The sequence below is a fragment of the Lytechinus pictus genome, chromosome 19 (assembly GCF_037042905.1).
Source record: "Lytechinus pictus isolate F3 Inbred chromosome 19, Lp3.0, whole genome shotgun sequence".
NCBI lineage: Eukaryota > Metazoa > Echinodermata > Echinoidea > Temnopleuroida > Toxopneustidae > Lytechinus > Lytechinus pictus.
In genome coordinates this window covers 1,274,933-1,344,676 of record NC_087263.1, presented here as the reverse complement: position 1 = coordinate 1,344,676, position 69,744 = coordinate 1,274,933, and the positions used below count along the sequence as shown (strand labels likewise).

The 69,744-nt window shown below is 35.1% G+C and overlaps 2 protein-coding genes across 2 annotated transcripts; one reads left to right on the top strand and one right to left on the bottom strand.

Annotated features, from left to right (window-relative positions):
- Positions 1-22,764: 22,764 nt before the first annotated feature.
- On the bottom strand, positions 22,765-55,097 carry LOC135157596 (uncharacterized). Its single transcript, XM_064113869.1, has 6 exons — positions 54,951-55,097; positions 50,721-50,769; positions 27,489-27,585; positions 26,583-26,742; positions 25,246-25,518; positions 22,765-24,871 (listed from the first exon to the last, which is right to left on the bottom strand). Exons 1-5 carry the CDS (start codon positions 54,961-54,963, stop codon positions 25,439-25,441), a joined length of 399 nt encoding a protein of 132 aa, XP_063969939.1. The 5' UTR covers positions 54,964-55,097; the 3' UTR covers positions 22,765-24,871; positions 25,246-25,438.
- A 7,101-nt stretch (positions 55,098-62,198) lies between these two features.
- On the top strand, positions 62,199-64,969 carry LOC135157653 (uncharacterized). The gene is made up of 2 exons (XM_064114039.1): positions 62,199-62,910; positions 63,123-64,969. The coding sequence occupies exons 1-2, from the start codon at positions 62,199-62,201 to the stop codon at positions 64,967-64,969; spliced, it is 2,559 nt and encodes an 852-aa protein (XP_063970109.1).
- Positions 64,970-69,744: the final 4,775 nt, after the last annotated feature.

The window sequence follows — 69,744 nt, the reverse complement described above, 5'->3', positions numbered from 1 at the left end:
TTGATTGTGATGCTTTTACCATAACTTTTACTATGATATATATCTTTCGGGCCAAACTTGCAAATGCTTGTATTGGTGACAAAATGAGGATATCTGATTCATGAGCTACTTAAACAAAGGGCATCAAAATACATGCTTCGGTAAATCATTACAAGTTTAATGTTCTACTGGAATTGTCCATAAGCTCAAAATAATCATATCAATATCATTAACGACCAGGCATAAAAGGCCTATTAACCATGGGTCAACGTAAACATTTATACATTTTCATTTTTCAATTATATACACTCATTTCATCTTGCTAAGATTCAGCGCTTTTAAAAGATAAATTTGGGAACAATTCACGATACATTTTTTTTAATCTAGTGGGTTACCAGAACTGTATACTTTGATTTCAATCTATTACACTATGGGATACAATCCTCTATGAAATGAGATACATAATTCATCAATGCACATGAATAACATTACTATTCATTTAAAAGCCTAGAACATTATCCTGGGTCCCATTCTGTTTTATTCTTTTTATTTAAGCAACCAATACAAAGATAGAGAGCTAGTAAACGACGTAAGTAAGACGAAAATGTTTAGGAATCAATATTAGGTTCAAATTTTTTTTTTAATGGCATTTATTCGTTTTTAGTGGAGTCATATCATTTGCATGATACGATTCCTTTTGGTAACAAGTAATATATTTATTAGGTCCTATGAGCTTTTACAATATGTATTTTTGTATACAGGAGGTGCTGATGTACAGCGCAAAAGGGTTTAACAATATGAAGGTCATTTTCTTCCAAAAAAAATGACACGCAAAGAAATGGTTTCCCTACAAAAGTACGTCATTTTGTTTGTAATTCTCCAATTTGCCATACCTACCAAAATTCCAGGGGTGCTGCCTATGGAAAAATTATACACGCAGCACCCCCACCCCCCCTTGTAAAATCTTGAGGTGCATTTATTTAGTACCCCAGCTCACCCGCTTCACTAAGGATCATAATACCATCGTAATTAAAACGTGATTAAAACATGATCACGTTTTGATTACGATGGTATTTACGATGGTTTTAAATCTTTGTATAACCTTTTCTACTACGATACATTAACACATTAAGCATAAAAAAGAAAAAAAAATACAAAAACAAACTTGGCATAATGCAGGTACTTCATCTGATTAATTATCATTTACACATATCTTCGTATAAATCGTCATATAACAAAGTGGAAAAATCAGATGGAAGGATATCAGTATTTAAAAAGTGCAGACGTATTTATTAACTAGAATGTATGATAAAAAGGCACTGACGAATGTCTTGCTCACGGGCACAGGTGCCGTGGCCACTGATCGAACCCCGGACGTCTATTCAGGCGTTTAAGACCACTCGGCCAAGGCACCTCGAATTCTCGCTCTCATGTGCTTTACATTATGTATCAATAAGTAATTATGGAGAAAATAATATGTCATTTTGTTGACCTCTTGTACATTGAAATAACCTATAAAAGCTCAGTAACATTGCGAAGTAGGAGTAATTTGGATATCACTATTTTATTTCGCCTCATTTTGAGATTTACGCCCACAGTTGTGATCCCCATTATTATGGGCTCCTTCATGCTGAGTGTTGAATTCGACAACATTCCAAGGTTTGGCGAGCCAAGAGAAACAAACTTTATTTAGTGTAGTATTTTATCATCTTATTTACAATGAAACATCTAAAACGTGGAAGAACTTGAAAGGTTCAATAACTTTGTGCCACTGTATATATATATATATATATATATATATATATATATATGTATATAAATCAAAGAGTTCTGCGTCGGCGCCATAATGTAGAAACAAAAGAAGACTTAATCGAAACGCCGCGGCGCGCCGTGATGAGACATATGGACATATGGACATATATATATAAATATATACATTTATATATATACGATACACACATAGTAAAAATTTCTTTTCATTTACACCTATATCTATAAAATACATACATGCATATTTGCTGACATGTTCATTTCCACTTTTTGCAACGCAAGCAAACACAACACACTTCTCTGGGTATAGAATGCAACTAAGGAATATGTCCAAGGTTAGAAGTGGACTTATTGTGTGCTTCAAATCGTAATTTATGACAGAAATATGATCACGTATCATCGATAATTATTGAGTGATATATAATAGTAAAATTGAATATCAGAATTGGTTAACTATTAATGGTCACCATTAATGGTGACATATTACTCAAATGCACAATATTAAAACAATAATATGTTCATTTGCTATGTATTGGAAAATACTTAATTATTTGCAGCATACACATACGTACACGATTTTCTGAATTATAAATGCAAGAAAGGAATTTCACATAGATTTGCTTTAAAGATACATTAATAGCAGTTTTGCAGTGAAATGATTGCGTTTGTGTTATTTAAGTTAAATCAACTTAAATAGAAGATATTCAGAATGTTGTGTCATCGAACATCTATATTCCATAGCCATATATGTTTATCTTTTCATTTCCTCAATCAAAATACGTTAGTTGCTCGTGCCTTTGTTAGTGCTTCAACCAAACTCTGGAATAGTCCCCCTTCCTAATAAAGAAACGCATCACTTGTGTGCAAATAACCAAAGTAAAAAAACATACAATTTTCAAGTTTTGCTCAATGAAAAGACAACGAATTAGTTAATATGCGACATTAGGTAAACGTCGATATTTGGACATCAATATTCGGTTCAAATCTAACTCTGTTATATGGCATTTATTCGTTTTCATTGGATTATAATCTAACATAATGTACACCGCGACATTCTGAAAATGTTGTTAATAAATTTCAACTAATTTAGCATAAGCATGAACTTCATACATTTCTGAGTAAATATAGTACAATCGCTCTTATTAGTGACGAGAAATAGGTAATGTACGAGCAAATAAAAGTATGTCACTTTAGATTGTATTCATTACATCATTATATAATTTAAATATCATCTTTAATTAGAACGTAATCATGATAAAATCATTTTTGATAACCTTCACAACTATAATACTTCAGGAATTGATAACAAAAGACAAACTTGGCAAAATATTACACTACAGGCATTTCATCTTCGTATAAATCGCAATATAAAAAATTTAGAATTTTGATGAAATTTGCTCTCAATATACAGTGAGATATCATCTCATACAATGTGACTTACATCACTATGCATACACAATGGAGAAAAAGAAATAATTCTGTTCACTTCTGTAAATTAAAAAACAGTTGAGAACGAACGAAACCTTTGGTTTAACCTCATACTAAGTGGAAACACATTTTCTCGTAGGTTATGACATACGTAATATATACAGACCCTCACACATCCTCACACACACACACACACACACACACACACATATAACCCAGAAGTTTTAAAGCAATTCGGCATCTTCTGGCCCATGCATTAAGTATAAAACGAAGCATATCGTTTTGAATTAAAGTTAGTAAAAAGTTTGGCATTAACAATGAAAATTGATTGAGCAAATCTCTGAAAGTTTCACCAAAATCTGATAAAAAAGTTATTGAATATCAAAGTGAGCATTTTTTGTGTGTGAGGACAGTGGTTCTGACTCTCGCCTTTCAAACAGTGGGTCGTGGATTCGAATTCTAGCCGTGGCGTGTTTTCATTCAGCAAGACATTTATCCACAGTGTGCTCCACTCAACCCAGGTGGGGTAAATGGGTACCGGCAGGAAAATAATTCCCCCCAAAAGCTGTGTGCGCCATAATCGGTAGCCCAGCATAGCCGGTAATAATAATAAAAGCAGGGCCCGCTGGGAGAACAGTTTTCGAAGTGGCTACCCTGTGTAAATATACCGTTATTATTATTATTATTATTATTATTATATTATTATTATAGTATTATTATTTGCGAACCGTCATGAATAGTTGGGGTGATGATATACATCCCTACTTTCAGTTTTCTTATGGTATTACATGAAATTACAATCTTATCATATTTTCATACTTGTGTGTACGATATGTTTCCTTTGTATAACAACAAAGTTGTAATAATGAATATCTGATTAATTATTTAGGATTAATAGTAAATCAATTTTTTTCATTCGAGATATACAAAATTTGAATACATAACAACAATATAAAACTAATAATTCGGGAAATTACACATTCATGAGGACAATGCATAGAACTGTTTCCGAAACAATTCAAAGCATTGAAATGTCAAACTTTGTTATTCCTTTCCCAATTTGGATGAAATTATCAGTGTTCATATTATATTCACATTAATAATAATAATATAGTATTTTCATAGCACATGTATAATCCACCTAACACGTAACTACGACATGGAAAAGATTGTTTCCTATAGGTCAAAAAGTATTCATCCAAATCCACTCGCCCAAAGCGCGCTGCGAAAAAAAGTATTTCGGTATAATACCATGTACTGGTACAAATTATGTTTCCTGTCTTTTAACTTTTTCCGCCCCTGTCTTGTGATTTATTTGAACTTTGTTTTCTTCATAGGAGGAGGCGAACTTGCCCTCGGTCCCGCTCTCTTTGGATAAGGGGGTTTACTGCCCTCCTGCCCCCGCTTACAACGCCCCTGTTTGCCATCACTTAGTAACTCATCTGCCAGACGAATATACTTGATGGCAATAAGAGCATTCCTCAACAATTCTCGTTCTTCTGATTTATTGGTTCTTTTCCTCCAATCACGAAGCATCTGTAGCGTACCCATGTATGATCCATTCCTGTTATTTTCATAGTATGATTCTATTTCTGATGGATTAAATCCCAGTTTACAGCCAAGATTATCGACATCCTGTCTTTTGTTGACCTGCTTAGCAATTTCCCTCAGAATGTCATCGAAATCCTTTTCAGACTCTTCCATAGGTGCTCTACAGAAGACATAAAATAATCTGAAAACTATAAAAATGATGATAATGGTGATGATGTGCAACAATGATGATAATGACTGCAATGACCATTTGCCAAGCTTTCAACTCTGAGCCTTTTTCTTGGGCTCTAACAAATTAAAACATAAAATAGTACACAAAGAATAACAGATACTGATGTCTAAATAAAGATAATTAAGAATTAAAATGATATAAAATGGTAAGTGGCAGTCACTTTACCTGGATATTCGGCTGGTATATATATTCTGTGCCGTGTGTTTATTAAGCTTTGATAAAGGATCAATATTACGAAAATATATTCGAGTATCATCTTATGTGGCAATCTTATCTCGCCGTTATTTCAAATATGCAAATGTTAGAAACCTAACGCCATAGCTCTCGACAATGCCCCCACCCTATGAGGCGCCGAATGTACCATTATTATATAGAACAATTATTTGTTATATAATCATTATTTATTAAATAATAACTATTATTTATATATAATTTACATTTTATTTGTAAATAACTACTATTATATAAAATATCATTTCTAATTATTTATATATAATTCCAAGTAATACTTCATTATTTGTAAATAATAATAGTTCGACATTCCATTATTTATAAATAATGATTATTTGTTTTTCATTATTTATAAATAATGATTATTTGTTTTTCATTATTTATAAATAATGATTATTTGTTTTTCATTATTTATAAATAATGATTATTTGTTTTTCATTATTTATAAATAATGATTATTTGTTTTTCATTATTTATAAATAATGATTATTTGTTTTTCATTATTTACAAATAATGATTATTTGTTTTTCATTATTTATAAATAATGATTATTTGTTTTTCATTATTTATAAATAATTTGTTGAGTTTTCCATTATTTATAAATAATGATTATTTGTTAAATAATGAAAACGTCTACTTCATTATTTATAAATAATTTTTTCGAGTGCACCATTATTCTCATTATTTATAAATAATCATTATTTAATGTTCGAGTTTTCCATTATTTATAAATAAAGATTATTTGTTAAATAATGAAATATCTACTTCATTATTTATAAATAATAATTTTGTTTCAATATCCCATTATTTATAAATAATCATTATTTATAAACAATTTTTACAGTTTGCCATTATATACAAATAATCATTATTTATATACAAATAACCATTATTTATTAAATAATGCCATTATTTATTAAATAATGCCATTATTTATTAAATAATGGAAAACTCGCTATAACATGCAAATGTGGGACCGCCCATGATATGAATATTCATGATGCGATTTCCTTTTTCGTGATTTTTCTTCACAAATTTTTGTCCATTTCCTCTTCATAATGACATTTCTTGAAGCAATTTTCTAGGGATATGGTCTGATTGTAATATTCTTCATTTTCTATATAACTTCGTCTTCGTAGAAATATCAAAAAGTGTAATTTTATACGATTTTTCCTACAGTTCACAATCCCCATAGGCGCGCGTGTACGGTAGGGACAACCGGTGAATCGACGGAGTGCTCTTCATCGAAATACTACGTTGGTTGGTCCCCGGAAGTGGCGGGCGGAATTTAGCCCGAATCCTCGATGGAAGTCGATCAAGTGCATATGAGCTGAGAGAGTGAAATATCAGTGTACTTGTACAGGCCCTTTTACTTTTTATAAATATTTCTTGTTGCTTTTTTGGTTAAGTTAATTTTTCCTGGTGTAGAGATAAGTTTCAGTTCTAATAATGCACTTCAAATACATTTTGGAGTGTCTGTTTGAGGCGTTTGGGGCGATTTCACCCTGGCCCCAAAATGCTCGCAACGACAATACGGGGGCATGATGACCCCTAAATTTTTAAAAACTTATTTTTCTATTGAAAATTATCACAAAATTCACCAAAAGTGTGCACGAAAGCCTTCGTATTTCACTTTTAAAACTCCAAAAAGTGCCCAAATGACAAGCTTGGTCGCTTCGCTGTGTCGCTTTCAACTTGAGAACGTTTACGCGTCTGCTCCCCCCCCCCGATCCTCCGAAAGAAATTCTGTATACGGCCATGCTCTAAAGAGCCTGGCACATTGATTTATGTATACTTTCATTTTCATTATTTTTATCTCATTATCAACATGGCCTTACGCAGAATTTTTTCCAGGGGGGCCGGGGCCGGAGCATGACGCGCGTAAACTTTCTCAAAAAAATCTTGAAAGCGAGACAGCCACGGGACCAAGCCCAAATGACAAGCTTTGTCGCTTCGCTGTCTCGCTTTCAACTTGAGAACGTTTACACGCGTCTGCCCCCACCCCCCAAAAGAAATTCTGTGAACAGCCATGCTCAAAAGAGCATATGGCACATTGATTTATATGTACTTTTCATTTTCATTATTTTTATCACATTATCATCATGGCCTTACACAGAATTTTTACCGGGGGGGGGGGGCAGCTAGGACGCGGGTAAAGTTTCTCATAAAAATCTTGAGAAAGCGAAGCGACCAAGCTTGTCATTTGAGCTTGGTCGCTTCGCTTTCTCAAGATTTTTATGAGAAAGTTTACGCGCGTCCTGCTCCCCCCACCCCCCCCCCGGAAAAAATTCTGCGTAAGGCCATGATGATAATGAGATAAAAATAATGAAAATGAAGTATACATAAATCAATGTGCCAGGCTCTTTAGAGCATGGCCGTATACAGAATTTCTTTCGGAGGAGGGGGGGGGGGGGGGGGAAGCAGACGCGTAAACGTTCTCAAGTTGAAAGCGACACAGCGAAGCGACCAAGCTTGTCATTTGGGCACTTTTTGGAGTTTTAAAAGTGAAATACGAAGGCTTTCGTGCACACTTTTGGTGAATTTTGTGATAATTTTCAATAGAAAAATAAGTTTTTAAAAAATTAGGGGTCATCATGCCCCCGTATTGTCGTTGCGAGCATTTTGGGGCCAGGGTGAAATCGCCCCAAACGCCTCAAACAGACACTCCAAAATGTATTTGAAGTGCATTATTAGAACTGAAACTTATTTCTACACCAGGAAAAATTAACTTAACCAAAAAAGCAACAAGAAATATTTATAAAAAGTAGAAGGGCCTGTACAAGTACACTGATATTTCACTCTCTCAGCTCATATGCACTTGATCGACTTCCATCGAGGATTCGGGCTAAATTCCGCCCGCCACTTCCGGGGACCAACCAACGTAGTATTTCGATGAAGAGTACTCCGTCGATTCACCGGTTGTCCCTACCGTACACGCGCGCCTATGGGGATTGTGAACTGTAGGAAAAATCGTATAAAATTACACTTTTTGATATTTCTACGAAGACGAAGTTATATAGAAAATGAAGAATATTACAATCAGACCATATCCCTAGAAAATTGCTTCAAGAAATGTCATTATGAAGAGGAAACGGACAAAAATTTGTGAAGAAAAATCACGAAAAAGGAAATCGCATCATGAATATTCATATCATGGGCGGTCCCACATTTGCATGTTATAGCGAGTTTTCCATTATTTAATAAATAATGGCATTATTTAATAAATAATGGCATTATTTAATAAATAATGGTTATTTGTATATAAATAATGATTATTTGTATATAATGGCAAACTGTAAAAATTGTTTATAAATAATGATTATTTATAAATAATGGGATATTGAAACAAAATTATTATTTATAAATAATGAAGTAGATATTTCATTATTTAACAAATAATCTTTATTTATAAATAATGGAAAACTCGAACATTAAATAATGATTATTTATAAATAATGAGAATAATGGTGCACTCGAAAAAATTATTTATAAATAATGAAGTAGACGTTTTCATTATTTAACAAATAATCATTATTTATAAATAATGGAAAACTCAACAAATTATTTATAAATAATGAAAAACAAATAATCATTATTTATAAATAATGAAAAACAAATAATCATTATTTGTAAATAATGAAAAACAAATAATCATTATTTATAAATAATGAAAAACAAATAATCATTATCTATAAATAATGAAAAACAAATAATCATTATTTATAAATAATGAAAAACAAATAATCATTATTTATAAATAATGAAAAACAAATAATCATTTTTTATAAATAATGAAAAACAAATAATCATTATTTATAAATAATGGAATGTCGAACTATTATTATTTACAAATAATGAAGTATTACTTGGAATTATATATAAATAATTAGAAATGATATTTTATATAATAGTAGTTATTTACAAATAAAATGTAAATTATATATAAATAATAGTTATTATTTAATAAATAATGATTATATAACAAATAATTGTTCTATATAATATTGGTACATTCGGCGCCTCATACACCCAGGCAGCTTGCCTGGTCCCACTTGCTGACGGACACAAACATATGCACAAAGGAAAAAAAAGTGGCGAAAATTTGCAGAACAGAAAAAAGGGAATGGTGTGAGAAGTATGTAGCGGGATCTTCTGAAAACATGTGGCTAAATTCATGCAAAGAGAGTGCATCTGCACATGCAAATATTTTAGTCCAGTAAAATTTATTAGAATGTCAGCATAAGCGAAAATTACGGTACTTCTTTGCTAGAAATTATAATTGAGGGTACACTGATGCAACATCAGGTTGATACCAGTTTGGCACCCTTGGGTATTTTTGTTGATTAACGCTGTAAGCCACGCCCACTTTTAAATCTTAATACGTGCGTATACATATACATGTAAGATAAGCATTAACAAAATAAATTTAATGTAAAAAGGTAACTTTGAAGAATTTGAAAACAGTTGTAAGATCATTCAGTCACACAGGGCCAAATTCAAGGCTATAACGGGTAATTTTGTGATAATAATGGCCACGTTCACTAACTTACAAGCAAAATAAAAAAAAACCCGTCATGATTCGTATCAAACAAAGAGAAACAAGATGGCGAAAATTCGGAAATCAGAAATGAAATATTAGTAGAGTGGATAAGCCGAACAATTGTGCATATTATGACTAAAGCATGCCGTAAGATTTAATTCAAAGATGGGTGGTAAATTTATCATTTCGGCCGTTGCCATGGCAACGGATTAATTTCTCCAAAATAACATACATTCCCATGTTAATTGTTGATAAACATGGTATAGATGACCAAAAGATAATTTCAAATGTCCAATTGAATACATATGAAATGTTGAAATCTTCAAGATTACCGAGATAGTTCCAAGTGGTACGTTGCCATGGTAACAGCTTGTTCTCCCCCAGAAAAGTAAAATAAAATATTGAAAACGTTATAGAATCTGATTTATATTTAATTTCCCCTAATATTACAGTATTCAACAAAGATATATTGGCTGCTAAATGTACAAATAACATCTTAAGCCATTGACATGGCATCCAAATAACTTCAAATTTACGAAAAATAACATGATTGACAAGACAATGGACAGGTGGAAAATACAATTAGAATTGACTTAATCTACTTGTATATGCATAAGTTCTGATCGACTCATTTGAACAAAAAAATACAGTAAGTGATATACACGAGTTGTTTAGAAAGATAACAATTTGCGTTGCCTTGGTAATGCTTTAATTTAATGAAATTACCAATGTTGCAAAGGGCCTGTTGACATGGCAACAGCTCATTTCCCCCAAAAAGGTGAAAAATGTTGATAAAAATGTAGAATATGATCATCATTCCATTTTCCCTAATTTTAAGGTACTTATCGAGATTTTTTTGTGGCTAAATGTATAAGAATAGCATCTTAAGCCATTGCCATGGCAACAAGATAACATCTATTAAAAAGAACATGGATGACAAGGTTATAGACAGGTGGATAATAAAAAAAACTTACTTTAATCTACATGCCTAAGGTTTGACCTACTCATTTAATTTTAGGGAAAAATATAGATAATGTTCTGCATGAACTCATTAGAATGATAAACTTTGATGCTGTCTCGGTAATACTTGAATTCAACGATAAATATCAATGTTGCAAATGGCTTGTTGCCATGGCAACAGTTCATTTACCAAAGAAAAGTGCCAATTTTGAAAAAAAGACATTAGAATCTTACTTTTCTTGCATTTCCCTTAAGTAGGGTGCTAAACATTGATATGTTTGTTGGAAAATGTATAAATAACATCTTAAGCCATTGCCATCGCAATCAAATGACATTTAGCTTACAAAAAAAAAACATGGATGACACCATTATGGACAGGTGGAAAATAGAAAAAACATTAACTCAATATGCCATCTTTGATAAAAAAAAGTACATTGTAGAATCTATTTTTTTTTTCATTTCCCCTACGTTTACGGTGCCAAAAATACACGTACTTGTTTGTTGCTAAATGTATGAATAAATGTATAAGGCATTGCTATGACAATAAAACAATATCTAATTTACAAAAAAGGACAGTTAAATAATGGAGAGTTTGAAAACCCAAATATACGTATTAAGGTTTGACGTACTCCTTTTATTTCTAACAAAGTTACAGCAAGTAATCTGTATGATTTCTATAGGATGACAACAATTGCCGTTTTTTTTTAACGCTTGAACTTCAATTCAGTTCATTTATTATTTTCCATTAAAAAACCACAAACTATGTACAGTTGAAATACACATGTAAATACAAAAAATAGATCAAATACATAAACATAGTAAATTAATATTGTAAGTGATATAAATAAATGGAAAATAGAACACTTGTAGAAAGCTTTTTTTTTTAAACTTGTAAATGGAAGGAGTCCAAAAATTAACAAAATACAAATACAATAATGATAATAATAATATTAGGTGGCGCATGTATTCTAATTCAACGTCTTTAATAATAATAATTAACATATTATAATAATTGCTCCTTGGTGAATTCTAGATTAATTCTAGATACATTTTAAAGTAAAAGCAGTTATTTTATACTCCATGTTAGGAAGCCACCTTGGACTTTTGGACATACCTGACCACTGACTGTCCTTGTAACTTGTCCTTGTGTATTATTTGACCCATTTAACAATGGCATAGAGTGACAGCATATTCCAAGATATTGAATAAACTTTGTCGGGTTTTTTTATGCAGCAGCAGCTAATCTAGACTCCAATTTGGAAGCCATCTTCGATATTTGAATATACTGGACAACTGACTGTCCTTGTAACTTGTCCTAGTGTATTATTTGACCATTGAAACCATGGCGAAGACATAAAAAAATATTCCAGGCGGATATGAAATGAGCTATAGCGTCCATTTTATGTATCAACAATCATTTCAAACATTTTTTTCGAAGCCATCTTAAGACTTTTTGACACATCAGACCACTCGCTGTCCTTGTAACTTGTCCCAATGTACTACTTCGCCCTTAAAACCACTGAATAGAAACCCCAAAAAGCCACTGAAATTAGTTTACAATGGCTTAGTATGTTATTTGTAGATAAACAGCAAACATATCCATTGATTTTGCATTATAGAATTAGGGGAAATTTATGAACAAAGTTCAGAGTCTAAACTGTTTTTCCATCAAATGTGGTACTTTTCTTGGGGAAAAAGGGTCGTTGCCATGGCAATGCGCTATATGAAATACTGATGTTTATCATTAAATTCAAGCATTACCAAGGTAACCTCAATGGTTATCATTCTAATGAACTAATGCAAAACACTGATATCTTTGTTCAAAATCAAATGAATGGGTCAAACCTTAACTTAATTGTTATTGCATTTTCCACATGTCCATTATCATGTCAACTATGCTATTTTTTTTCAAATTAGATGTTATTTAGTTGCCATGGTAATGGTTACAGATGTTATTTGTACATTAACAGCAACATATCCATTCGCAGTACCCTAAAATTAGGGGAAATGAAAGAAAATCGGATTCTACAGTTTTTTTCTTATCAAAGCTGGTACTTTTCGTGAGTGAATGAGTCGTTGCTATGTTCAACAGGCCATTGATATTTATCATTGAGGTCAAGTATTACCAAGGCAACATCAATTTTTGTCATTCTAACTAGTTCATGCAGAACAATCACTGTATTTTTCCCCAAAAATTAAATGAGTAGGTCAAACCTTAGGCATGTAGATTAAAGTAAGTTTTTTTTATTATCCACCTGTCTATAACCTTGTCATCCATGTTCTTTTTAATAGATGTTATCTTGTTGCCATGGCAATGGCTTAAGATGCTATTCTTATACATTTAGCCACAAAAAAAAAATTATTTATATTTATATATATATATTTATCATATATGTGAAATATATATATGTGAAATATTTTACGATAATACGTTGTATTGTGAATAATCATTCATTGCACATATTTGTTCTGAAAGTGCTAATCTGATCACTTACAAAAATAACGATTGGCGTATGACTAGGAATTGATAGTATTATGTGTCCATGTACATGAATATACTTTTTTCTTATTTGTCAGTTGATGTTATTTATGAATATCACTGAGATTCAAGTCTATACCACCTTGTTTCAAAAGTATTTGTTACCATGAATTATGTATTTTTACTTTTTTATTTCCCCCTTATTGTTACATTTTGTTTAATTTTTCCAAGTTTATTTGTTCGTCTTGTCAACGGAAGCTTATCATATGATTTAATTTGTTATATGTATAATATCAGAAGGCATCAAGAAAATTATTATGACTTGTGCTATGGATAATAGTGATGGTTTGGATAATAGAATGATCTGTGCCGATAATAAGTATTACACCCCAAACGATTTTTCGAACTTACTGAATGATTACAATACTAAAGATACTTTAACAATGCTTCATTTTAACTGTCGAAGCTTGAGACGTAATTTTAGCAGGTTCTCTGAATGTATCAATTGGTTTAAGAATTATATTACAGTATTTGGTATATCTGAAACATGGCTTAGAGATAATGAGGAACAATATTTTAATATACCTGACTTTTCTTTTATTACTAGTAACCGTGATAACAAACGTGGAGGTGGAGTTGGAATATACGTAAATAAAAATCTTAAATTTAAAAGGAGACCGGATTTAGACATTTTCGAAAATTGTATAGAGAGTTTATTTGTTGAAATCCACATAAGATCCATATGTTTCATAGGTTTAGTCATTTATAGACCTCCTAGCCAATCATTAAAAATTTTTTTAGAAACAGTTTAGATACCTTTAAGAAAAATCTCAAGTGAGAAAAAACAATGTATTTTCATGGGCGATTTTAATGTTAATTTGATGGACCTAGATTTAATGTCATGTAATCATGATCTTGTTAATATTTTTTTCCACCTTTTCATATTTTCCATTGATTAATAAACCCACAAGGATAACAAGTAATTCGGCATCAATATTAGATAATATATTTAATAACCAACCTGAAAGGGTTGTATAAGCTGATATCATTACAACATATGTCAATGATCACCTAACCCCTTTCGTCATAATTGAAGGTCCTTTAATCTCTAAAAATTCAAAGACCCATTACCCAATAAGAGACTTCTGTGAAAAAAATATGATTACATTTTGTAGAAAAATACAGTGTGTTGATTGGACATGTTTAAACAATATAGAAAACGTTGATGAAGTTTATGATATATCTTTAGATATTTACAAAAAACTATATAATGAAAGTTTTCCAATAACAAATGTTAAAATAAAAAAGACATCTATTGAAAGGTCATGGTTTAATACGGATATCAAGAAAATGTGCAAACGAAAATACTTCTTATATAAGAAATGTTTAAAGAACCCAATTTCCTATAGAGAGAATGTATATAAAAGTTACAGAAACGTGGTCCATAACTTCATTCGTAAAAAGAAACGTGAATTCTATCACCATAAATTTGAAAATGTAAAACACAATTCTAGAGCGACATGGCAAATAATAAATAACATTTTAACAAAAAATAAGAATAGAGATGTTGATTATAGTATTGAAAATAATGGAGAAGTGACTGATAATCAGCAAGAAATTGTAAATGTATTTAATGATTTTTTTAGTAGTATTGGTTCTAAAATACATGAGAGTACTAGAAATCTATCTCAAGAAAATAACTTTAAAAGGTTTATGAAACACAGTATTTGTCATTCTATGTACTTTACGCCAGTAACAGAAAAAAATATATATGATGTCATTTTGAAATTGGATGCAAATAAAAGCGCGGGTTACGATGATATTAGTCCTAAGGTAGTTAAATATTCAATCCATGCAATAGTTTCCCCTTTATGTAAAATCATTAATAGGTCTCTTGAAAAGGGTGTGTTTCCGAACTCTTTAAAACTTGCCAAAGTAACTCCTGTCTTTAAGAATGGCAATAAAACACTTAACTAACTACCGACCCATATCAATTTTATCCGTCCCTCGGATAGGACGTTAAATGGAGGTCCCGTGTAGAGGAGAGTCACCACCTTTGCACGTTAAGAACCCAATGCACTATTCGTATAAGAGTAGGGGGAAACCCCGGTCTAGTGGTCCACCTGCATTCCCCCAATCAGTTATATCGGGAGGAGAGACCTGCGGGTCACAGTGATTCATTTCGCTTTTCGCCTTCCAGGCACAGGTGACGCCAAAATAATAATAATAATAATCAGTTTTCAGCAAGGTTTTTGAAAAAATAGTACATGACAAATTGATATCATTTATTTCAAAACACAGCATATTATAAAACAAGCAATTCGGTTTCAGACAGGGATACAACACTGCTCATGCATTAATTGATTTAACTGAAAAAATAGCTAAGGAATATGAAAATAAAGCAATAACGAGTTGTGTTTTTTTAGACTTATCCAAAGCATTCGATTGTATAGACCATAATATTTTAATTGATAAGCTATCATCATACGGGTTTAGAGGGACAGTATTGAAGTGGTTAATCAGTTACTTAAGAAATCGGAAACAATGTGTATGCAGCAACAAAATTTATTCGGATTTTCAGGATATTAGAGTAGGGGTACCCCAGGGGTCTAACCTAGGCCCTCTTCTTTTCATATTGTACATACATGTAACTACTACCTTATTTGCAGACGATACAAGCTTATTTTTATCTGGGAAGGATCCCATTCAATTAAATAATATTTTAAATTCTGAAATGGAAAAAAATCACATGTGGTTCCAAGCCAACAGACTACAATTAACACTAAGAAGAGATCTTTTATGATTTTCAAGCCTAAAAATAAGAAAATTGAAGAAAACTCCATAAAATTATATATAAATGATTTTGAAATTCAGAAAGTGCAATATTCAAAATTCCTAGGTGTCATGATTGACGATAGCATGAGTTGGAAACAACATGTAAATAATATTTCTATGAAGATTTCTCCATCCATTGGTGTACTTAATATAATCAAATGTGACTTACCATTGCATATTCGTGTTCAATTATACAATACAATAATACTCACGCATCTCACCTATTGCAATATCGTATGGGGGGACTGTGCAAATTATTTAATGCTACAATTATTTCGCTTACAAAAACGGGCAATAAGAATAATAACAAATTCCCCATATTTAGCTCACACTCATCAATTATTTCGTAAATCAAAGATTCTAAAAATTTATGATATACATACCCTTCACATTGCAAGTTTTATGTTTTCATACTACAGGAATCAGTTGCCTGACACATTCAACAGTTATTTTAAAACAAATCGCAGCGTAAACAAATATAATACGAGAAATTCTGATAATTTATACATTCCTTTTTACCGTTTTTCTTTCTCAAGAACAGTCATTAGTTATAGTGGACCACTCATATGGAACAGTTTGCCCCCTGAAATAAAAGAAAGTCCTTCGCTAAACTCATTTAAAGTAAGATGTAAGTCTTACCTTCCAAATATGTATACTTCACCATGCTCTCAGTGAATAAGCTTGCTTGCTTTTATGTGTATGTTTTTTTAAATATTTTTTGTGATATAGTTGTTGTTTTTATTCAAATTCTTCATTAGTTTGTTGATTTCGTTTATTTTGAAATGTGTGTTTCTTGCAATCTAATACATTGATTGCAGGATGGTCTTTTTCAGTAATGAATGTTAATCAGGGAGTAGCCTAGATAGGTCTATTTGGCTTCTGCTATTCCCCCACATCGCATTCATTACCCTATGTATTTTGTTATTTTTGTTAATTTGTTATTTTACAATATTCATTACTCCTTTCCTATGGAATCATTTTGATTATCTTGATGTATTGTATCTTGTATGTTTTTTTTAGAGATGTGAAATAAATGAATTTGAATTTGAAATTTGAGATTTTATTTCCACCTGACCAAAATCTTGTCATCCATGTGTTATTAACCCTCCTCCTCTCTCCTGGTTGACTGAATCATGAATATTTATGTTGTAAGACTCATTATGTGTGATTGGTTCTTATCTATGATGATACGTTACTTTCTTATTGTCATCTTCAGGTTAATTTCAATATGTACTGAAATATAGTACCTTGTGCAAAGAAAGCAAAAAAAAAAAAAAAAAAAAGTGAACAATAATAATGCCCTGCCTAGCTAAGGCAGTTGAGCACAGACTTTCAAACCACCAACATCTATCTCTTCACCTGTTCTTGTTCTGTGTTGGAAGAACCCGCGTATACTTAGAGCTTATACATTATAAAATATAGCTCCTACAGGACCTTAAATTATAATGTTTTGAAAGTCAATTATATTAAAAATAATTGACCTCGGACATCAGGGCCCTGGGAACGATTTTTTTCAGTGGGGCTGCTAAAATCTCTCGTCAAAGTTGGGGGACACAATGGAGTGTTCTATTGTTCTTTTATACACACACACATATCCACACATTTTTTTTTCAACATGTTTTTATAAGGGATTTCATTCAAATGAATTACATCAACTCCAAATAAATACCCCCCAGAAAATACAAATCTTCATTTTATATCAACAAGGATATGTAACAAAAAATACATATTTATTTACAAAAAAACTGAAGCAAATAAGGACGGAATGAAATTCCTCAAAATTATACTTTTATATCTAAAAAGAAAATACTTAACTGATTCCCCAACCCTCTATTAATTTAATAATAATCAATATTAAATGACTAAATGATTTACAGGAAAACAGAAATCAACCTACATGTATTATCATTGCATCCCGTTTTACAACAACATAACTATACATAATTATACACACATACACACACACACCTTAACACCCATACACACATGCACATAACATGCATACGTAAACAAACATAATATATACAAATCTGCATATGAGCGTTTAACATTTTGACGAAATAGGATACAGAAAGAAAAGACCCTGCAAAACATATTGATACAAGAAAGGGGAAATTGAAAAGAACTAGTAAAAAGAAAAAAAAATCATCAACATTCACACCATGATTCACACTCGCTCCTGTGTACATTCAAATCTCTTTTCACTTTCAGTTCATCCCATTTCTGTAAATGTAAACTTAACTTGCCTGACTTCGTTGCCAGGCGACTTTCTTCTTTTATGCAACCCGTAATATATTTGTGTATTTTAATGAATGAAGGTACCCGGCCTTCAGCTCCGGAATTAAAAATTGCATATTTAATAAAAAGAATAACAGAATTGACACATTTAATTCTACAAGAATTCCCAGGTAATCCTGAGAATATTTCCTTCCAATTTAAAGTTCTTAATACAGCTAAACAAAAATGATCAATACAAAATTGCCACAGAGGTTTAATTTTTATGCAACCCATGAGTATATGAAAGTACGATTCAGTTTTGTACCAAAAAACGAGCAATAATTATCTCCAACGAAACCAAATCTCATTCAATGTTCTTTTGTATATATTGCTCCATGTGAAAGCATAAACTGAAATTCCCTTTGTTTTCTTATAGGAGTTGTACTCCTGATATATCCAAATAATTCACAAATTTCTACATCAGTAAAATTAAAGCGATGGTCCACGCTGGAAATATTTATATCTCAATAAATAGAGTAAAATTCACATAGCAAAATGCTGAAAATTTGATCAAAATCGGATCACAAATAACAGAGTTATTGAATTTTAAAGATTTGCATTATTCCGGTGAAACAGTTCTCGGCATGTCCTTATGAATATTCATTAGGTGGGCTGATGATGTAATTTCTCCACTTGTTCTTTTGTATTTTATTATATGAAATTAGGTTTATTCAAACATTTTCTACCAAGAACAAAAAGAATTGGACTGACAACTGATTAAGAGAATTAGTTATTTATTGCCGCAACTTTTTTCACCATAATGGGGACACATCATCTACACATGTATGAAAAAAATGAAACATTTATGATTTCATGTAATAAAATAACAAAAAGAAAAGTGGAGATGTGACAACATCAGCCCACCGAATAAATATTCATGACGATGTGCATATAACTGTTTTCACAAAATATTGATAAACTTTCAAATTCGATAACTTCATTATTTGTTATCCGATTTTGATGAAATTTTCAGCATTTTGCTCTGTGAATTTTACTCTATTTATTCAGATATATATATTTTCAGCCTGGACCATCCCTTTAAAATCACTGTGACCATCCTTGAGTGTTAATCTGTATAGCTCTTGTGGATTGGTAATAAACACGTTATAAATTGTTTTTATTTAATTACTTCAAAAGCTGCTTCCTTTTTGTTCCTATATTCATACTTATCCCAAAGTCTACGAAATCAATTTTTTAAAACTTTATTGAACTATTAAAATTTCTCCAACTTGCTGGTTTAACGTTCACAATATCTACTATTTGTAGAGTTTGATTAGCGGTAATACCTTGATTTTGAAAAAAAGTCACAGGCTTTAAGTGGCTATTATCTAAGATTTGATCAACGCTTTCCTTTATTGAAAAGATCATTGCCAAAAATTGTTTTACCTTTTATACAAAAATGTTGATTATTGAATATAATAGGGTTAACCTCCTCTTCAGTATAACGATATTTCTTTAAGTCTTGCCAAGTCTTCACCATATCTGAATAAAATGTGGGTATTCTAATATTTAATTTTGCAGTGTCTTTCTCACTTTAGCTGATATTGCCTTTATGTTACACAAATTTGTTAATGAATTTATTTTGTAATATGAATTTCATGTTTATTTAATATATCTGGACCCCTCGGCAGAACAGTTGTGCTGTAATGGCTCAGCTGAGTAGGGCGATCCATCCAATGTTATTTTTATCATGTATTATATTTTGTTGTAATTTTATATGTATTGTTTTTTATATTGGTAAATAAATTCAAATCAAATCCAATCAAATCAAAGTCACATAGAAACAGGAATCACCCCCAACTGATCGAAAACAAAAATCAAAATACAACTTCCATTCTGCATCCCGTTCTTCGTAAAGTAATCGTTTAAGCCACATTAAACGTTGAGACTTTACAAACAACTTAAAATTCCTCACTTTTAAACCTCCTTGAAAATAATCCTAGTACATTATAATTTTCTTTACCCAATTTTTTCCTGACCCTAAAAATTCAAATGTAATCCTTTCAACCTCAGCATACAACCACTGAGGAACCACAATTACTGACGAAACAAAGTTTAGCCTTGACAATGCATATGTTTTCAACAAGTGAATTTTCCCCATAAGTGTGAGATCCCTTTGTTTCCACCATCCCAACCGTCTTTTTATTTTACTAAGTATTTCTTTGTAATTCATGTCCTCTTTTATTATAATACTAAGAGAAAAGTAAACACCTGAGATTTTAATATGCTGAACAAAATTCCCACACAACTGTGTCTGAGGTCTGTCATTATCCTTACCCATCCACAAAATATTAGTTTTTCCTTTGTTTAGTTTTAGACCACTTTTTTTCTCGAATTCTCCAAAAAAGCATCGAAGACGTTCTAAAGAGTGTGCATTTTTTTTTTTACAAACAATGATATATCATCAGCATACAAAATTCGCTTTATTTCATGTTTCTGAAATTGGATTCCTTCAATCTTTCTGTCTTTCCTTATTGCCAGAGCAAGTATTTCAATACAGAACAGAAACAAATATGGGGAGAGGGGATCCCCCTGCAAGGGCACCCCCCCACACACACATATATATATATGTATATTTATATAAATAAATAAATAAATAAATATATATATATATATATATATATATATATATATATATATACACATATTTAATAGTCACTTCTTATCCTTATTTTTATAAAAAAACCCATAGATATATAATTAAATTATGCTAGCGCGAAGCGCGAGCTAAAATATTGTTGTAAATTTCATGTACACATGTATTTGTCCTAAAATTGAACATTTTGAGCATTGTTTGTGGTCCTGATCAAGATGCGTATGTAATGAATATTTCATTTAACCACGAGCGCGAAGCGCGAGCTGAAAATTTTGACATTCCGCCTTAAAAAAGCTGAACATTCTAAACACTTTTGCTAATCTTGCCTAAATAACTATACAATTGGTGCGAGCGCGAAGCTCGAGCAAATATAAATGTGAGATTTCAGACATAAACACAGGACAATCTACACACTTTTTTTTATCATTACCAGGATATGTATATAACTAAACAGGTGCCGGATAAACATGGCAGATGTAAAAATGCGATGGTAATAAGGGCAGAGGTAAAAATGGCAGAGGCAAATATGACAGAGGTAAAAATTATGACATGCTACATCAACAAGGAAAAGACAGAGCCTTTCCGGTTAATATCAGTCATAGTTATTGAACGTGAATGGACTCCTCTCGACGAAATGAGTATTAGAAACTGATTATATATTATATGGATTTTTTGTCATCATTTAATGTCTATACTTTATCTTTGATATGATTAAACTCAAACATTTTCATGCTAAAATGATTTCAAGTAGTGATTGATGAAAGGATTTATCTTGGCCAGTTCGTATAGTAGAACAGCACTTCATCCTATACATACCCAACAAATTTTAATGTAAACACCAATGTGCTCTACCATTAACACACTGAAATAGACGACTTCGGGATTTCTTTGAACCACTTGCATAACTTGGATAACAGAAAAATAACAAAACGTTCTGTAATAGAGCTATTTTTTTTTTCATATTTCAACATCATAATGGATCCGAATAGATATCAAATGATTGTTAGACGAAATCGGTTAAGGCAATGTGATAGTGAACCAACTGAAGTTAGTTCAAATGGAACATGGACGCAATGAGAGTAGACCAAGTGTTTATTAGACCGATTGGCTATTATACCAAAAGGTAATAGAAGTAATGATATTGGACAAAGTGAATATTGGACCAATTAAAAAAAATACAATTAGACTAATTGATAATAAACAAAACGGCTATTGGACCAACTGGCTATTAGACGAGATGGTAATTAGACGAAATGGTTATTGGACTATGTTTATAGTTGACTAACTAATGGTAGACGAAATAATATCAGACCATGCGATAGTGGGAAAAAAGGCAGTAGACGAAATGGCAATAAACCGATAAATATCCATACAAAGAGTAATCCTGATTTCCAAATCACTTCTGTAATGACTATATTCTTAAAGTGATTGCCCCGTTTTAAGGCCTTCATAAAACATTTCAAGTCTGTGCTTACGTTCGCATTGGTGTGGATCGATATAGATACCGGGCTGGTGTTAAATCAACACCGGCGTAGCTCGAGTCCTGAAGAAAATACCGCTGCGACATTATGCGTTACGACATGTGACGTTATGCGTTAGATATTTGCTGCGACATTATGCGTTGCGACATGTGACATTATGCGTTAGAAAAACTACGACATTATGCGTTGTAACCAAAGAGCACTAGCGTACCTACGGGGGGGGGGGGGCAGGGTGTGCAGTCTGCCCCCCTGACGAGCCAAACCCCATACAAAAAACATATCTCTGCCCCCCTGACGAGCTTGAAAGACCTTTTTTGCCCCCCTGACGAGCTTTAACACCTTTATTGCCCCCCCCCCCTGACGAACTTGAAGACCCTTTTTTTTTTTTTTTTTTTTTTTTTTTTTGGCGGCCGATTTTGCCCCCCCCCCCTGTGGAAAATCCTAGGTACGCCACTGCCAAGGAGGTTTCAAATGAGATGGAGTAACAGCAAATAAAATCTCATTGAACAAGGTTAAAAGCTGCCAGCAGAAAGTATGTCAGGCATGCACTTTGCTCAACATCTCTTGCAATTGTGTAGACAAATGATTCCCGCATGACTCCGCAGCTATAGGTCATACATAAAGGAAAATATGCTTGGTCTGGTTATATGTGTAGTACCATGGACATTCATCGCTTACTTAAAGGTAAAGTCCACCTCAGAAAAATGTTGATTTGAATCAATAGAGAAAAATCAGACAAGCACAATGCTGAAAATTTCATCAAAATCGGATGTAAAATAAGAAAGTTATGACATTTGAAAGTTTCGCTTATTTCTAACAAAATAGTTATATGAACGAGCCAGTTGCATCCAGATGAGAGAGTCGATGATGTCACTCACTCACTATTTCTTTTGTTTTTTATTGTTTGAATTATACAATATTTCAATTTTTACGAATGTGATGATTAGGACCTCCTTGCCTGAAGCACAAAATGTTAAAATAATGGCATTCCACGTGTTCAGGGAGGAATGAAACTTCATTTCACATGACAATGACGAGAAAATAGAAATATTTCATATTTCATATAATAAAATACAAAAGAAATAGTGAGTGAGTGATGTCATCAGTTCCTCATTTGCGTACCGACCGAGCTGTGAATATAACTCTTTTGTGAAATGAAGCGAAACTTTAATATGCCATAACTTTCTTAGTTTACATCCAATTTTGATGAAATTTTCAGTGTTATACTTGTTGAATTTTTCTCTTTTTATTCAAATCAAGTTTTTGTTGGGGTGGACTTGTCCTTTAATGAAATCACTAACAGGTGACTGTAATTGTCCTCTGAATAACATTCTCTTCATACTAGTCTTCTTTGGTTCAATGATCGTCACCGTGAGAAGGGACGGAAGCAGTTCGTGACTGGACATTTATATTTCACAAATTATATGCGAAATAGACAACAAATCACTTAAATCATGGAAAATCGATGTGCAGTTCTTTTTTACCTTTGGTAATCTTAGTTCCATGTGTTTTATTTGGGGAAATGTCTTCATATTGTAATATAGAGGCAATATTGTGATTGATTGTTTACCATTTAAAATTTAATTTTCCCAAGTTTCTCCATAATATTCCAGATATACGTGGTACATAACATTTATAGATCGTGTGTCTCTCAATGTTATTGAAGTCCTTATGTGTGAGCGGTAGTTAGCGGATCGAATAATATCATATTTTATATCATAAAGATCGTCTGCTTTTCAAGTTTGCTGCTCCAAATATGAAGCATGTTGACTGAAAGGCACATGCTGAAACAAGGTATCAGCCAACAAAAATCAAGACCGGGAAACTGTTCCGTCTTTGGGTGATCAGATACGTCTTGGTAGTCATGGTAATTGCTATTGTTACAACACCTGTATGTGCTCATTAAGATGTGCATAACCAGGCGACGGTGACTATCATTGGACCAAAGAATTGCTCGCGTTAATCGTCCATCTCTTCATAGGTCCATGGTAGTACATAATTCGGAGACATGCGAAAAAAAAACATGCAATATGTCCTGAAATATGACTCAAATTTGCTCGTCTGGGCATATTCGGGCACTCATCTGGCACAATAATGAACAACAATATTCCACCGACCACATTAGAATGGATATTCTAATGGACATGGATATTCGTAAAATTTCACCCCTCGGATTTCTTTACTGAAACTGGCGGCTTCAAAGGCGAACATCAAAAGGTCCTTTAGCCCATCATGTGTGTCATTTATATCCTGGAATTTACCCAAACCTTTTGTCAAACAAGAAAAATGTTGTGAACTTTGGTTTTTAAAAAGCAAGATGGTCATTTGATCACTAATAATAAATCGGAATGCATGAATACATCCTATCAACCAAGCTACCATATTTTTATCACAAGTGTCCACTTTCATGCACAGATAATCCAATGGAATGCTTAATACCCGTAGCACATCATCCTTTTCTATTGACAACATAATGCGGCAGGAATTCATCAAAGAGGGGAGCAACAGACACCTGCAATAAGGATCAAAACAAAATGAATATTAGAAAATTTGCTCTTCGGTATTCTTTCTGGAAATATATCTTCATTGATCAAGCAAATAATACCTCCTTTACCTGAATAAGCAAAATGCATTTTTTTCTATTTTTCATTTCTCCTGCAATAGGAAAGTTAGCAGATTATCTATATTTTTTCTTCAGTGAAATCTTTAAAATTGTCTTATTTCACATATTAAGAGTATAAAATTACAAGAAAATTTGACCAACAACAAGATTGAAACTTGATAAAAGACAGTATGTAGGGGCCAAAATATTTTTCCTTCATTATCACATACCACTAGTAGGTGTTGAATACAGAGAATATCACATTGAAAACTGAGTATACCAACCTATACATTTACAGAAGTTCTTCCTGCTCAGTACAGGGCTTGTTCCCCATCAGGACTCCTGATGCCGACATGGCCCGGATTGGCCCCAATCAATAGCACCTATGACTCTTGGAAACCTGTAGCAATCATCAAATTGTCGCTGGATGGTTTGAATTTCTCGTCATCGGAAACTTCATTAACTGTTACTCCTTGCTTATTGCGTCAGAAAAATCTTTGATGATTCTGCACACGGATGACTGTGATATAGTTGCTTCCTCTGCTTGCATGAGGTACCTTTAATTATCGAATGATAAGTGCTGTTATGTAATTGGTTTATTGATATGAAAGCCAATTGATACTTTACCATTTACGTTTGCAAACATTGTGCTTCTGTTATGACCTGATGTTTATGATGCACTGGAACTGCTTAAAGAGATTTTTCTTCGATTCATAAAAAAAAAAATCTACTGCAATAACAATCCATGCAAAATGGAGAATATCTCTGTTAAGCTGAAATGACATACCAATATTTTTTTTTTGGGTGGTTATAAATCATCCTTCATGATAATTTCCCACTTGAATATGACATATTTGTATTAAAACATGTTGCTTCATTGTAAAAAATGAGAGAAAAATAAAATCCCCACCTATTTCCAACCCAAAGGGTTACATGTTTCATTCCGACAAAAACCTTTCTGTGAAATACCCCCAACACTCCCCCTCCCCTGTAAGGAGTTACTAGTACTCCTGGCTGAAAGCAGAAACAAAAATCATACAATTTGGATGACTAATAATGAATATTAGGTTTTGCATTAATTATTTCTTGAAAACATGTGCATTTTATCATGAATATGCAAGAAATAGCCTGAGGATGTCACATCCACACATTTTCCACACATGAATGTACAATGGTTCCATGATATTTGCTCTGGCGACAATTACTCAATGGAAAATCTGCATGCTAAGCAAAACATAAAACTTAATTTTCATGACTAGATACTTCAAATCCTTGAACCTTACATTATTCTGAACTCGCAATAACTATCTTAAATATATAATCAGCAGTCAATCCCATTTTTACACTCTGGGAGGAAAAATTAATGATTATAATTTCAGATCACTAGCGAACAAGTGGGGATATGAATATTGCATATGAGATACACAGAACTGTTTCCCCCAAGTTATGTAAAACTGAATCAATTCATAATTCTCCATCCGATATTGATGGTTTTTGCTAGTCGAATTGTTCTTTATCAAAATCTCATCATTTTTGGCCTGGAAAATTACTTTCATAGAACATAATTTGACCCCCCCCCCCCAATTACCCTCTGCTTTATAGTTCGCACATGAAAACTCACCAATGGCATAAAACAAAGTCCTGTCAAAACCTGTAACATGACAGGCAATGTGTGGTTCTCTCTGTTGGTACCCCACTCTGAGAGGTTCATCCTCGAAGTATTCAAATGGATTCTTCCTGTCTCTTAATCCATGCTGTGGTCTTTCTATGTGTTGCTGAATCTGCATGGAAGTTGAAAGATTGTGTTGAAGAGTCACCATGAATGGGTAATTTACTCTTTGAATTTCATTTAATTCAAAAGTGTTTAAAATGAGGAACAGAATGTGAAAGATTATACAGAAATCCTAAAAAAAAGATAGGATAAAAATTCTAATTGACATGAGTAGCTTCTCTATTTACCTACTTGTAACAGTGAAGAAAAAACCCTGCCAATTGTTGCTGATCATCATCATTGATCAAACCATGCACGTCTTAGAGATGCTTCTATGAAAACTGATTAACTGAATCACTTTCAATTGGCTTTAATAATGAAGGCAAGGCACTAATTTTATGGAACTTTGTTTACACAAATAGAGGTTATTGCTTGCGAGTGACTTTCGAATAACATATTTTCATGAATCTTCATCAAAGTCTCATTAAAACTTTTTTTCTACCCCCCCGGGCATTCATCAGACTGACAATGTTTTCTTTCTCTCTTTTAAATAAATATTCAACAAAATGTCAGGATTAATTGGAGATCAACAAGCCTAGTGACCAGTAGACAAATATATATGTTAATAACACACAAGCAAGGTTCCCCCCCTCTTCTTTTTTGTCAATTACTATGACAATAATAAAAAAGTAACATACATGTCACATGATACATTTACAATTACATGATGAATTCAAATCCCAGAAATAATATTTTATTAAAAAAGGCCATTTTAATGACATTTATTTTTTTTAAATATGAATTGATAAGGCATACCTCACTCTCTTGCAAGACAGCACAGCAGTTCAAAATTGTGAGCCATGTTTGCCTTGTCTTGATTGAGCACAATCTGCCGAGTATGTATGGTCTGTTGCTGATATGGAAGATAAAAAATAATGAAAAAAATATTTATTCATCAATCATACTGCAATGTCAAGGTAAATCAAAGAAAAAAATAATAAACAAATGTAGATTGATAAAATCCGCTGTTTCAGAGGAGTCTTTCAACATTTTCTGATTTTTTTTTCTCAACATTTTCTGATTTTTTTTTTGGCAGGACGGGATGCTGCGGAGCCACATGAAATCTCAGGGGAGCATATCCCTGAAAGAAATAAACATATTTTTCGGTCTACTACAGATGTAGAGGACTAAAGATCAAATGCACTTGTCTGTGGTCTCATGTGAATTTAACATTGGGACACCTTGTGAAAAAAAAATTGAAACAAAGAGGGTGGGGTAGAGAAAATAACCCCCAAAAGAGAGATTTTCAAAGTTAGACCTCAGTTAGATCTACTCAAATTATCAATTAGGCCTAGGATTTCCATTATTTTTTAATGTTTTGACGACACCGTAAATCTATAAGTGATCGCAAATGCGATGCCGAAGGTCAGTAAAACTTAGTTTTAGTAAAAGTAAAATCAGCTCATTTATAGCTGTTGGAGTAAACAGCGGTGAGTAGAAACCCAATCTTTTTAAAATATTTTTTTCCAAAAATAATTTAATCAGGGCTTAGCCTTAAGTTAGAGTTGACCCTTATTAAAATATTTTTTACTCCAACGATGTTGTAGGACTAACTCTAACATGGCTACCAGGTAAGCTTCATAGCTTGACCATCTATCCAAGCCAAGACAAAGCCAGCCCAGAGTAGAATGTGTAAGTTAGACCGGCTCTATATTGTAGTGTTTAAAAAAAATATTTGTATTGCTGCTCTCCTGAGACTCCTGGACTTGACTTGCCCTTGTCTTGGCCTTGCTTCAGACAAAATTAGATGCACAGTAGATTGTGTTGGCAGGGCCAGGGGTATCGTGGACAACAAAAATTCCATGAAAATCACACGAAATCGAAAATCACTCAAAATCACTGCCTGACATAACTAGTAAATAGTATCGGCCTTAGTTTCAATCACGCCTACATGTACCTGGCCTATGTAGTGTACGCTAATTGCGTCTCGCACTGCACTGCTCATAGATATGACCGCACACAAAAGTACATGGCTGGGACTGAGCAGCTAAGAGACGCGACGATAACAATGGTTCAGATACCATTTCAAGTTTTCGAGTATACTTTTTGGAAAGTTAAAGCTATCAATAATAGTTACAGATGGAACTGAAGGCTCCATCATGATTTAAGCTCCAAAAAATTATGTAATTTACTTACAACCTCGGTCGAAGTCGTGAAATTTGAAGCTTTAGATAAGCCGATCACACCGAATCTCGTCTCTGTCAAAAAAACTTTTTTCTTGCAGCAAACTTTTCCGCAACCGCAATGCTGCTCTCTGATTGGTTAAAACATTGGACTAACTCTAACCCACCGATTTAGTCCACCCCAAAGAGCTGACTAAATCGTGACGTCAAATGACGCGTTTTATACCCCGGTATAACTTTAGTCCACCTTTGTGAATCGCAAAAGTTAGCACCTACATGTAGGTGCTAACTTTAGTCCATGTATTAAAATGACGTCAAATGACGCGTTTTATACCCCGGGTATAACTTTAGTCGACCTTTGTGAATTCGGGCCAAAAACATTACAAATAAATGAAGGAAGAAAGAAATAAATAAAGGAAGAAAGAAAGAAAAAGGAAAAAGAAAGGAAAGGAAGAAAAAAGGGGGAAAGCAGTAATAAAGACTCAGTAAAGAAAAAAAGAAAGAGATAAAACGAAAAGAGAAAATAAAAATGAAGAAAGATGAAGTATAAATGAAACAAAGCAAAAGAAAAAAAAATAAAAGATTCAAACAGAATAAAACAAAAGATATAATTGAAGAATGAAAGAAAAGAAGAAAGACAGACAGATAGAAAGGAAGAAAAAGAGAAAATAAATAAAAGAAAAGAAAGAAAGAAAGAAAGAAGGGATAGAAAAGAAGAGACGGGCAAAATAAAGGGTGAATTAAAGAAAGGGTGGGAGGAATACTTGTGGGTACTTGTTACTACTAGTGGCTATCGATTTTGAGCAAGAAAAAACGCGGACATCGTGAGATGTGATAACCCTCTAGCTATCTTAAATATTATCTTAAATGTCGTGAAAGATAAGAAAGAAAAAAGATAAGAACGTTTTCAGAATACCACTTATCTTCATTTTTACCGTGTTTACACTTAATCGGCATTTGAATCGGCTCGCGGTTCTGAACCGCGAGCCGATTCAGCATCGGCTTTTTCATAGCGTGTAAACGCGAGCAACTTGAATCGGCTCGCGGTTCAGAACCGGCAATTTGCACCACCAAAGTAGTAGGTTCTGAACCGCGAGCCGATGCAGAATCGGCTTTTTTACTACGTGTAAACAGAAAGCCGACTCTGCACCGGCAATTTGTGCGCATTTCAATTACTTTACCATTGTGACGTAATTGTAAGCGCACTGATCCAGCGTTGTCTTTATTATGACGTATATTGTAGGTATGCGTATCATTTCAGGTTTTTGCATCGGCTCGCGGTTCTGAACCGCGAGCTGTAACAACGTGTAAACGCAATCCAAATGCCGATTCTGCATCGGCAATTGGTTCAGAACCAAATGCCGATTAAGTGTAAACACGGTATTTAGTTCTTATCTTTTTAGCGCGCTTTTGTATTATATGCGCGAGTAGTAAATTTACGCGCTCAGCATAGGATGGAAAGCAACGAACGTAGAGGGCAGCAACACACAAGCGTGTTGCTTTTAGGAAGGTCCACTCCGCTCAGATTTTGTGACCACTTAAGCCCCACCCCTCACTCAGCGCACTTTTTTGGTAAATTGTAGAGTTGATTTTTTTTCGTTTGTTCAATTTTAATATTTTTTATGGATACTGAAAACTCCACGAAATAATGTTAATTATTATTTTATAACTTTTAATTTATTTTTTGAAAAAAGGAAGACAAAACGTAATCATGATTCTTGTAGTTCGCACATCAATAAACATACATACTCTGATGACACTGAATTACCTCTTTTCTGCTTAATTTCGCTGCCCCTACAAAGCTACACCAGCCAACACGAGAGCCAATACCTTGATCTTCTGGCATAGCCGCGCCGAAACTTCCGGGACACATCGGTGCGCGTACTGCGCAAATGCAATGCTGGCCGCACTAGCAGGACTGGCAGGATAATTAGACGCTACTCGACATAGCGAGATATGGACTTGAACGATATGGACTTAATCTGTCATTGATGTGGCACTAACTGCCAGTTGCAACGATAAATGTTTAAGGTTAGGATCCAAATTTTCCACTACAGTGTAGATCGGAGTCTGAAAATATAAAAGAATTAATCGATATCCACGAATCCGACCCAACTTTTTTGCAAGACATCAGGCAGAGATCGAATACGGCCACCAGTCAAGCTCAAGCCCAGGTAAGTCCTAGTCTAAAGTTAGATCTAATTAACAGACCAAAATTATCTGGTCCAGTGTCGAGCCATGTATGTTTTGACGGGCCTTGACTTGTGAACTATCAAGAGACGAAGGTATATGTCACAGCTACTTTTTTCATTCCATAATATCATCCTAATTTGTGCAATTAGCATGCACAAATACCAGCCAACCGTATCCTACCTCCGCACCGACCGGCCGGCCGGGGCGCTGGCGCGGTCGGCGCTTGCACTCAAGCGATGGCACTGTTGCTGGATTGTGTAGGCGCATTAATGTGGTGCAGCGAAACATAGGTGAAGAATGTTTAACCTCACGTATATTTGTTATTTGTTATCATGTTGATATGCGAAAGTCATGAAATTGTTTTCACCACCACGTAATATTTTAGGAAAAATACAGAAATAAATATTGAATATTTTTATGCGTGATATTTGCTGTAAAAGTCTATCAAGTAAAAATGTTGAAAATGAGGAAATAAAAAAAAATCAACTCTACAATTTACTAAAAAAGTGCGCTGAGTGAGGGGCGGAGCTTAATAGCGGTCACAAAATGAGCTTGACTAAATCGGGGTGAAATTAGCAGATTGGTTTATTTGATGGCATAATCAATCCTGTTTACTGAAGAATTAAAAAAACAAAATACAATAATCTAGTAATATTTTTAATTTTGAAATGTGGTACATTTTTTGTCAATTGTTTTCATATTTTTCTATTTCTATTATTGGAATTTAGTCTTGTCATAATATGTTATTTTACCTCTATTTTGTTATTGATCTCTGAATGTATCGCGTCGGTTCAAGGTTTCGTTGGCATGCCTACCAAATTGTGCGCGCACTTCAATTGTATGCGCGTATCGAGTGGACCTTCCTAAAAGCAACACTGTCGTGTGTTGCTGCCCTCTACGTTCGTTGATGGAAAGCAAGATAAGAAAAAGATAAGAACAAAAGATAAGAAAAAGATAAGAACGTTTTCAGAATACCAATTTGAGATCATGACGTAGATAAGAACAAAATTAAGATAAGAACGTTTTCAGAATACCGCCCAAGGTATTTTGGTAATGTGAAAGCAAACTACGCGTAATTTCCCCGAAAGAAAATACCCGCTAAATAGTAGGTAATTGGCGAAATTACGAGAACTTTGGCGGGGATTTTTCCAAGGTCGCAGGTATTTTGGCAATGTGAAAGCAATTTACGGGAACTTTTAGCCCAGCGTGTCGTTGGGCGCGGGAGCCGTGGGTCGCTGCTGGGCTAGTGGTTTTGAATCTCGCGCCTTGCCTGCCTATTAGACCATACTGCGCATGCTCCTAACTTCAGGAATTTATCCCGAAGGATTTGTTTCGGGGCGGTGTGAATGCAGGAATAATTAATGGGTATTTCTTAGCCCAAATATGTTCTCGTAATTTAACGGGGATTCTTGTGATCGAGGCGGTTTGAAACCGCCTATTAAGGAGATCATGAATCAGTTGAAAATTTACAATTATTCAGAAGATTTAAAATTGACTTAGAGACAAGTGTTGCGAGCGTGAATCACAAGCTAAAACCTTAGAGCATTTCAATAAGAAATGAAAATTAAAAAAATCTGAGCAGGTTTCTGGTGTCATTAAAAAGATGTGCATCTAACTAAAGAATTAACACCGAGCGCAAAACGCGAGCTTAAATATACTGACCAGAAAAGGAACCTGTTAAGAACTGCATTTAGTGACCTCTTTAGGATACATATTTCACCAATCGAATAATTGAGAGTGCGAAGCGCGAGCTGAAAATGGGTAATATTCCAGCCTGAAAACTAATCTGAAATGTATACTTTAAGGGAGTATTTTATTTCGAAAACCGGCACATTTAAAAAAAAAGGGAATTTCCAATATTGGAAAAATAGCATTTACCTGGTTTTCTTTTTGTGGTACAAGGGCCCCCTACCCCCGGCAGATCAAACTTTCGCCACATATAGGGCATATTAATCAATAACACCCTTACTTGTATCACAGTTTGTCAGAGTGTGGGGGTGTGTGAGTTTGTGTTTGGGTATGGGTGTGTTCGGGTGAGCTGAGGCGATCGGGTTAGTACAGAGATCTCCTAAAATAATGTCCTTCACTATTGTCGGCGTCCGTGTAAACTCACTTTTTATCTGGTCTTCGACGTCATATCACATTTCAATGGTAGGCAAGTTAATTGTTTACATGTAGGATGTCTGAATTTCAGACTACCTTATATGCAGGGCCGTAGCCGGGGGGGGGGGGGGGGAGGGGGGGTATTCCCTGGAGGAAAAAAGTGAAGGAGAGGAGGAGGAAAAATATTCTGGTCAATTTATAATAATAATAATAATAACAATTTTATATACCGCAAAATTGCCTCTAAGCGGTTAAGAGAAAGGAAAATGAAGTATTAAGGAAACAGAAATAGAAATACTTTGCACAACAAAATGTATCAAAACTAATATTACAATTTACAACATCATGAATAAAGAGATACCATCAAATGGGCTAATAAACATATGATATGATCAATTTAAGATTTAAAAAGCATAACTTTAAATGTATTAACACTGTTAGCATTGCGAATTTGTAGGGGGAGATTGTTCCAAAGAAATGAAGCTGCATAAGAGAAAGATTGCTGACCGTATTGTTTGTAAGAAGTATGAGATCGAGAAAGAAGAGATTGAGAAGCAGAACGTAGAACTCAAACTGGCTGATATCGAGGAAGGAGTTCAGAAAGGTATGAAGGAGCTAGACCATGATATAACTTGAAAGCAAGAAGAAGAATGTTGTAGGTGATACGAGAAGCAATAGCAAGCTAGTGGAGTTTGCAAAGCACATGAGTAATGTGGGAAGAACGAGGGACACATGAAACAAGACGAGCCGCGGTGTTTTGGATGCGCTGGAGCTTTGAGGTCATTTTTGTAGAAAGGCCAAAGAGAAGGGAATTACAATTATCTAAGCGAGATGTGGCAAAAGCATGAATAAGACGATGGGATGTATTCTGATCAAGAAACCTACGGATTTTACTTATTTTTCTTAAAGCTACAAAGGCAGACTTACATATAACATCAACATTTTGAGACATGGAAAGGGACGAATCCATGACAGCACCAAGATTCCGCACTATATTTGAAGGCTTAATTACAGACTGCCCGATCCTTACACTAATTTGCGGAACATCATAACAATACTTTGAATGAAAGTGAACAAGTTCAGTCTTAGAATCATTTAAAGAAAGCTTATTCTGAAATGACCAAGTTCTAACATCCTTCAAACAATCTTCCATTTTTTGGATAGATCAATAGCGATCCCTAGCACTAAAAGTGGTGTATAATTGAACATCATCAGCGTACATCACACATGAAATACCGTGTGCCCTTATAATATCCTGAAGGGGGGATATAAACATTGTAAAAATCAACGGACCAGCCACAGAGCCCTGTGGAACTCCAGACCACAGGTTACGTCTGTCAGAATTCACAGATTTAACAGACACAGTCTGGAAACGATTAGATAAATAAGATACATACCACTTCAAAGCAGTACCACCAAAGTCAAACTGTGAGGATAACCTTTGCTTCAATAAACAAATATCGATTGTTTCAAAAGCGGAAGAAAAGTCTAAAAATACCAAAACGGTTTCTTGCTTCTTGTCATGGCCACATAAGATAAAATTTTGGACACGGACTAGGGCTGTCTCAGTGCTATGGAAAGCTCTACATGCAGACTGAGCAGAATTAAACAAATTATTCTCATCAAGATATTTCGTAGTTTGACTGACTAACACTCTTTCAATGAGCTTACATACAAAAGATAATTACTCAAAACTTCTGGATCTAAATGTGGTTTCTTTAACAAGGGTCGAACTGAAGCTTCCTTAAATTTATGAGGAAAAACACCTGTTGACAATGATTGGTTTATGATAACTGCCAACACAGGAAGAAGTTCATCGATGCACAAAGTGAAAACAGAAGATGGCAATGGATCAAGATCACAGGATGTCTTAGAAGCGCTTCTCATTATTTTTTAAATATTCGACGGTGTTATAGTGTCAAACGAAGCAAAGTAAGAATGGCTGGCCTCACGCAACCGAACAGAAAGTGGAGGTAGGGGTGTTGCATCAATTTTAGCTCTCAGCATTGTGATCTTTTGCTCAAAGAAATCTGCAAATCTGTCTGCAATTTCCTTAGGATTCTCATGCTGCGGTAGCTTAAGAGTCTGGTTACCATGACAAAGTTTTTCGACAACACTGAAAAGGCTGCGTTCATCACACTGGGAGGTCTCATTAATATGATAGTTTAATTTGGCATTTGACAAACGGTCGCGATAAACGCTAAACTGCTTTAGATAAATGACTTTGTCAACAGTCAGACCAGACTTTCGCCACTTCCGTTCAAGTTGCCGTTTTTTCTGCTTTTCTACACGAAGGGAATCTGAAAACCAAGGGGAGTGAGGACGAACAACAATTACTTTCTCTATCTTTGGTGCATGATGATCCAGTATACTCCGGAGTACGCTGTTGTACTGGGCCACTAAAGAATCAAGGTCACTAGTAGGAGAGACTGTAAGAGAAGAACGCACAGTCAGATTTAAAAGACGATATATCCACGGAGCGTAACTTACGATAGCACAGAAATTTCCTCATTGGGGGAGGGTGGGCAATATCAATGAGGCACTTCACAGCCGCGTGGTCAGAAGGAAGCTCTTCAATAATAGAGACGGAAGAAACAAAAGAATCATCACTATCAGTTATTAAAAGATCCAAAGTATGACCAGCAATGTGGGTAGAAGCATTAACATGTTGCATAAAACCAGGAGCAGTCACCATATCACGGAAAAGAATTGCTTCAGAATCTCCTGCCGAGTCCCAATGGACATTGAAATCTCCAGCCAGAAGAAATTTGCAAGGTTGTGACAAAAGCAATTCAACAAAGCTACCAAAATCCTCCAGAAACATTGCGCTAGTAAGTTTATTCTTCTTATTAGGAGGGGGGGGGGCGATAAATGACTACTAAACGGAATGAAGTGCTCATTGAACTAATGTTCATGTCCAAATGTTCAAAAGATTTATAACTTTGACCAACATTGAGTTTCATCTTAACCCCATCACGAAGGAGAACACCAACACCACCAGATCTCGAGTGACCGCGTGGTAAGTGATACAACGAATAATTAGGAAGTGTGTTCTTAATATCAGCTAGGGTGCGAGAATCACGATGATCACCAGTTAACCATGTCTCAGTCAAGACAAAGATATCCAATCGACGACTAATAACAAAGTCACATAGAGCAGTAGACTTGTTTTTAGAATTTATAGAATATGCATTCCACGAAGCAAAACGAAGACGTTGATGATCAGGGATACCAGACGGTGTGGAATTTGAAGGGATTTTTCTTCTCCGACAACCCCCTTTCCTGCCTCTATGAGCGATATGTCTCCTGTAAGGTTATCTATGGATTTCGAGCAATTCAATATGTTGGACAAGAGAAGGAGAGATATGAGATGAATAACCATTATCAGAAGCATCCGGTCGAATAATAATAATAATAATAATAATACTCAACATTTATAACGCGCTTTTCCCACATGGCCCAAAGCGCTAACAATTTCATTTAACTTATTTATACAAACAAAAATCAGAATGACATATTAAATGAAGGCAGTTGCCTAGAACAAAAGGGTTTTAAGGGACTTCTTGAAGGACTCAATTGTTGGGGATTGTCTTATTGTCAGAAGGAGTTTGTTCCATTCCATTGAGGATGCAACGGTGAATGTTCTATCTCCGGTCTGTTTTCTTTTTGTTGGATATGTTAATTTAAGTGGGTCTTCAGAGGATCTAGTTTTTCTACCTGGGACATAAATTTCTAAACAATCAGACAAGTATTTTGGGGCTAGGTTATAGAGAATACTTAGAAGTTTACCTCTACTGTAAGAAGAAACAGGTGATACAGGATATGTGGTTGCATTTTCAGGTCCTGGGTTGGGGTTTATATCACCAAAAACCAAGATATCTACCTGAAAAGTTGATGCTGAGTTAGAGTAGTATATGATCCGTGAAGAGAAGTATTTCACATGATAAAGTTCACAGTCCATTCTTTCTCTATGTAGATTGGGTAGATATTCTATGCTTTCACTTCTATTGAAAGCACACAGAAGCAAAAAGAGGTAAATTAAAACCCCCATTGTGGTATTGTCCCGGGGGGGGGGGGCACTTACATTGACGAGTGGATACCATGCGCGACCCAAAAAACACGTAAAAAGGATGTCTTTTTCACGAAAGGGCACGTTACGTACGTAACGTGATAAGGGTGTCAAAAACACAAAAAATAATGAAAAAAAGGATATCTATTTCGCTAGAAAAATTACGTGTTTAGGGTCGAATTTGCGGGGATGATAAAACAAAATTAAAATGTTTTATAAAGGATGTCCTTTTTGCCCCAACACTTCGTGTTTAAAGTCCGATTTGCGCGAGGTGTAGAAGGTGGGGTCGTACTAACCAAATAAGGTAAAGCCGACGACCGAAGGACCCGTAACAATAAAACATTCCTGTACTTGTTTAGGGGTTCATTTCAGGGAACATTTACCAAGAGTATCGTTTTGTTACCAATACGGCGTAGGCCAATCACGCCCACCAGCCCTACCCTACCGGAAAGCTCAGGGGATCTGCTACCTGCAATAGAGAAACTACTGGATGCAAAGATTGATAAACTGAACAGTCGCTTCGATACTTTAGAAAGCAGAATAGCTACGAAGGTGTCGCAGATAGAAAGTAAGCTGGATAGCTTTGCGGAGTCCTTAAACTTCCTTTCTAAAGAGATTGAAGAAGTGAAAAAGGTAGAAATACACAGAATCCAAAACAAATTGGAAGAGGAAAGACTGAATCGTGAAAAGGAGATAGACAGGATTTCATCTTACATTTGCAGGGAGAATCTTGTTATAATGGGGATCCCGGAGCTCACAGAGAAGGAGGATACTGACAAAGTGGTTAGAGAATTCTATCGGAGAAGCCTGAAAATGGAAGAAGGAGTGATACGAGAAATAGAGCATCAGAGAGTGCATCGAGTACCTGCTGTAACAAAGCCACGCCCTATCAAAGTTCGCTTTCTACGTTATACTGATAAAGTGAAAGTCCAACAGAATGGCCGTCTACTGAAAGGCACATCCTTCTACATCTTGGATGATCTTCCGAAGAGAGTCCGCCTGGAGCGCAGCCGCCAACTCCCAGCTCTTCGAGCCGCTAAAGAAGAAGGAAAAATTGCGTTTTTCTCAAGAGCAGAACCGTGGAAGCTGGTCATCATCGAGAGGGAGGACGAGGGAAGGAACGCGACGAGAGTTAGAAGTAGAAATACCAACGCGGAAAAGGATTCTGGAGATAATCGAGCAATGGGTAATGTTAAGCAATTAACGGAGGAAGGAATGAAAGCAATGGCAAATGTGAATATGAATCATATCGCAGAGGAAGATCAAGGGAAGAAAATAACAAGGAAAGTGAACCAAAACACAGAGGATTTGATCGTGATGGAATGAAGTGATTAACCAACTCGGCGAGTGATGAAACAGGTAAAGAGAATGCTTTCTATACGCCAATAGAAGATTAAGAATAATAACAGTTACGTTGATGATTATAGAAATGTATGAAATGATTTTTGATAACCTTCTGGATGAAAATAAATCATTTCTGATTTGGAGAAACAGATAGTACTTAACTATTTTGAATATGTGTTGGCAATGAGCAGAAGTTATTTTGCAAAATCTCAATGAAAAGATCGATAGTTTTGTCAATTTTGGAGAAAAAAAAAATTCAGAGAAGTGCAGGTGTTTTAGAGATTGTTAACATCAATTCGCAAAACAAAAGAGATACAGAGGAACATCAGGCATGTCAGGAGGATGTTCAGAATCTAAAAATCTATGTAATTTCTTTTTTTTTCTCAGATAACGCAGGACTATCGAGTATATATACAATAAGAATGTTTGTTTATACAGGTTTTGGGAAAAAAAGGATTGATTCTGTTCGGGATTCTGACAGTATTTTGATCTGTTTGGAAGGTGATTAATGTTTTTTTTTTTTTTTTTTTCTTCTTTTTTTATTTAAACAGTTTTAATGGCAAAAATAAAATCATTAGTTCAAGCGATGATGAAACTAGGTTATAACTATTTTGAATATCTGCTGCCAGTGAGCAGAAGTTATTTTGCAAAATCTTACTGAAGAGAATGATAGTAGAGTTGATAACTTTGAAAAGGAAAAAAAAAAGAGAGAAAGGGTGTTTTAGAGATTGTTAAAATTAATTTACAAAACAAAAAGAGATAAAGAGGAACACTAGGAGAATTCAAATTGTAATAATCTATGTTATTTTTTCCTTTTCAGTTATCACAGGCCTATCGAGTATACATGATGAATGCTTTATATACAGGTTTTGAAAAAAAAGAATGAGAAGAATTGATTCGGTATGGGAATCTGACAGTATTTTGATCTGTTTGGAAGGTGATTAGTGTTTTTTTTTAAACAACTTTAACAACAAAAAAGATAATCATTTCAAGCAATGATGGAATTAGGATATAACTACTTGAATATCTGCTGGAAGTGAGCAAAAGTTACTTTGCAAAATCTTACTAAAGAGAATGATAATAGAGTTGATAGCTTTGAAAGGGAAAAAGAGAGAAGTGGTGTTTTAGAGATTGATAAAATTAATTTACAAAACAAAAAGAAATAAAGAGGAACACCAAGATAATTCAAATTGTAATAATCTGTTTTTTTTTCTTTTCAGTTAACACTAGGGCTATCGAGTATATACAAAATGAATGCTTCTTTATACAGGTTTTTTGGGGAAAAAAAAGGATGAGAAGAATTGATTCTAGCGGGGAATATGACAGTATTTTGATCTGTTGGAAGATGATTAGTGATGGTTTTTTTTTTGACAACTTTAACAACAACAAAAATCGTTATTTCAAGCGATGATGACATTAGGAAATGAGCAGACGTTATTTTGTAAAATCTCACTGAAGACAATGATAGTAGAGTTGATAATTCTGAAAAAGCCTATGTAGAGAAGTGCATGATGTTTTAAAGATTGTTGATATTAATTCGCAAAACAAAAAGAAATAAAGAGGAATATCAGAGTATGTTCAAAATGTCGATCTATGCAAAATCATTTGAGATAATACAGGCCTATTAAATATACAATGTTTGTTTTTATTGGTTCTGAAAAAGAAAAGATTTGATTCGGTCGGATAATTTGACAGTATATTGATCTGTAACCTTCTGTTATGTGGACGATTTGAGAATTTAGTATCTTGTAACATTTTATCTAGATTAACGAAATATCATCGATGAAAGCTTTGAAAAAAAATAGTCGTTAAGTAAAACTCATAAAGGATTGCTATCAGTGTGCGGTGAACATGATTGTGTACTGAGAAACAAGAAATCGTTTAAGTTTGCGGATTCATGAAACATTGGCGTGTTTGTTTTTCTGCATATTCTTATTATAGATACAAAGAATGTGCTTTTATAATACAAATCTTCAAGGTAATTTCATATCGAAACAAGGTGTTCGGTTATCTTTGAAAAAACAACAACCAAGTTTTAGAATCCCATATTTATTGCATGCACGGGATTATTATGTAAATCGATTTACGAACACGTTGGAAATGGGTATACACTGACAAACATCTGAATGTTGGGAGGGTTGACATGCCCTATTTTTTTTAATATATGCAAAGTAGATATGAATGAGAGGTGGAGTCAAACTTTTTTCTTTTTTTTTCTTTCCACAAGTTAAAAGAAACAATTTGTTCTTTGACATGATGGGGTTTTTTTACGCCTACTATGCATACAGTTCAACGTCCCCATCATTCATTATTTAACGAGCCATGGAAATGTTCTTAAACGTTCACTGAATTAATTTGAATTTTCAATTAGCATGTAAAGGAGGCATTGGTGAGAATCAACCTTGCAATAGTAACCTTGACTTAATTTGCATGTCTCCAGTCATGAAAGCTGCATTGAAATTTAAATGTTTAACAAGTGGGCGTGGCAACTTTTCTCAGAATAGATTCAGACAATGCATTACGTCTATTAGGGATAATTCATCATTCTCTTTATTTTTTTTTTCTTTCTCGAAGAACCGAAAATGTGTTGGATTTCTGTGTGTATGTCAATTGTAAATTCCAAACAAGAATATGGTGGATGCTCGGTTACAATTCAAATACTGAGATGCAAAAAAATCCAATAAGGAATCGATGGTTCTAAAGCAAGAAGCTGAAACTATTTAAAATCTATGTCATTATGTTTCACTGTTCAACCAGTTATAAAAATGTTTTAAACGTTTTGCTAACGTAACTTCCACTTAAATTTGTCTGTCGGTATGCAGGGCTCTATTGGTAAGAATCAACATTACTATAGTAATCTCGAAGTTATTCAAGTCACAGACATGCTGGTGGCATTCAAGTGGTTTACATTTTCTAACGCTAAACAAATGGGCGGGGTTATTTTTTTATCTTCTTTTCTTTAACTTAACGAAGAATGTATAATCAGACAATGTAGCACATTCAATGATATAGTTCATCAATTTTCTTTTTTCTCTGAAAACCAGTTATTGTGTGTGCTTGCATCTATTGCAAAATACTTAACAAAATATTTTGTTTGTTCATAACCGATGTTATACTTCAATACTAAGATACAAATATTCCAATCCTTTGTGAAAAAGTTTAATCTATTTTAGACAAGAATCCATTTCATTCAATTTGGTTAAAATCATTATGTTTCACTGCTCAACCAGTAATAGAAATTTTCAAACGTTCACTGACTCCTACGTTAATTGATCTGATGGTATGCAAAGTAGTTGTTGTAACTTGCCTTAGTAAACTCGCAATTTGACATACCAAGTTATTTGTTTCAATCAAATGTTTTTGGTATGAATTGTAATGGTTTTTAGTACAGTTCACCGTACAAGCTTTTGTGCATGAAATCAATAAGAGGTGAAACACCCTTTAATCTTTGTACAATAACTCCAAATGCTAACTTGGAAAAAAGAGAGAGGAATAGAAAGAGAGACGGAATTTGACACATTTATTCATTGTTATCAACACCCGTTTCCATTGATCCATATATGTAGCGCACCAATCAATTGTAAGAATCATTTGCATAAATGATCGGCTGTGGGTTCTTGAGACATCGAAGTTTTTCCCCCTCCTTTTCTCTCTCCAGCTCTCTCATTCTTTTTTTTTTTCTTAAAGAGAGCATCAAAGCATTGATACATATATTTTTTCTTCGAAAAAGATATTCATCGTTGTATAAAAGAGGTTGTAACGATCATGTCCAATGCTATTGGCAATTTGAAAAGATTTTTTTTTTTTTTATTTTTATTTATTTTTTTTTTTTTGAATGGTTTTGGCTGCTGTGAAGTCGGTTTTTTTTTTTTTTCTCCAGAAAATAATCTATTTCCTTTTCATTTCTATTAGATTATGCCTTTTTTTATTAGGCTGATAAGAATGAATCGGGTTTATTGTTTAAGTATTTATGATAAATAACCAAGAGCATCGGGTGTTAAGGTATAGGGAGGGGTGGGCGTTACACAATTTAGAGTGTCTTATGTTTGAGTTAGGTATGTCTTTTCGTGGTCAGTTTTTGTCTGTGTCGTTTTTCTTTTTTGTTGCTTGTTTCTTTTCTTTCTCTATCTTCTTAAGGTCAGTTTGCAGTGACACTTTGATCATGATCGACTTCGAGTGGGGTAGACCGTGGAGGGAGCCATCCATTTCTCATCCTATGTAGTGTCTTTTCAACATATCCTTAAATGAATAAATCTGTTTGTAATTTTATTTCTTTAAATGTAAGGGGGATTCGAGAGAAAAATAAGCGACAAAGTATTTTCAAATGGTGTAAGGACAAAAATGGGCATATAATCTTTTTACAGGAAACTTTTAGTACTCAAGAAATAGTTAGGAACTGGAGTTCATTGTGGGAGGGGAATTGTATTTATAGCCATGGTACAAACCATGGTAAAGGAGTCATGATACTTATTGCTCGAGGGGTCAACATAAAGATAAAACATACAATTATTGACCCAAATGGCAGATACATTTTCATAATCGGTCTGTTGCAAAATCAGCAGGTTGTACTAGGAAATGTTTATTTTCCTGTAGGAAGTAAAGAACAGGAGCAACTAGATTTTTTGCAAAATATTTCCCAGATTTTGGAGGAGAAAGAATTTAAAAATAAACCTTTTATTATAGGAGGGGATTTTAATATGACGAGGAATATACTTTTAGATTACAAAGGAAGTAGCATTAATAAAAGACAATCTAGGCTTAGTATTGATTTTGAAAGTTTTTTGGATAATCATAAGGCAATAGATATATGGCGATTTAGAAATATCGATAAGATGCAATACACTTATCATCAACAAAATCCTTACATGCAGAGCAGATTAGATTACTGGGTGATATCAGACATTTTTGTTGGAAAAGTATCAAAATGTGAAATAATACCGGCTTTGTCGCCTGATCATTCTGCAATAGAATTAAATGTTAATTTTGCCATTACTCACCCTGTTATAAAGACAGGATACTGGAAATTCAACAATAGCCTATGTTACGATGAAGAATATGTTAAAAGAATGAAAGAGGAAATAACTCGTCTAAAACTTCAGCTGTCTGAAGAGATTATGGATAATAGAATACTGTGGGATTATGTTAAAATGGAAATTCGAAATTTCACAAGAAAATATTCTAAGAAAAAAGCTAAAGAAAGAAAAGAGAAGGTTGATAAGTTAGAAAAGGAAATTATGAAATTGGAAGAGAAAGTTCAATTACAGCAAACATCATCGAACACAAATTATATTTTGATTGATCTTTTGGCAAGAAAAAGAAGTGAGCTAAAAACAATATATGCGTACTTAAATGAAGGTATAAAAATCAGATCTCGAGCCCCATGGTTTGAAAGTGGAGAACGAGAAACTGCATATTTTAAACAACTGGTAGATTATAATGGTCGGAAAGGTTTTATTAAAGAACTTAAAGTTAATGGAAATGTAATTAATGACGAAACTAGTATTTTAAAAGAAATAAAATAATTTTATTCTTCCTTATATTCTAAAGGAGAGGTAAAACCTGGTGATTGTTTTTTTCCTAGTAACTTACCAAAACTAAGCGAAAACCAAAGAAATCATTGCGAAGTGAAAATAAACCAGGGGGATTGTATTGAAATTTTAAAAGAAATGCAATTAAATAAATCACCAGGAAATGACGGTTTAAATGTCGAGTTTTATATTACATTTTGGCAGGTAATAGGTGACCTAGTCTTAAATGCTTTTAATGATGCTATGAAATATAAAGAATTGTCACCTTCACAAAAACAAGCAATAATTACAATTATACATAAGGAAGGTAAAGATCCGATGTTTATTAGCAATTATAGACCAATTTCCTTGCTTAATGTAGATTATAAAATCCTAACCAAAATACTTTCTAAAAGAATTAAGACCATTTTGGATAATATTGTGTCAGGCGACCAAGTAGGTTACTTAACTAATAGGAATATTGGCGATGCTGTAAGAATAATAAACGATATGATTTTTCATACATCAAATTTTAATAAACCAGGATACTTAGTTGCAATCGATTTTGAAAAGGCGTTTGACTCAATTTCACATTCCTTCCTTCAAAGGGTGCTTAAATCGTTTGGTTTTGGGCCGATTTTTAGTAACTGGGTTAATGTTCTTTATACCAACTCGCTGAGTTGTGTCTTTAATGGGGGAAAATCGACCGGTTATTTTGCAATCGAGAGGGGGCTAAGACAAGGGGATCCCCTCTCCCCTTACCTTTTTATACTTTGTATAGAATGTTTAACGCATTGTATTCGTAATGATAATTTAGTAAAGGGTATTCGATTTGGTGAAACGGAAATTAAACAAATACTTTATGCTGATGATATGACTATATTCGTAGAAGATTTAGATTCAGTATATAGACTAGAATTAATTCTTGAAAATTTTAGGAAGACATCTGGACTTAGGATGAACAAAAATAAAACGTTTATTTTGCCTCTAGGACCCTCTGTAAGCCTTACTCACCCTTTCCCTTTTGGGAAACAAGTTGATATGGTTAAAATTCTCGGTATTGTCTTTTCATTAAATCCTGACGTTGCTGAAGAAATGAATTATAAAGAAATATTAAGCAAAATTAAAAAGTTTTTAAATTGGTGGAAACAAAGAGATCTAACTTTGTTTGGAAAGATTCATCTGCTAAAAACATATGCATTTTCTAAATTGATTTATGTAAGTTCTTTAACGCCTATGCCGGAATGGGCTTTTAAAGAAATTGAAGAAATTTGTTTCGACTTTTTATGGCGAGGAAAAGATAAAATTAAAAGAAACACATTGTATCTGGGATATAAACAAGGGGGAATAAAAATGCTCAATTTTAAACTTTTTGTAATGGTACAGAGAGTGATGTGGGTCAAAAGACTGGTAAACGGTGACCAGAAAGTGAAATGGAAAAAATATTTCAAATTTCTGCTAAGACCATTAGGTGGTAATTTAATTTTTTACTGTAATTTTACACCTGATATGATCAATATAAAAATTCCAAAGTACTACCAGGAAATGTTAAGTATTTGGTTTAATATAACTGTGTTCATCAAAAAGGACATAAGTAATAAAAGAAATGAAATTTTTTTCAATAACAGGTATATTAAAAATGAAGGAAAAGCGTATTTTCATGAAAATATTTTCTTAAAAAACACATACAAATTGCACCATATTGTAGATGAACACGGTGAACTTAAATCAAATACTTATTTTAGATCTATGGGTGTAAATGACGACGAAATAGTAACAATTAATGAAATATTTGCACATGTTCCTGTAGAATGGAAAGTCGAATTAAAAAATAATACCTTAGTTGATGGTTTGAAGATTGAATTTATTTTCTTTAAAAATATTTTCCAGTTTGAGTCAGTTTGTTCAAAACAGCTGTATAGATCATGTATAAACAAGATTGCCGACACTCCTGTCAGTTTTTACAATCTCGAATCGTCATATAACATGTCTGAAAAAGAAATTGAAAAAGTATTTTATCGTCCAAGATTTTGCACATTAGATAATAAGTTAAGAGAGTTTCAATATAAATTATTATACAATATTATCTTTGTTAACCACCATTTATATAGGTTTCGATTTGTATCGAGTAATGAATGTTCTTTTTGCGGTAAAGATGAAGAAACTTATAGACATATTTTTTACGAATGTGAAATGGTTAAAGTATTATGGAAATTGTGTAGCAATATATTAAAATTTCCGATTCTTAAAAGCTTACAGTGGAAGGATATCCATGTTGGATTAGAAGAGACAACAGAAAATAGACAATTATTAAATCATATCATTTTACTTATCAAATTTTTAATATATCACGGAAGGGGGAATCATAAACTACCAACTGCTGAAGAGATACAAGTAAAGCTTTTTAAAAGTAAAGAAGAAGAAAAGAAAATTGCTATAGAGCGAAAAACATTAACACAGCACTATAAAAAGTGGGAACACCTAAAAAGCAATTGATTAAGTAGGATGAGGAAGGGATGGCTTTACCCGGTTTGCACACGTGCGGGGTTGGCTGGTCTGTCTGTCACTATAAACTGTCCGCTTTTCTTTACTTTGCATGTTACTTATCTCCTTTCTTTCTTTCTCTTTTTTTTCTTTTTCTCTCTTTCTCTCTCTCTCTTTCTTTCTTTCTTTCCTTCTTCCTGCTTTTCTTATTTTTTGTATTGTTTTTGTTTGTATTGTCTAATTGTTTTGTGTCTTGTCTGTGTGTGGGGGGGGGGGGTTGGGTGTGAGAGCGATTTCGTTCTTTTATGGGCGTGTGTGGGGAGTGAGCTCTCGAACCCTTTCCGGTTTTTTTATATTATAAATTTCATTCAGTTTAATCAATGTCGAGCAATCAATTTTCTGCATAGCTATTGTATGATTTTGTGAATTTATATTGGTTATTAATTGTTAATTTCTGTTACTGAATTTATCCACTGTATATCATATGTTAATACCATGACATGTACGATTATTTGTATTATGGATAATTATTTGTCTTTTGTGAACAGTGTTTTGTTAATATTGATTTGTAATATTTTACAATGTACCATTTCTTTGAACTGAATGATTAATAAATATTATTACAAAACAAAAAAAAATACTTGTTCAAGGTAGGGTTTCACACGCCAATACTTGTTAAGGGGCGCATTTTCAGAATATGGAAATTACGTGTTTAGGGTGCTTTTCGAGACCCCATGGTCGCGCATGATATCCACTCGTGAACGGAAGTGCCACCCCCCCGGTGGTATTGTTACTGTAGAGATTAATGACATGAAGAATCAGCACAGTCACAGGTCCAACGAACATGAAAGGCTTTGATGTCCATGTACATGTACTAGCCTTGGAGGATGTACTGAGTCCACTAACCAGTTCAGCCAAAACATGAAAATATATTTCAATTAAATGTCAAATTCGGCTGCATGAAAGTATCCCAAAAAAGTCTTGGAGTTTCCATGCAGTACAATAAAGCTTCTGATAAACTTTCTAGTGCAAAGTAAATAGCAGAAATCACAAAATATGAAGAAGGATCAGATAGCTAAGAGAGTCGCTTGTTAGGCGCACACCTCTTAAACTCATATTATATACAGATGATTATGCTCACGATTCGATTTTTGTAGCTTTCAGAGAGATACGCGATTACGCATCCTGTTCATGATTACAAAAAGTGCTGAATATAGAAAAATGTTCAGCTCGCGCTACGAGCTCCCATCATTTTATTAGAGATGTATATCCCATTCCTGAACTCCAACTAACAATCTTTGAAATATCCACTTTTCATGTCAGTCGGCCACTTTGCCTATATATATATATCAAATATTGAAAACTATTTGCATTCGCATTAATTTTTTAGTAAGAAAAGGAGTTTAAGTTGCTAGAGCTAAATCGCCCATGCACCGAAATTCTGCTCGCTTCACTCAGGGGGGCAGAACCGGGGGCAGGGGGGTCGGGGTACTAGACCCAACAAATTCACGTAGGAAAAAATGCCCTTTTTCAAAATGGAAAATACCCTTTTTTCAGAATGAAATGTACCTTTTTTTCAAAATGGAATACCCTTTTTGAAGTAAAAAATAATACATTTTAGGTCAGAAAATTACAAAATTTTGGGCTCGCGTTTATTAGCACTCCTCGCATCAATTACTTTTTTTCCAAGAATGCTTAGAATGTCCAGTTTTCAGGTTAGAAAATCGGAAAATTTTGGCTCACGTTTCGTGCTCGCATCAAGTATTGTTTAATAAGGAACTCATTTTATTCTTGATTACAAAAATGCATAAGATGTCCAGTTTTCAGATTGGAATATCACAAATTTTAAGCTTGCGCTTCGGGCTTGCATTATTTGACTCGTTCTCTATTAAAAGTGTGCCCAAAAGCCCTGTTTTCACATTGAAATATAAAAAAAATATGAGCGCGCTTCGCGCACGCATCATTTCTTTGCAAGAAATTATTTATTGTATATATATCTTCTTCTTTATCAAAAAGTCCATAAACTGTCAATTATTTTTAGATCGAAATGCAATAAAAATAAGTTCATGCTTCGTGCTCGCATCAATTGTTCTTTCAGATGCCAATCTTGATAATAGGTACCAAAGATGCTTAAAATATCAAGCTTTCAGATCAGAAGATAGAGAAATATCAGCTCGCGCTTGCTTTATCTGTTTGATGAGATTCGCCTCATTTTTCTCCTCATGAGTCACTATAACCAATTTGAAACAGGTGCTATTTTCCTGTTTTCAGGTCAGTATATTACAAATTTTAGTTTCTGCCTTCTGCTCGCAGTAATTGTTTACTTTAGATACGCATATACAAAAATTACTATGAGAGTTAAAATTATTGTTCAGGTGTGAATGCATACAATATCAAAGAATTTGATCTTGTCCTCGCATTATTAGGCGGCCGATCGGGGAAAATGTAAGGGAATTCCCACCCCCCCTTCCGCATTTGGGAAAGCTGGATCAGCCCCGGGAGGTAACGGAACTGATCTTGAACTACGAAGGGTTCACTCTTTTTTTTATTATTCGGAACCCCCTCATAGAAAATAATGGCTTCGGCCCTGATATACACGAACAAACAACACCCATATATGAGCATCTCTCACGCAACATACACACACATAGGCCTACTGTTCGGTGGATACGAATTAAAATGCATTCCATTTTTAAATTTCACGGGGATTATGATAAAATAGAACATTAAATGTTAAGCTGTTATCATTTTTATCGTCATTAACATTGTCAACACTAGGCGTAACGATCAATAAAATTTTATTAACATTTATATTCTTTATTACCATTTTTAATATAATCATCATTTCGATGTTTATGATCATCATTAGTATTATTTTTATTTTCATTACCAGCAGAAGCTGATATTAAAAATGACATCCCTCCAATACAAATCCTATTATCTGGAGGTAACTCGCACGCGACCAACACACTTAATTCCCTTCATCCTTAAACCATTTGCTTAGGCAGCAATTGCTTAGATAAAATCGAAATTAAGCCTATGCTTGATCCGGGCGCCTATTCTTAATGCAATACATGCTTTGGCCACAAAACAAACATGTATCATCATTTGTTATTACTATTATTGCATAATATCGTGTTATCTTGTAATGACAACACCGCTTTTGTTACCAAAATGAATTAATTTCATTTTCGGAAATACGAACATTATTTCGTTTTCGGACTCACAAACCTTCGGAATTGCGAACCTCATTTCTTTTTCGGACTAACGAACCTTCGGAATTACGAACCTTATCTCGTTTTCGGATTAACGAACCTTCGGAATTACGAACCTCATTTCGTTTCCGGATTAACGAACATTCGGGATTACGAACCTTCAGAAATACGAACCTTCGGCATAACCAACCTTTGGAATATCCGAACCTTCGGAATAACGAAGCTTCGGAATTACGAATGTATGCGGTTCTACTGTGGGGCTCGCATTTCCCCGTTGTGCTCTGCGGTGTGTATGGCTAAATGTGCGGCTCGTACAATAATTAGGCAGCATGGTGAAATTGGAGTTCTAAATTACATATCATGCTAACTGCAGCGAGTTGACAGCGGGAACAAGAAATTTCCCAATCAATGAATTTTCTTCGTTTTTCTAAATATATCCAAAACACCTCAAAGTTCAATTGAAACAAAAGTTAAAAACTAAAGCACTTTTGATCGTTCGGCCCACGGCTTAATAGGGCTTCGGCGGAGGAAAGCCGAACGTGGCAACTGGCAAGGACGGATAGACGACATATGAGGACGCTATGCGCGAAAGTTGATTTGGAATGTTTTCGGACAGGCGAGTCATATAAATAACTAGCATTCTCGATACAAATTCAATCTTAACCTGATTGGTGTTTCATATAGCTGTTCTAAGTTAAGAGCGACTTTATGAACGACCGGTACTCCTCTCTTGTGGTAAATACTATGCACCAAATATTCGTTGGCAATGGTTTAGTGCGTAAGGATCAAATTTCGTTCTTATCCGTATTATTAAACTAACAGCTTTTTGAAACCGGCGCTTGCCAACGTATATTCTGCAAAAAAGTGATTCGTTTATTATTATCAATTTTTGTTTGACTAATGAAGAAAAAATAATATATATGCATATTGACAACAGGAACATTTCTTACAATTGGTCGTCGTTGGTTGTTGCTGAACCATGAGGATCGTGGTTGTTGGCTGTAGTTGAATAAAATAAAAAAGGATGCAAAATACATTAATGTTTTAAAGCAGGATCTGGTGTCCTTACTATATGAATGTTATCAGTAAGTACTGCATTTATCTGGTTATTTATTAATAGCGTGTACAAAATAATATTTTATGGAACATAACTTTATACACACAGACACTGACGCACGCACCCCCCCAAACGCACACACACATATATATATATATATAAATATATTTATATATGTATATATATATATATATATATATATATATATATATATATATATATATATACATGTATATAGATGTGTGAAATTATACATGTACAGCTGCTTTGGCAATTCTTTTATTTAAACATTTTGTGAAATAAATGGATGAAGAGAACAATGGTAGGCGTAGCTTAAATCAAGGTTCCCCAGAGCTATCTGCCTTTTGGAAAACTTGGTGATGCCGAAAAATGTCTCTGCCGAAAATAGAACCCGGGCACCAGCTTTGTACGCCGGTACCTTAACCACTAGACCAAAAAGACGGGTTGATGGCCAGGGCGACCCCGATCCGTTTGACCGTCAGATAGACAGATTTTCGACACGATACCAATTATAATTTTCTTTGTCGGGTATAGGTGGGTTTTGAACAATTTTGGTGGATTGTCCTTGTTCAAAACCCACCAACACCCGACAAAGGAAATTATAACTGGGAAAGTGTCGAAAATCTGTCTATCTGGCGGTCAATCGGATCGGGGACGCCCGAGCTACTAACCCGTCTCTGTGGTCTAGTGGTTAAGGCACCGGCGTTCAAAGCTGGGGGCCCGGGTTCGATTACCGGCAGAGGCATTTTTCGGCATCACCAATATTTCCAAAGGGCAGATAGCTCTGGGGAACCTTTATTTAAGCTACGCCTACCACCGTTCTCTTCATTCATTTCTTTCACAACATATTCAAATACAAGAGTTGCAAAAGCTGTTGTACATGCATAATTTCACACACACACACACACGCTTTGTCAAATCGTTTTGGAGACGAGATTGATTTTTCGAGGGTGGTAAATTAAAACTAGTGGAGCAGTTTGGTGTTCTGAAGACTTTTTTTGCTGAAGAGCTTGCTGTCGTGTCAACTTGGATGCCTTGCGTACAGCACTTGCTATTACATCTTCCGGGTAACCCTTTCTGCGGCCGAAAGAGACAATTTCCTTATATTTGGCATGGTAATCAGCATCGCTGGTGAATAATAGGCGAAGCCTTGTGAGTTGTGAGTAGGGCGTCGAACGTTTGCAGTTGGAATCATAATTCAGGTAATAGTGTGCGTCGGTCTCCTTGCAGTGTTAGTGTCCGTCAAGGTTGATTGTGCCAGTGCCCAAGTCTGGAGACCTCGGTACACCAACAATTGCCGAGGTATCAGCCTCATATGCATCATAGCCAAGATGTACAATAAGCTAATCCTCAATCCTATACGCAGTGTCATCTATTTCAAACTCCGCATAAATCAGAACGGCTTCCGCCCCAAGCACTCCAAAGTTGCTCAGATCCTCACTCTGAGAAGAATCATTGAAGGTGTAAAGGTTAATCACCTACCATCCACCATTACCTTCATCGGCTTCAGGAAAGCCTTTGATTCCATACACACAGAGAAGATGATGAGATTATCAAGGCGTATGGTATCCATCCAACCACCTGAGAGCAATCATAAGGATGTACAATGATACAAAGGCGAAAGTACAGTCCCCAGATGGTGAGACGAAGCTGTTCGACATCCTCGCCGGTGTGCTCCAGGGAGAAACCCTCGCTCTGTTCCTGTTTATAATAGTCCTAGATCATGCACTGAGAAGAGCAATGGTGGACGGGAAGAAAGAAGAGCTAAGCATCATCTTTACACCTGCAAATCTCGGAGGCATCCGAAGGAAGTCCTAGATGACCTGGACTTTACAGATGATATAGGTTTTGTGTCTTATACCATAGAGCAAGTACAGGAACTCCTCTTCAGGGTAAAGACCGAATGCAATAAGGTTGGTCTTGGACTAAATGGCCCCAAAACCAAGTACCTGACCTACAATACTGAGGACCATGCACCACTCAGCACCCGGGAAGGTGTCATCCTGGAACAGAAGGTTGGCTTCAATTATCTCGGATCCTGGGTCTTTGAGACAAAGAAAGACATTGCAGTCAGAAAAGCACTCGCCTGGAAAGCCCTAAGTGGCATGGGCAGGATATGGAAGTCAAGCATGAACCCAGGTCTCAAGAAGCGGTTCTTCGTTTCTACAGTTAAGGCCATCCTGCTCTATGGATGGAAGTGTTGGGCCCTAACTGTGTCCACGGAGAAAGTTCTCAATGGTACCTACACCCGCATGCTGCGGAAATCCATGAACGTTCACCGGAGCTCCCACACCCCTAATGAGCAACTCTACGGTGATCTTTCCAGGGTAGCGAATAAGATTGCTGCCCGGAGGCTCCATCTAGCCTGCCACTGTTTCCGACATCTTGAACTGAGCTCACAGAAGCTCCTACTTTTGGAACTAACCCATGGAACAAGAGATTGGAAGGCCACATATGACCTACATGGACGTGCTAAGGAGGGACACGAGAGTGACAAGCACCAGTGAGCTGGCGACCTTGATGGCCGATAAGGATGTGTGGAGGAACCTTGTGAGCTTCCAGCTGAAGCCGCCTTCAGCAAGTATAAAGCAAAGCAATGTTGATATTCAAGAAAAGTACTGTCTGAACTCATGTGTGAATCAAATGGGTGAGTTATTGAAAAACTCATTGAACATAGTCACATCGTCAATAGAGCATGTAGTAAGACAAACAAGGTCATCAATATATCTCTTCAGCAGAAGTGGCATGGGACCTTGGTAGTTCTTGAGTATTTCTTTTTCACTAAACCTTCAAAGAGACGAGCATAACAAGGGCCCATTTTTGACCCCACTGCCATAATTTTATTTTGTATATAGCAATCATCTCCGAATTGAAACGATGGTAATTTTAGTACAGGTTCAGAGGATTAAAGGTTAGTTGAGTCACCAGGAAGATCATCTGTTAGAAACCTCTATAGGGAATGCTGTACAACACGTAGACCTTCCCCCATCGTGAAGAGATATACCGGTTTCCGTCCGCTGGGAGAGTGACAGATTAATACGAAGGCGTACGTCTTCAGCATGGATACGAGTGGCGTGAATATGCCATCCAGACATTTAGCATGGGGGATGAGTGTCTGGACAATTCAAAATGTTGAAGCCTTCTTTTCTGACTTTGGGTTACAAAACAACAAAAAATATGAATTCAGAATTTGTAATATTCACTTTTGTTCTCTATAATATTGAATAACACTTTGTACTAAATATTAATGAAACTTATCTTGTAAACTTTTAAAACTGTCAAAATCGACTGTGTGGACACAAAACCTGTGCGGAGACACAACAATTAGGTAACTCGGTAGGTTCTTCTTAATAAATTTGGGGCAGGGGGTAGAGTACAGGTCTGTAAAAAACCTTTAGCAAAGGTCGAGTGCAGAGGGAGTAAAAGATTAGTTCTCGAAAGGCAATCAACAGTTTCTTTGACAATCTTCTGATGCTCATCTGTGAGATCATTTTCGACTCTCTAGTAAACCTCAGGATTGTTGAGCTGTCGGTCAGCTCCACTGATGTACAAGTCACATCGCCAGACAACAACTGCCCCACTCATATTTATCTTACTGGGATAGGCTATACAACAATTCGTGGAAAAGGTGAATTTTGATATTTTTTTTCTCAAATTCTTATAGCTTTCTGGAACAGACATCATCCTTCAAGCTAATTATTATGATTACTTCCTATTTTGCCCACATGTGCTGATGTCATATGCTCGATCTCGAAATTCTTATTTAACTTATTCGGCCACTGGATCAATAAATGTTTGAATTATAATGTTTGCTTGAATAGTGGTTTTAAAAGGCGAAGGCAGCAAATATGCGATTAGAACTTGTGAATTTGTTGATAAATTTCTTTATTACATACAAGCCTTATGATGAATAAGTTAAACTGGAATCTGTAAACATTACCTTGTTGCAAAATTTGACGGATAAATGTCCAAACTTCATAGTTTTGTATGTTTAATATTGTAATTAACTTTTATAATTTCAAGAGGAATTTTAATAGTTATTGCACCTTTAATATGATTTAAATATCATACTTTATCATAACAAATGAATAAATATCATTACCACTTAGAAGCATATCAACTAGTAACTCCGATGTTGTCCGTTGCGTGAATATGAATTTCAAAATGTCATCATTTTTTCTGACAGCTCGTGTATCCACTTTGAACGAGACAAGTTCTCTTCCTAGTTGGCGTAGCTGCGACTCCTCTAGAACCTTTTGTCAAAATAATGAGATTAAAAACAAAATCAGGAACATGGTAAGTCAATAATCATCGAGTTGGAATATCGGGAGAAGACTTTAATAGACGAGCTAGCTTTGCAGATACGGCTTGAGATTCGCACAACTCGACATTCGCATTAACAATAATAGTTTTTAACGAAGAAAAGTAAGAATCAGCAAAGGAATTGATTTGTGGAATAAATATGGTGAAAACTGATGATTAATCAGGGACGGATCCAGCCTTCGCCAATAGGGGGGCCCGGATTTGTATTTTCAGCCAAATTTTCCCCAAAGTTGATTATTGTTTGTTTCTTTTAAGGGGTAGTCCTATAGTCACTTATAAGCCTTATAATGATCTCATAAGCCTTATTTAAAAAGTGCGGGCGCGTTTTTTTTTATTATTTCATGTATTTTGTCGTAAAATCTATACATTCTGGGCAATATTTGTGATCCAAACGAGATGTGTATCCAAAATATTTTTTTATATTTTCTTTTGATAGGCCTATACGTCTTTATCTGATAAAAAAATCTGTTAACGGCTGCTTGTTAGCCATGTAGACGTTACATATTTCAACTATCAAATAATGCGAGCGCAAAGCGAACAAAGGAAATTAAAAGCACTTTTTGTAATCGCGAAAAGGCTAAGTATATAACTAAACAATGGGAAAAATCGAAATTTACACTTAAAAATGGGACAATCTATTCATGGTTGGTAAATCAAGAAAAGGATGAGTAATTTGAAATCTTTCTATACACAACAAAAAAAGTAAGTCCCCCCTTAAATAATTTCCGAACCAATGCAAGTTTTTAATATATTTTTACATGAGCGTGTAGGTAATTTTATAGGCTACCCTCTGAGTAAATGTTATGGACGTATTTTACGTCATGTTTCAGTGAGCACCGTCAGAAGGCAAAAATGTCACTTTTCAAAAGTCACAAGCCAAATATCATGACTTTGATTCCATTTTTATTGGAACTAATTCCACATTCTCATCATGAAAAATAATCAAAAGGCTTGTAAAAGGTACTTTCTAAAAGACGATAAAACTTTTCTGGCTAAATTTCACGGTTGAATGAACACAAGTCCAAATTGGCTATAATTGGATTTTTTACACATTTCTATCAATAAAAATGATAGAATATGATGACAGTTATTTTTGGGAAGAGTATCTTCAACAATATTCATTGTTTCACGGTTCAATGAACATTTATTGAAAACAAAAGATACGATTTTCAAATATCATAGGCAAGTATTGTTTCATTTTGGTAACTGAAAATGATATTTTCTCAACTTTTTCGTTATGTTCATGACCAATTAACATGCTTCAATGATTCAAAGGCGTTTAATTAAACATTCACGCTTGAATGAACATGTGGAATGTGATTAGCTCTTTTTTACGTTATCGGAAAAAATGCAATTTGTAACTATGGATATCTATCACAAACCTCCTTGCATGGTTCATTTGATTTGATTTTTATGAAAATCCCGATGTTTAATGCATCAGTGAGCACACAATATTCGAAAATTATGCAAATGAGAAGAAAGTGCAAGGCCTTGGCCCCACTCTGTGCCGTATCGAATTGTTATTTTGGTGTGCGCACATTTGGATAGTGTTACACTGAAGCCATGTGCGAAGTTTCATGAAATAACTGTTGGCAGAAGTAACAAAAACCGTCCATGAAACAAACCCTCATTTCATATTTGTTAAAATGTTGACTTCCTCTCTCATAGACTTGTGTACATTATGGGTGCATATGTTTAAGAATAAGTAACCCCCTATTCAATGTGGTGGAACTTTTTTCAAGGCTGTCTTTAGCAATGTCATTTAGTAGTAATGTTTATCAACCTATGGGCAGAATTCTGTGCAAAAATGAAATCGATTTGTTTATTTATGGATGAGTGAGCACACATCAAAGTGGGAAATTGGGTATTTTCAATGTCACAGACCCATTTTAAATGGTAATAAAGTGAATATTGGGGGCAAATTCGGTTTCAAATGTGACTTTAATTGCTGTTGTTTTTATCATCCATCATTTCTATCACCACACACTTTCCGAAGTTTTAAAATTGTCATGGTTGAGCGAGCACATTCGAAAACTTAGGAATAAATACTCTTTATACTGCATAAATTTATTTTTTCTTACAAATTCTCATGATCAGTTTAATTTATGGACAAATCAGTGGTGGATCCAGAATTTTAAAATGGGGGAGGGGCCTATAATCGGGGAAGCCACCAACATTTTCAAATTTTAACATGATCTAACAAGTTGTAGAGGATACTACCATAAACCCCTTTTGATGATACGTCACTATACAGGGGCCGCGGAATGGTTTTCAAAGTGGGGGGGGGGGGGGCTGACCATGCAAAAAATCACAATCGTATGGTCATTTTGACAGATTTTTGTACATGCTTTTGGAAAAAAGTGGGGGGCTGAGCCCCCCCCCCCCCGCGGCCCCTGCATTATTGTGCTCACTCAACCATGAACATACGATATCAAAATTGTGTGTGGAGTGGCTAAATGATGGATAGTAAAACAGCATTAACACCATAAAATTCACCTAAAAACAACTTTTGCCCAGCTTTGTATTTGCACAATCTGAAAAACGACTCTTGTGACTTTCAAAAATTGTCATTTTTAATTCAATCTTTAATTACTCATGCATGACTCAACCAATCAATCTCATTTTCCCCGATGAGTTGCTTAATGAGTGTAGAAAACCACCTACGAAATATCATATCTCAAAATAATTCCGTTCAAAAGTTACAACTATTTGATTTAGGGGGGACTTACTTTTTTTGTTGTGTATATATTGATAGTGCGAGTGTGGAAGAGGTGTAGTGGTTCTGACTCTCGCCTTGTAAACAGAGGGTCGTGTGTTCGAATCCCAACGCGGTCTAGCTTCCTTTGGCAAGGCGTTAATCCACACTTTGCCACTCTTGACCCAGGTGCTAAATGGGTACCCGGTAGGATGCGACAGATATTGTATGTTCGATTTTGCCAGCGCCATGATGTGGCTACGACGAATGCAAGGAATGCTCCCCAGGGAGTGGAAATTGTGCACTTTTCGTGCTTGATTGAAATGAACCCAATGACCGGGGTAATAATATGCTGTACAACGCGCTTTGGGCCATTCTGGGAAAAGCGCTTTATAAAAATTGGCTATTATTATTATTATTAGTAGTAGTAGTAGTGCAAATCGCAAGCAGAAAATATTATATGTATTTTCAATATACGTTTTGATCTGATAAAAAAAGGATCTGTTAACGGCTGCTTTTTAGCCATGAAGACGTAACATATTTGACTGATTGATAGATTATTTTTATTCGTCAAGAATACAATGAAAATTGAGAAAAACCTTGACAGGATAGCCAATTAAAGCCGAAAGGCTCATTTCCAATGGGGTCCTATTGTTAGTATAAAACATTAATATATTGTAACAACACAAAGTATAAACTACGACAAGTACTGGAATATGGTAAAAAAAGTACATATCCATCAGTCAAATAATTTGCAAACATCTGAAGCAAACAAAAATCTACCTAATATATGAAACAAGATTATATTTTAACATACCCTACATTATCCACAATACTAGAAACAAACTGTACGAAATGTGTGATTTTTACTTGTAATACTGTTCTCGAGTAGCTTCCAGTTTTTGGTGCCACATTAATGCACTCTTAAATTGAGGGGAAAAAATAACAGCTTTTACCTAAATTTATTAAGGAAGAGCATTCCAAAATTGGATGCCATTAAAATAAATAGTGTTCCCTATATGTCTTTCACGTTTTGGTAATACAAAATTAAAATTAATATTTCGAGTATCGTACGTACGGATATTTGATACACGGGTGAAATTATTTGCTATATAATGATCTAATGTATCATAATAAAATATATCTTATGCACGTGGTGTAATACCAATTGTTAAGATGTTTTATGTACATGAAGTAATCCTGCCTTTTCAAGTTCATTACATCCGACATGTGCTCTTGGTCCTAAAACGTGTATGTATCTTACAATCTTATTTTGAATTATTCTTACATTTTTCTTATCCGTCACACCCAGACTACCGTACCAAGCCGCATTATCGAATAGACATTGTATTAAAGCAAAGCATAAAATACGTCTAGACCTTTGTTACAGATTCAACCTTCCCCCTCAAGTGTATTCTTAATCCTTTGTATTATGTAATGCACAATAGTGCTCTGGAGTGAATAGTGAGTAGTTAGGCTCAGTGGTTAGGCTCCATCGCACTTAATTGTAATTAACATACTCAGCATTTTTGAACTGGGTGGGTTGCCTGTTTTAGCAGGAGTACCTCACTATCTGCACAGCTTTCACACAGGCAGGACCTATTGGTCCTTGGGTCCAGTTGGGTGATTGGAAATGGAGAGTTAGAGTTTTCAGCCAAACACTTGCGCTGCAATAAAACTATATTCCAGAGTCAAGATTCACTAAACCAACATGGAGGCCTGTTCTTGATTTCCTGCATTTAGTCATCCCAGTCAAACTGTAAGTTTAGTTGTTTTTTTGTCTCATTTATGTCTTGGATTTTTATTATTCATTGAGAATAACAAAAGGTCAAAGAAAACCTCTAAAATGTGAGATGTGAAAGATGCTAACTATATTTTTTCATTAAAAGATTATTATATGTCAACAAGAATTCCATCTGTTGAAATATTGAAAGGTCTTAAAATGATATTCTTAAAATATATAAGAAACTTTGCTTTTCCTAAGCATTAATGGATTATGGAAAGTGTTTCTCATGTCATGGAATTTCTTTGTATGAAATGTTAGATTTAAGAGAAATTATGATGCTTTCTTTTCAATGACCGAATTATGACATTCTAGATTATACTTGAATACTTGAATTAAGCTAGGGAAATGATGTTTCCTTGAATATAGATAACCTATTATGTTATGGTTATTGTCCTATATGTATTCCGTAGACTTTTTAAGTTTTGGAAACTGTTTAATTGTAGATGGGTTCTTCTTCATCTACCTGGGAGTTCACCCAGTGGTTCTTCAGAAGTAAAGAAGTCTGGCAGCTCATTTTCAGCCATTGACCAGACCAGTCAAGAGTAGGAGTAAAGGTTTATTAGAGGGCACCCACCAAGAACGGACAGCACCCTCGCTGACAAGATCTGATGATGGTCGTTTATCATCGCTCGTTTTACTCATTCGTTACTCCTCATGAATTTTTAGCAGGAAGCAACAGTTGATTAAAGTGGGTTATTTTATTTATACCCTCCAGAGACTTAAAGCATTGTTTTGTAACCATATATATACTATTGTGTAACTTCCTTCGAGTTGAATATATTTTTGTTATTATTGTTTATCTTCTGTTTATTCTGGTCCACCAAAACCAGAAGATTGAATTTAAATGTTGGAAGTTGAAGCCGGAAAACGAGTAATAAAACTAAACATATTTTATTTGTTGAACTAAATAATAATTGTCTTCCATGGTAATTTATTTAGTTTTACAGTAGTGAGTTGAGAGAGTCACCATTCGACACAAGTTATGTCCATTTGAATTTATTCAGGTGTGACATTTTTGGGGGCTTGTCCGGGAGTCGAACCCGGGACCTCTCGCAGAATTAGGTTTCCTCTTATACTTCTTTATTACCAAAAGTGAAATAGATATTCTCATTTTGTGAAGTACAAATTTGAAATTTTTCTACCTAAGAATATTCATAGATTGTTCTTGGACATTATTTTTGCTTTGTATAATGGGATATATTAGATATTATCAAGTCAAAGCAGGATACTCCATAGAATGTAATTTCATGTGAATATTATTTACCGTTTTGATCGTTTATGCTACTTCTCTTTGAATGTTTTGTATTCTCTTCAATAATAGGAATAGTTGTGATTTGGTGATTAGAACCGAAATCGGATGCAAGTCTTCCAAGTCGGTTAAAGTGTTCTTGATTCTTTGGTAAGTAATCATTTTGCGTAACTTTGTGCGCGTGTTTGGAAGAAGTTATTTTCTCAGATAGAATTTTAACCTTTTGATACAATAGTCCTGCCTGGTTAAGTTTTCATAATGGATTCTATTGATGAAAAATTGATTAACTTAGGTAAGGAGTTAGGATTAGTGGGTAAAGACTTGTTGGATTTCATTTACCCTTTTTACACAGGATTTTCTTAGCCCCGGACTATCGCTAACCCCGTACTATCCTTAACCCCGTACTATTTTTTTTCCTTTTTACACATGCCAAATTGTTATTGCTAACCCCGGATAAGGAATACTTGCTTTTCACACACGAAACTCGCTGACCCCGGACTAGTAGTTTTTGTCGATCATTCGTAGTACAAGTACTTCACTCGTACCTTTTTACACACGCTACAATTTCCTTAACCCCGTACTATAGGTGGGGCCAAATTGCCATTTAGCCCCACCTATAGTACGCGGTTAAGCTTAGCCCACTTTCGTTTTACACTAGCGATCTTAACCCCGTACTATCGCTCTTAGCACCGCAATTGCTGGGATAACCCTGCTTTTTTGCAGGGCCAAATAATCCCGTACTAAAGGTGGGGTTAGCCCACTTTGCAAAAATGCTGTGTAAAAAGAAAGTGGGCTAAGCTTAACCCCGTACTATAGGTGGGGCTAAATGGCAATTTAGCCCCACCTATAGTACGGGGTTAAGGAAATTTTAGCGTGTGTAAAAAGGGTAATTAAGGATAGAGAACAACAAGCAAGATAAGAGAGAGCAACTGTAAGGGAAGATAGGAGACAGGAAATTGAGTTAAAGCAGTTAGAGGAAAATATATTAGATAAACAGTTGGCCTTAGTGCAGGCTAATAAGGGTAATGAATCCCAGTTAGGAAATAACAGTATGCGAACCCATAGTTTGACAAAAGTCCCAAAGTTACCTCACTTTGACGAAAGTAGGGATAACATAGATGCATACCTAGAGCGTTTTGAAAGGTACGCAAATAGTCAGAAATGACAAAGTGATTGTTGGGCCATTAATTTAAGTGCACTTCTACAGGGGAAGGCTCTAGAAGTCTACAGTAGGTTGGCACCAGATGAAGCTGCTAAGTATTCAACTCTCAAGGACGCCCTCCTTCGTAGATACCAGATGTCTGCAGATGACTTCCGGAAGAAGTTCTACAGAGCAACTCCAGAGACGGGAGAGTCTGCTGGTCAGTTTATGGCGAGGTTAGAACATTACTTCGAGAGATGGGTAGATCTGACAGATACAGCCAAATCATTTGAAGGGTTGAAAGATTTGATAATTAGACAGCAGTTCTTAGAGCAGATAAATCCAGGATTAGCTATTTACCTGAGAGAGCGTACTCCTCAGTCGACAAGGGAAATGACTGAAACTGCTCAGATTTATATTTCAGCACATGGTGGTCATTTCAAGGGTCCAAGAAAGGAAACCAAAGTAATGACACCTCATAAGTCTGAAACAAAGAGTGATGGTTTTCATAGGGAAAAGCCTAAGGGCCGAAAGCAAATTGGTCCTTGCTATCTGTGTGATCAAATGGGTCACCTTGCAAGAAATTGTAAGTCAAGTTTTAAATCAAAACCTGAGAAGGGTGGAAGTTTTGTAGATATTGGGTCCAAAACCAATAAACATAGGAAGTCTTCAGGTAAGACTAAATCTCATGATCCATGTCCTACGTGTTCTTCTTCTAAAGATTTAGGTGATGGCAGTGATACATCCCAGCTTGAGAGTGGGCTGTTTGTCATGATGTCTGCCTCAGGTATGGACCAGACAAGACCTACGAGGAAACAGAGGAAGAAACAGAAGAAGAAAATATCTGAGATGTGTGCGACTTGTAAAGGTAAGTTACGCGAACTAATGCCTGTTACTGATTTGTGAATTCTCAGACAGTTTCTGTTCTTAGAGACACAGGGTGTACTTGTGTTGTGATTCGGAAGAAACTAGTCAAGAAGGATCAGATGACTGGGAAATACAAGCTGTGTATTCTCATTGATGGTACGGTACGTTGGTATCCTACGGCTACGATACATATTGATTGTCCGTTTTTTGTAGGAACCGTTGTGGCGCTTTGTGTACGAGCACCACTGTTTGATGTTATTGTAGGAAATATCCAGAATGTTCTTCCTCCAGATGCGCCGAATCCAAATTGGGGAATGCCGACATCAGGTAATGTTGTCACAGATAATGCTTTGTCTGAGGTAGGGATGGCTGTTGAGACGAGGTCACAGGTTAAAGCTGCTGAGAGAAAGCAAGCTCCTTTGAAGGTAATGTCTCCCATTCCAGAAGTTTCTCCACAGGATATACAGGAAGCACAGTTAGCAGATCCTACACTTAAGAAGGCAAGAGAACTTGCTGAGACCGAGGATGGTAGCAAAGAAGGTAAGAGAAATTATTTTTTCTTTCAGGATGGTTTGCTGCATAGAGTTTTCCAACCAAGTAGTGTTGTGAATGGAAACCAGGTTGTGCAACTTGTTGTGCCTAAGCCCTATCGGAAGGTTGTTATGAAACTGGCACATGAAGGTATTATGGGTGGACATCAGTGTGTCAAAAAGACTTCAGATAAGATAATGTTGAGTTTCTTTTGGCCAGGATTACAAGCAGATGTGAGTAGATTCTGCCAGTCGTGTGATATCTGTCGGAGAACTATTAGCAAGGGAAGGGTCCCACGAGTTCCTCTTGGCAAGATGCCAATTATCGATGTTCCATTCAAGAGAATAGCTGTTGATTTGATAGGACCGATTCAACCTATCACTTCCAGGAAGAATAGGTATATTCTTACAGTGGTTGATTGTGCTACTAGGTACCTAGAGGCGGTAGCCTTGCCCAACATAGAGACAACTACTGTTGCAGAGGCACTTGTTCAGATTTTCTCCAGAGTCGGTGTACCACAGGAGATTTTGTCAGATCAGGGCACTCAGTTCACCTCTGATCTTATGAAGGATATTGGGAAGTTGCTTTCAATAAAGCAAATGATGACAACCCCATATCACCCTGCCTGCAATGGGCTCGTTGAACGATTCAACGGCACGTTGAAGAAGATTTTACGAAGAACTTGTTCAGACCGTCCCTCTGATTGGGATCGGTATCTCGCACCTATTTTGTTTGCTTACAGGGAGGCTCCTCATGCTTCTATGGGTTTCTCACCTTTCGAACTCCTGTACGGACGCACTGTAAGAGGACCCTTAATGATTCTCAAGGAACTTTGGACGGGTAAGCAGCAGAATGAGGAGTTGAAATCAACCTACCAGTATGAAGTCGAGCTGAAGGAACGACTGGAATCGACGCTAAAGGTTGCACAGCAAGAGCTGAGGAAGTCGATGGAAAGAAGTTCAAAGTACTACAACTCGAAGAGTAGGGAGAGAAGATTTCAGGTAGGAGATCAAGTTTTGTTGTTGTTACCTACTGAACACAACAAATTGTTAGTACAGTGGAAAGGTCCATTCACTGTTGTGCACAAGCTCAGTGATCAGGATTATAGGTTAGACATTAATGGAAAACTTAAGACTTTCCATGCTAATTTGTTGAAACGTTATATCAGCAGAGAAGAAGACAGAGAAGAGTCTTTGACGGGTGATGAAGATCCAGCGGTTAGCGCTCAAGCTGTTGTCGTGACCGAGGATGATGACAGTGAAGCTAGTCCGATGTCAGGGAAGCTCAAGTCCATCAGTATTCATCTCCCTCCACTTGAAGCAACTGAGACGACAGAAGATGTTTCAGTGTGCAAGAACTTATCTAAGGAGCAGAAGCGTGAGGTAAAGTCTTTGTTACTTGATTACAGGGAAGTCCTTACTGATCTTCCAGGAGAGTGTAAGTTGGGCACTCATTCAATCAAGCTGACTACAGATGAGCCAGTACGACAAACCATACCCCACTGCACATGCTCGCAAGAACACAATTGAGGAATAAGTCAAGAAGATGCTCGAGATGGGAGTGATTGAGCAGTCTGAGTCTCCTTATTCATCGCCAATTGTGTTAGTTGGAAAAGCTGATGGGACAAACCGTTTCTGCGTAGATTTTCGTCGATTGAATCGAGTGACAGTGTTCGACGCAAAACCCATTCCCAACAGTGATGAGATTTTCGCAAGTCTATCAGGATGTAAGTACTTCTCAAAAGTAGATCTATCTAAAGGGTACTGGCAGATTCCCTTATCCGAGGATGCTAAAGAGAAGACTGCATTCCGTAGTCCAAGTGGACTGTACCAGTTTTGCAGGATGCCTTTCGGTCTTGTTAATGCGCCGGCAACGTTCAGTCGGGTAATGAGATCACTGCTCAAAGGTATGCCTTGCGTTCATAACTACTTGGATGACATACTCATCCATACTCGTACATGGGAGGAACATCTCCATGTTCTTGGAGAAGTCTTCAACAGACTTCGTTCAGCTGGTTTGACGGCACGGCCAAGTAAGTGTCAAATAGGATGTAACCAGATTGAATATCTAGGCCACATCGTGGGAGAGGACAAGCTTCTACCGATGCAAGACAAGGTGGAAAATATTCGCAACGCTCCACCGCCAGAGACAAAGAAGCAGATGAGATCGTTCATCGGGATGATAAACTACTACCGCAAGTTTATCCCTGATTTTGCATCAATTGCAGCTCCTCTGACAGACAAGACCAAAGGTCGTCAGCCCAACAAGCTTGTTTGGAGTGAATCAGACAAGAAGGCTTTTCAGCAGTTGAAAGACTGTTTGTCTACAGCTCCAGTTCTTTGCTTAGCTGATGTCGCTAAGCCCTTCATCATTCGCACTGATGCCTCGTCAACAGGTATCGGAGCAGTTCTCCTTCAAGAAAAAGAAGAAGGAAAACGCCCTGTTGCTTATGCCAGCAGAAAGTTACTTCCCAGGGAGCAAGCGTACTCTGCCATTGAACGCGAATGTCTCGCAATCGTTTGGGGAATTAGTAAATTTCAGGTATACCTAGATGGACGAGAGTTCATATTGGAGACAGATCACAAACCCCTCGTCTACCTTAACCAGTCTAAGTCGACTAATAGTAGAATCATGAGGTGGGCTTTATCTCTCCAACCTTACAGGTTCCATATTGAAGCTATACCAGGTTCGGAGAATGTTGGCGCGGATTTTCTCAGCAGGGCAGTTTGAGTTTAAATTAAGTTTAAGTAAAGCAAGAGAGCTTAGATTTATTTCTATGTCAATCCACTTTTGGGGATAGATTGAATATTTAATGTAAATATGAAATATTTTCTTAAGGAGGGGGTGATGTTAGAGATTCAACCTTCCCCCTCAAGTGTATTCTTAATCCTTTGTATTATGTAATGCACAATAGTGCTCTGGAGTGAATAGTGAGTAGTTAGGCTCAGTGGTTAGGCTCCATCGCACTTAATTGTAATTAACATACTCAGCATTCTTGAACTGGGTGGGTTGCCTGTTTTAGCAGGAGTACCTCACTATCTGCACAGCTTTCACACAGGCAGGACCTATTGGTTCTTGGGTCCAGTTGGGTGATTGGAAATGGAGAGTTAGAGTTTTAAGCCAAACACTTGCGCTGCAATAAAACTATATTCCAGAGTCAAGATTCACTAAACCAACATGGAGGCCTGTTCCTGATTTCCTGCATTTAGTCATCCCAGTCAAACTGTAAGTTTAGTTGTTTTTTTGTCTCATTTATGTCTTGGATTTTTATTATTCATTGAGAATAACAAAAGGTCAAAGAAAACCTCTAAAATGTGAGATGTGAAAGATGCTAACTATATTTTTTCATTAAAAGATTATTATATGTCAACAAGAATTCCATCTGTTGAAATATTGAAAGGTCTTAAAATGATATTCTTAAAATATATAAGAAACTTTGCTTTTCCTAAGCATTAATGGATTATGGAAAGTGTTTCTCATGTCATGGAATTTCTTTGTATGAAATGTTAGATTTAAGAGAAATGATGATGCTTTCTTTTCAATGACCGAATTATGTCATTCTAGATTATACTTGAATACTTGAATTAAGCTAGGGAAATGATGTTTCCTTGAATATAGATAACCTATTATGTTATGGTTATTGTCCTATATGTATTCCGTAGACTTTTTAAGTTTTGGAAACTGTTTAATTGTAGATGGGTTCTTCTTCATCTACCTGGGAGTTCACCCAGTGGTTCTTCAGAAGTAAAGAAGTCTGGCAGCTCATTTTCAGCCATTGACCAGACCAGTCAAGAGTAGGAGTAAAGGTTTATTAGAGGGCACCCACCAAGAACGGACAGCACCCTCGCTGACAAGATCTGATGATGGTCGTTTATCATCGCTCGTTTTACTCATTCGTTACTCCTCATGAATTTTTAGCAGGAAGCAACAGTTGATTAAAGTGGGTTATTTTATTTATACCCTCCAGAGACTTAAAGCATTGTTTTGTAACCATATATATACTATTGTGTAACTTCCTTCGAGTTGAATATATTTTTGTTATTATTGTTTATCTTCTGTTTATTCTGGTCCACCAAAACCAGAAGATTGAATTTAAATGTTGGAAGTTGAAGCCGGAAAACGAGTAATAAAACTAAACATATTTTATTTGTTGAACTAAATAATAATTGTCTTCCATGGTCATTTATTTAGTTTTACAGTAGTGAGATGAGAGAGTCACCATTCGACACAAGTTATGTCCATTTGAATTTATTCAGGTGTGACAACCTTATATTCAAACAGGTTGATATCTATTCAAAAATTTTAAGCGTGAAATTGCCTTTTTGGCGATTGAGTCCACCAAACCCGTCCATTATACGTTACTTGTTAAATTAATTCCAAAATATTTTACTGAATCTTTTCTGTCAATTACCTGATTATTATATGTCACCTTGAAATCGTGTGCATATCTTAACTTTCGTTTCAAACAAAATAAAATGCTTTCTGTTTTCCCAACATGTAAACTAAGCTTGTTGTCAGGTATCCATTCGATGCAATTTGCCAAATCTGCACTAAGTTTGTTATCAATTGTCTTGGGATTTGTATCTGAATATAATAAGACACTATCATCAACATAAATAATTAATTTAGATTCGTTAATACAAGTACACATATCATTGATGTAAGACATAAAAAGAATGGGGCCTAAATTGTTTCCTTGAGGAACCCCGCATTTAATAGGCAGTGAATCAGAAAGAATAAACCATGAAAGGCAGATTCTAAACCCATCACTTCTAATTTCTTAATAATTATGTTATGATTTAAAGAATCAAAGGCTTTTTGTAAGTCCAGGAGAACCATTCCAATCATGCCATGCGCCCATGTGAAATTTCATTCCTGATAAAATCTGTTAAATGTATTAAAAAAGTTTCAGTGGAATATCCGTTACGAAAGCCGGACTGAAATTTGTATACTAGCTTGCTTTCTTGAAAGTAATTCTCCACTTGAGCATGAACAGATTTTCCCCAAATTTTCGACACAACACTTAATACACTTATAGGCCTATAATTGCTAACGTCAGTTTTATCTTTTTTTTATGTAGCGGGGTAACTTTTGCAAATTTCCTATCATCAAAAAAGGTAGAAGACATAAGAGATAAATATGATAACATAATTCAAGTTTTGTACAAATTTCTTACCCCATCTTTTTAAAATCTTGCAGGTATCATATTTAGACCAGTACTATTTGATATTTTCAACCTATTTAGTTCACCTAAAACAATTTTTTCTGTAACAGGGGAAAAATGAAAAATACCTTTTGAAACGCCATTTTCATAAAACTTTTGAAATTGGTCACATTCTACATGAAATTTGTTTGTACTTATTGGTAATTAACTAACTAACTTGTCGGCCACAGTCATAAATTAACGATTAAACTCATTTGCAATTTTAGCCTTTTCGTGACTTAATTCATCTTGCATATTAAAATCTGGTGTTTTTTCAGATTTCCCTTCACTTATTTAGACCTAAACCTTTCAAATTCTTCCACAATTTTCTAGAGTTATGTTCTTTTTCTTCGATTTGCTCTTGAAAGTATTCTTTTTTGGCACTTCTTACCTTCCTTTGAACTAAATTCCATGAAACTTTCTTTCAGGTCTAAATTGCCAATATTCCTTTTCATTTTTTTGTAAGCTACAATTTTTTCTTTAATTAAAACAATAATTTCATGGTTAATCAATTTTTTAGTTGATTACTTCATTCTTACCTCTTTCAGAGGTGCACTCATATCTACTATTGATAAGAATATAGATTTCAACTATCAAATAATGCAAGCGCGAAGCGCGAGCTGAAAATTTTGACACTTCTACCTGAAGAATGTAAAATCTAAGCACTTTTTGTAATCGTGACAGGGATAAGTATATAACTAAAGAATTGATGGAAAAAATCGAGATTTACACCTAAAAATGGGACACTCGATTCATGTTTTGTAGATCATGAATAGGATGAGTAATTGGAAATCTTCCGACATTATTGATGCGAGAGCAAAGCATGAGCAAAAAATATGTTATTATATTAATATATTAATAAATTAATATCAGTAATAAATAATTTTATTATATTATTTTACATAGTGATCTGAAACTGGATAATTTAAATTTAAATAGAGAACAGGCTGCGTATTTGAATAAACATGCGCGCGCGTGTTTCAGATTTCGACCAAGAATTTGGGTATTCTAAATACCTTTCTTCTCATGAAAATCGAAGCAAGCGCGAAGCACGAGCTTATAACATTTGATACTTCGATCTGAAAAAAGTCAATTTAAGCT

Bases quoted from the DNA above. Each gene is read 5' to 3' on its own strand.
- LOC135157596 (XM_064113869.1), bottom strand. The intron at 26,743-27,488 runs GTATGCCTTATC...ACTTCCATGCAG, and splicing joins CTGTCTTGCAAGAGAGTGAG to ATTCAGCAACACATAGAAAG. The intron at 25,519-26,582 runs GTGAGTTTTCAT...CGATAATTAAAG, and splicing joins GACTTTGTTTTATGCCATTG to GTACCTCATGCAAGCAGAGG.
- LOC135157653 (XM_064114039.1), top strand. From the start codon at position 62,199: ATGTCTGCAGATGACTTCCGGAAGAAGTTCTACAGAGCAACTCCAGAG. The intron at 62,911-63,122 runs GTAAGTTACGCG...CGTTTTTTGTAG, and splicing joins GATGTGTGCGACTTGTAAAG to GAACCGTTGTGGCGCTTTGT.